Source organism: Macaca mulatta, chromosome 6 (assembly GCF_049350105.2).
Source record: "Macaca mulatta isolate MMU2019108-1 chromosome 6, T2T-MMU8v2.0, whole genome shotgun sequence".
Taxonomy (NCBI): domain Eukaryota; kingdom Metazoa; phylum Chordata; class Mammalia; order Primates; family Cercopithecidae; genus Macaca; species Macaca mulatta.
In genome coordinates this window covers 160152906-160224744 of record NC_133411.1, presented here as the reverse complement: position 1 = coordinate 160224744, position 71839 = coordinate 160152906, and the positions used below count along the sequence as shown (strand labels likewise).

General features: G+C 43.8%; 2 protein-coding genes, 1 long non-coding RNA gene and 1 other non-coding gene across 4 annotated transcripts; 3 read left to right on the top strand and 1 right to left on the bottom strand.

Annotated features, from left to right (window-relative positions):
- The first annotated feature begins 13093 nt into the window (after window positions 1-13093).
- On the top strand, window positions 13094-39108 carry SLC36A3 (solute carrier family 36 member 3). Its single transcript, XM_015141253.3, has 10 exons — window positions 13094-13221; window positions 17855-17945; window positions 20099-20187; window positions 22867-22962; window positions 27622-27706; window positions 28630-28848; window positions 31361-31459; window positions 31861-32027; window positions 34954-35123; window positions 38840-39108. The coding sequence occupies exons 1-10, from the start codon at window positions 13094-13096 to the stop codon at window positions 39106-39108; spliced, it is 1413 nt and encodes a 470-aa protein (XP_014996739.2).
- A 7237-nt stretch (window positions 39109-46345) lies between these two features.
- Window positions 46346-63314, bottom strand: GM2A (ganglioside GM2 activator). Its single transcript, XM_001109570.5, has 4 exons — window positions 63137-63314; window positions 55919-56071; window positions 48719-48901; window positions 46346-48336 (listed from the first exon to the last, which is right to left on the bottom strand). Exons 1-4 carry the CDS (start codon window positions 63215-63217, stop codon window positions 48181-48183), a joined length of 573 nt encoding a protein of 190 aa, XP_001109570.1. The 5' UTR covers window positions 63218-63314; the 3' UTR covers window positions 46346-48180.
- A 1276-nt stretch (window positions 63315-64590) lies between these two features.
- Window positions 64591-64713, top strand: LOC114679166 (small nucleolar RNA SNORA76). Its single transcript, XR_003730842.2, has one exon. It is a non-coding gene; the product is annotated as a small nucleolar RNA SNORA76 (small nucleolar RNA).
- Window positions 64714-65329: 616 nt separating this feature from the next.
- Window positions 65330-69765, top strand: LOC114678946 (uncharacterized). The gene is made up of 2 exons (XR_003730594.2): window positions 65330-65508; window positions 66407-69765. It is a non-coding gene; the product is annotated as an uncharacterized LOC114678946 (long non-coding RNA).
- Window positions 69766-71839: the final 2074 nt, after the last annotated feature.

The following is a 71839-nucleotide window of genomic DNA, read 5'->3' as shown; positions in this document are numbered from 1 at the left end:
GTCTCAGCCTCCTGAGTAGCTGGGACTATAGGCACCCGCCACCTCGCCCAGCTAGTTTTTTGTATTTTTTAGTAGAGACGGGGTTTCACCGTGTTAGCCAGGATGGTCTCGATCTCCTGACCTAGTGATCCGCCCGTCTCGGCCTCCCAAAGTGCTGGGATTACAGGCTTGAGCCACCGCGCCCGGCCGATATGTGATCTTTCAGTCAGAGAATTGAAAATAGTTGTTTTGAGGAAACTCATAGAAATTCAAGATAACAGAGAGAAGGAATTCATCAGATAAATTTAACAAAGATATTGAAATCATGAAAAAGAATCAGTCAGAAATTCTGGAGCTGAAAAATGCAATTGCCATACTGAAGAATGCATCAGAGTCTTTTAATAATAGAATTGATCAACCAGAAGAAAGAATTAGTGAGCTTAAAGACAGGCTGTTTGAAAATATACAGTCAGAGGAGACCAAAAAAAAAGGAATAAAAAATAATGAAGCACACCTACACGATCTAGAAAATAACCTCAAAAAGGCAAATCTAAGTTATTGATCTTAAAGAGGAAGTAGAGAAAGAGATAGGGGTAGAAAGTTTATTCAAAAGGATAATAGAGAACTTCCTAAACCTAGAGAAAGTTATCAATATCCAAGTACAAGAAGTTTATAGAACACTAAGCAGATTTAACCTAAACAAGACTACCTTAAGGCATTTAATAATCAAACTCCCAAAGATCTAGCATAAAGGATCCTAAAAGCAACAAGAGAGAAAGAAAAAAAAAAAAAAAAAAAAAAAGCATGATGGAGCTCCAACATGTCAGGCAGCAGACTTTTCAGTGGAAACCTTAAAGGCAAGGAGAGAGTGGCATGAAATATTTAAAGTGCTGAAGGAAAAAAAAAAAAAAAAAAAAAAAAACTTTTACCCTAGAATAGTATATCTGGTGAAAATATACTTCAAACATGAATGAGAAATAAAGACTTTCCCAGACAAACAAAAGTTGAAGGATTTTATCAACACCAGCATTTCTGCCCTACCAGAATTGCTAAAGGGAGTACTTCAATCAGAAAGAAAAGAACATTAATGAGCAATACATAATCACCAGAAGGTACAAAACTGACTGGTAATAGTAAATACACAGAAAAACACAGACTATTATAACTCTGTAACTGTGGTGTGTGACCTACTTTTATCATAAGTAGAAAGACTAAACAATGAACCAATCAAAAATAATAACAACTTTTCAAGACTTAGTACAATAAAATACAAACAGAAACAACAAAAAATTAAAAAGCAGGGGGATGAAGTTAAGGCATAGAGTTTTTATTAGTTTTCTTTCTTTCTTTTTGTTCATTTGTTTGTTGATGCAGTGTTAATGTGTTATCAGGTTAAAATAATGGGTTATAAGATAGTATTTGCAAACCTCATGGTAACCTCAAACCAAAAACCATATGATGGATACAAACACACACAAAAGCAAGAAACTAAAGCATATCAAAAGATAAAAGTCACTTTCACTAAAGGAAAACAAGAAAAAAAAGAAGAGAAAACCACAACAACCATCAAACAAGTAACAAAATGGCAAGAGTAAATCCTTGCTTATCAATAATAACGTTGAATGTAAATGGTCTAAACTCTTCAATCAAAAGACATAAACTGGCTGAATGAATAAAAAAAGATCCATTGATCTGTTGCCTACAAGAAACCCACTTTACCTATAAAGGCATACATAGGCTGAAAATAAAGGCGTTGCCGGGTGCAGTGGCTCAAGCCTGTAATCCCAGCACTTTGGGAGGCCGAGACGGGCGGATCACGAGGTCAGGAGATCGAGACCATCCTGGCTAACACGGTGAAACCCCCTCTCTACTAAAAAGATACAAAAAATTAGCCGGGCGAGGTGGCGGGCGCCTGTAGTCCCAGCTACTCGGGAGGCTGAGGCAGAAGAATGGCGTGAACCCGGGAGGTGGAGCTTGCAGTGAGCTGAGATCCGGCCACTGCACTCCAGCCTGGGTGACAGAGCCAGACCCCGTCTCAAAAAAAAAAAAAAAAAAGAAAAGAAAGGCGTGAAAAAATATATTCCATGCCAACGGAAATCAAAAAAGAGCAGGAGTGGCTATACTTATATCAGACAAAATAGATTTTAAGACAAAAAAAAAAACTATAAGAAGAGACAAAGAAGATCACTATATAATGATCAAAAGGTCAATTCAGGATATAAGAGGATATAACAATTGTAATTATATATGCTGCAAACACTGGAGCACCCAGATAAATAAAGCCAATATTATTAGAGCTAAAGAGAGAGAGAGACACCAATAGTTAGAGACTTCAATACCCAACTTTCTGCATTGGACAGATCTTCCAGACAGAAAATTAACAAAGAAACATAGGACTTAATCTGCACTATAGACCAAGTAGATCTAACAGATATTTATGGAATATTTCATCCAATGGCTTAAGAATGCACATCCCTTTTCTCAGCACACAGATCACGGATCATTTTCAAGGATAGACCATATGTTAGGTCACAAAACAAGTCTTAAAACTTCCAAAACACTGAAATAATACCAAGCATCTTCTCTGACCACAATGGAATGAAACTTGTAATCAGCAAGAAGAAGAAGTTTGGAAACTATACAAACACATGGAAATTAAACAGTATGCTCCTTAATGACCAGTGGGTCGGTGAAGAAATTAAGAAGAAAATTTGAAAATCCTTGAAACAAATGATAATGGAAACACAACATACCACAACCTATGGGATACAGCAAAAGCAGTACTAAAAGGGAAGTTTATAGCTATAAGAGCCTACATCAAAAATAGGGAAACTTCAAATAAACAATCTAATGATGCATCCAGTCATGAATGGTGGTTCATGCCTGTAATTCTAGAACTTTGGGAGGCCAAGGTGGGCGGATCACTTGAGGTCAGAAGTACAAAACCAGCCTGGCCAACATGGTGAAACCCCGTCTCTAGTAAAAGTACAAAAAAAAATTAGCCGAGTGTAGTGGTGGGTGCCTATAATCCCAGCTACTCAGGAGGCTGAGGCACGAGATCACTTGAACTCAAGAGGCAAAGGTTACAGTGAGCCAAGATCATGCCACTGCACTCCAGCTGGGGCAACAAAGCGAGGCTCCATTTCAAAAAACAAACAAACAAAATGTATATTAAAGAACTAGAAAAGCAAGAGCAAACCAAACCCAAAATTAGTAGAAGAAAAGAAATAATAAAGATCAGAGCAGAAATAAATGAAACTGAAATGAAGAAAACAATATAAAAGATCAATAATAAAATGTTGGTTTTTCTGAAAAGTTAAACAAAATTGACAAACCATTAGCCAGACTAACTAAGAAAAAAAGAGAGAAGATCCAAGTAAATAAAATAAGAAATGAAAAAAGAGACATTACAACTGATACTGCAGAAATACAAAAGATCATTAATACCTACAGCCATATGCCACCATGCCCAGCTAATTTTTGTATTTTTTGTAGAGATGGGGTTTTGTGGCCAGGCGTGGTAGCTCACACCTGCAATTCCAGCACTTTGGGAGGCCAAGGCAGGAGGATCGTCTGAGGTCAGGAGATACATATCAGCCTGGCCAACATGGTGAAACTCCATCTCTACTAAAAATACAAAAAATTAGCCGGGCATGGTGGCATGTGCCTCTAATCCCAGCTACTCAGGAGGCTGAGGCAGGAGAATCACTGGAACCCAGGAGGCCGAGGTTGCAGTGAGCCGAGGTCACGCCATTGCACTCCAGCCTGGGTGACAGAGCAAGACTCTGTCTGGAGAAAAAAATAAAAATAAATAAAAATAAAAAGAGATGAGGTTTTGCCATGTCATTTATTCATTGTTTCAATACTTACCTAAAGCATGCCTATTCTATATAACGTGCTACAGATTTAACAATGTTCCATTTTCAAGGAGTCTGCACTTTAGTAGGAAGACAGATAGTAAACAAGTAAACAAGACAGTGATCAATTATAATAAATGCTATGCTTGCTTTAAAACAAGGCAAAGCGGGGAGGAGGAGCAAGATGGCCGAATAGGAACAGCTCCAGTCTCCAACTCCCAGCACGAGCCACACAGAAGACCGGTGATTTCTGCATTTTCAACTGAGGTACTGGGTTCATCTCACTAGGGAGTGCCGGACAATCGGTGCTAGTCAGCTGCTGCAGCCCGACCAGCGAGAGCTGAAGCAGGGTGAGGCATCGCCTCACCTGGGAAGCGCAAGGGGGAAGGGAATCCCTTTTCCTAGCCAGGGGAACTGAGACACAAAACACCTGGAAAATTGGGTAACTCCCACCCCAATACTGTGCTTTAAGCTAACGGGCACACCAGGAGATTATATCCCACACCTGGCCGGGAGGGTCCCACACCCACGGAGCCTCCCTCATTGCTAGCACAGCAGTCTGTGATCTACCAGCAAGGCAGCAGCGAGGCTCGGGGAGGGGCGCCCGCCATTGCTGAGGCTTAAGTAGGTAAACAAAGCCGCTGGAAAGCTCGAACTGGGTGAAGCTCACAGCAGCTCAAGGAAACCTGCCTGTCTCTGTAGATGCCACCTCTGGGGACAGGGCACAGTAAACAATAACAAACCCAGCCGAAACCTCTGCAGACGCAAACGACTCTGTCTGACAGCTTTGAAGAGAGCAGTGGATCTCCCAACACGGAGGTTGAGAGCTGAGAAGGGACAGACTGCCTACTCAAGTGGGTCCCTGACCCCTGAGTAGCCTAACTGGGAGACATCCCCCACTAGGGGCAGTCTGACACCCCACACCTCACAGGGTGGAGTACCCCCCTGAGAGGAAGCTTCCAAAGCAAGAATCAGACAGGTACACTCGCTGTTCAGCAATATTCTATCTTCTGCAGCCTCTGCTGCTGATACCCAGGCAAACAGGGTCTGGAGGGGACCTCAAGCAATCTCCAACAGACCTACAGCTGAGGGTCCTGACTGTTAGAAGGAAAACTATCAAACAGGAAGGACACCTACACCAAATCCCCATCAGTACGTCACCATCATCAAAGACCAGAGGCAGATAAAACCACAAAGATGGGGAAAAAGCAGGGCAGAAAAGCTGGAAATTCAAAAAATAAGAGCGCATCTCCCCCGGCAAAGGAGCGCAGCTCATTGCCAGCAATGGATCAAAGCTGGACAGAGAATGACTTTGACGAGATGAGAGAAGAAGGCTTCAGTCCATCAAACTTCTCAGAGCTAAAGGAGGAATTACGTACCCAGCGCAAAGAAACTAAAAATCTTGAAAAAAAAGTGGAAGAATTGATGGCTAGAGTAATTAATGCAGAGAGGGTCATAAACGAAATGAAAGAGATGAAAACCATGACACGAGAAATACGTGACAAATGCACAAGCTTCAGTAACCGACTCGATCAACTGGAAGAAAGAGTATCAGCGATTGAGGATCAAATGAATGAATTGAAGCGAGAGGAGAAACCAAAAGAAAAAAGAAGAAAAAGAAATGAACAAAGCCTGCAAGAAGTATGGGATATGTAAAAAGACCAAATCTACGTCTGATTGGGGTGCCTGAAAGTGAGAGGGAAAATGGAACCAAGTTGGAAAACACTCTTCAGGATATCATCCAGGAGAACTTCCCCAACCTAGTAGGGCAGGCCAACATTCAATCAGGAAATACAGAGAACGCCACAAAGATACTCCTCGAGAAGAGCAATTCCAAGACACATAATTGCCAGATTCACCAAAGTTGAAATGAAGGAAAAAATCTTAAGGGCAGCCAGAGAGAAAGGTCGGGTCACCCACAAAGGGAAGCCCATCAGACTAACAGCAGATCTCTCGGCAGAAACTCTCCAAGCCAGAAGAGAGTGGGGGCCAATATTCAACATTCTCAAAGAAAAGAATTTTCAACCCAGAATTTCATATCCAGCCAAACTAAGTTTCATAAGTGAAGGAGAAATAAAATCCTTTACAGATAAGCAAATGCTTAGAGATTTTGTCACCACTAGGCCTGCCTTACAAGAGACCCTGAAGGAAGCACTAAACATGGAAAGGAACAACCGGTACCAGCCATTGCAAAAACATGCCAAAATGTAAAGACCATCGAGGCTAGGAAGAAACTGCATCAACTAACGAGCAAAATAACCAGTTAATATCATAATGGCAGGATCAAGTTCACACATAACAATCTTAACCTTAAATGTAAATGGACTAAATGCTCCAATTAAAAGACACAGACTGGCAAACTGGATAAAGAGTCAAGACCCATCAGTCTGCTGTATTCAGGAGACCCATCTCACATGCAGAGACATACATAGGCTCAAAATAAAAGGATGGAGGAAGATTTACCAAGCAAATGGAGAACAAAAAAAAGCAGGGGTTGCAATACTAGTCTCTGATAAAACAGACTTTAAACCATCAAAGATCAAAAGAGACAAAGAAGGCCATTACATAATGGTAAAGGGATCAATTCAACAGGAAGAGCTAACTCTCCTAAATATATATGCACCCAATACAGGAGCACCCAGATTCATAAAGCAAGTCCTTAGAGACTTACAAAGAGACTTAGACTCCCATACAATAATAATGGGAGACTTCAACACTCCACTGTCAACATTAGACAGATCAACGAGACAGAAAGTTAACAAGGATATCCAGGAATTGAACTCATCTCTGCAGCAAGCAGACCTAATAGACATCTATAGAACTCTCCACCCCAAATCAACAGAATATACATTCTTCTCAGCACCACATCGTACTTACTCCAAAATCGACCACGTAATTGGAAGTAAAGCACTCCTCAGCAAATGTACAAGAACAGAAATTATAACAAACTGTCTCTCAGACCACAGTGCAATCAAACTAGAACTCAGGACTAAGAAACTCAATCAAAACCGCTCAACTACATGGAAACTGAACAACCTGCTCCTGAATGACTACTGGGTACATAACGAAATGAAGGCAGAAATAAAGAAGTTCTTTGAAACCAATGAGAACAAAGATACAACATACCAGAATCTCTGGGACACATTTAAAGCAGTGTGTAGAGGGAAATTTATAGCACTAAATGCCCACAAGAGAAAGCTGGAAAGATCTAAAATTGACACTCTAACATCGCAATTAAAAGAACTAGAGAAGCAAGAGCAAACACATTCAAAAGCTAGCAGAAGGCTAGAAATAACTAAGATCAGAGCAGAACTGAAGGAGATAGAGACACAAAAAACCCTCCAAAAAATCAATGAATCCAGGAGTTGGTTTTTTGAAAAGATCAACAAAATTGACAGACCACTAGCAAGACTAATAAAGAAGAAAAGAGAGAAGAATCAAATAGATGCAATAAAAAATGATAAAGGGGATATCACCACTGACCCCACAGAAATACAAACTACCATCAGAGAATACTATAAACACCTCTATGCAAATAAACTGGAAAATCTAGAAGAAATGGATAATTTCCTGGACACTTACACTCTTCCAAGACTAAACCAGGAAGAAGTTGAATCCCTGAATAGACCAATAGCAGGCTCTGAAATTGAGGCAATAATTAATAGCCTACCAACCAAAAAAAGTCCAGGACCAGATGGATTCACAGCTGAATTCTACCAGAGGTACAAGGAGGAGCTGGTACCATTCCTTCTGAAACTATTCCAATCAATAGAAAAAGAGGGAATCCTCCCTAACTCATTTTATGAGGCCAACATCATCCTGATACCAAAGCCTGGCAGAGACACAACAAAAAAAGAGAATTTTAGACCAATATCCCTGATGAACATCGATGCAAAAATCCTCAATAAAATACTGGCAAACCGGATTCAGCAACACATCAAAAAGCTTATCCACCATGATCAAGTGGGCTTCATCCCTGGGATGCAAGGCTGGTTCAACATTCGCAAATCAATAAACATAATCCAGCATATAAACAGAACCAAAGACAAGAACCACATGATTATCTCAATAGATGCAGAAAAGGCTTTTGACAAAATTCAACAGCCCTTCATGCTAAAAACTCTCAATAAATTCGGTATTGATGGAACATACCTCAAAATAATAAGAGCTATTTATGACAAACCCACAGCCAATATCATACTGAATGGGCAAAAACTGGAAAAATTCCCTTTGAAAACTGGCACAAGACAGGGATGCCCTCTCTCACCACTCCTATTCAACATAGTGTTGGAAGTTCTGGCTAGGGCAATCAGGCAAGAGAAAGAAATCAAGGGTATTCAGTTAGGAAAAGAAGAAGTCAAATTGTCCCTCTTTGCAGATGACATGATTGTATATTTAGAAAACCCCATTGTCTCAGCCCAAAATCTCCTTAAGCTGATAAGCAACTTCAGCAAAGTCTCAGGATACAAAATTAATGTGCAAAAATCACAAGCATTCTTATACACCAGTAACAGACAAACAGAGAGCCAAATCAGGAATGAACTTCCATTCACAATTGCTTCAAAGAGAATAAAATACCTAGGAATCCAACTTACAAGGGATGTAAAGGACCTCTTCAAGGAGAACTACAAACCACTGCTCAGTGAAATCAAAGAGGACACAAACAAATGGAAGAACATACCATGCTCATGGATAGGAAGAATCAATATCGTGAAAATGGCCATACTGCCCAAGGTAATTTATAGATTCAATGCCATCCCCATCAAGCTACCAATGACTTTCTTCACAGAATTGGAAAAAACTGCTTTAAAGTTCATATGGAACCAAAAAAGAGCCCGCATCTCCAAGACAATCCTAAGTCAAAAGAACAAAGCTGGAGGCATCATGCTACCTGACTTCAAACTATACTACAAGGCTACAGTAACCAAAACAGCATGGTACTGGTACCAAAACAGAGATATAGACCAATGGAACAGAACAGAGTCCTCAGAAATAATACCACACATCTATAGCCATCTGATCTTTGACAAACCTGAGAGAAACAAGAAATGGGGAAAAGATTCCCTATTTAATAAATGGTGTTGGGAAAATTGGCTAGCCATAAGTAGAAAGCTGAAACTGGATCCTTTCCTTACTCCTTATACGAAAATTAATTCAAGATGGATTAGAGACTTAAATGTTAGACCTAATACCATAAAAATCCTAGAGGAAAACCTAGGTAGTACCATTCAGGACATAGGCATGGGCAAAGACTTCATGTCTAAAACACCAAAAGCAACGGCAGCAAAAGCCAAAATTGACAAATGGGATCTCATTAAACTAAAGAGCTTCTGCACAGCAAAAGAAACTACCATCAGAGTGAACAGGCAACCTACAGAATGGGAGAAAATTTTTGCAATCTACTCATCTGACAAAGGGCTAATATCCAGAACCTACAAAGAACTCAAACAAATTTACGAGAAAAAAACAAACAACCCCATCAAAAAGTTGGCAAAGGATATGAACAGACATTTCTCAAAAGAAGACATTCATACAGCCAACAGGCACATGAAAAAATGCTCATCATCACTGGCCATCAGAGAAATGCAAATCAAAACCACAATGAGATACCATCTCACACCAGTTAGAATGGCGATCATTAAAAAGTCAGGAAACAACAGGTGCTGGAGAGGATGTGGAGAAATAGGAACACTTTTACACTGTTGGTGGGATTGTAAACTAGTTCAACCATTATGGAAAACAGTATGGCGATTCCTCAAGGATCTAGAACTAGATGTACCATATGACCCAGCCATCCCATTACTGGGTATATACCCAAAGGATTATAAATCATGCTGCTATAAAGACACATGCACACGTATGTTTATTGCAGCACTATTCACAATAGCAAAGACTTGGAATCAACCCAAATGTCCATCAGTGACAGACTGGATTAAGAAAATGTGGCACATATACACCATGGAATACTATGCAGCCATCAAAAAGGATGAGTTTGTGTCCTTTGTAGGGACATGGATGCAGCTGGAAACCATCATTCTTAGCAAACTATCACAAGAACAGAAAACCAAACACTGCATGTTCTCACTCATAGGTGGGAACTGAACAATGAGATCACTTGGACTCGGGAAGGGGAACATCACACACCGGGGCCTATCATGGGGAGGGGGGAGGGGGGAGGGAGTGCATTGGGAGTTATACCTGATGTAAATGACGAGTTGATGGGTGCTGACAAGTTGATGGTTGCAGCACACCAACATGGCACAAGTATACATATGTAACAAACCTGCACGTTATGCACATGTACCCTAGAACTCAAAGTATAATAATAAAAAAATAAAAAATAAATAAATAAATAAATAAAACAAGGCAAAGCAAAACTCACAACTATAAAGCAGAGACTGTGGAAATTACCACCACCCAGAGCAAGCATACAAAAGGATGTTGGCCTGTAGTTTCCTTTTCTTTTCTTCTCTTTTCTTTTTTTTAATGTATCTTTGTCTTGTTTTGGTATCGGAGTAATACTGAACTTCTATAATATTCAATGAGTTTGGAAGCATTCCCTCTTCTTCTATGTTTTGAAATAGTTTGAGTTCTTATTAGTTCTTCTTTAAATGTTTAGTAGAAGTCAGCAGTTAAGCCAGAGGGTCCAAGGCTTTCCTTTACCTGGAGACTTTTTATTATGGCTTTGATCTCATTACTTGTTATTGGTCTCTTCAGGTTTTGGATTTCTTTCTGGTTCGATCTTGGTAGATTGTATGTGTCTAGGAATTTGTCCATTTCTTGTAGATTTTCCAATTTATTGGCATATAGTTGCTTACTCGGGAGGCTGAGGTGGGAGGATCTCTTGAGCCCGGGAGGAGGAGGTTGCAGTGAGCTGTGATTGTGCCACTGCACTTCAGCCTGGGCGACAGTGAGACCCTGTCTCAAAAAATAAAAATAAAATAAAATAATAAATGAGTAAGTGCAACAGGGGAGGGGAAGTTATTTTCAACTTGAGAAAAATATTTGGACATCAGAGGAGAGAGGTATTTCATTTGATATTCAGACGAAGAGAGAAGCTCCCAGTGCTGATTTTGCAGCAGCACTAAGAGGTGGTATGGGGAGTACCTTGGCCCCCATGAGCTTCATAAGCAACCTGTGCAGTCGTCCCAAACAAACACGCAATCAAAGTTCAGTGCTGGTGCGTGCTCTGCAAAAGCAGCTTCCGGACACGATTTTGTTAATGCCGGTCCCATTCTGTTACTCACGTCAAAAATATTGGAGTCTTCCTTGATTCCCCTCTCTTTTACACCCCACCTCAAGTTCATCAGCACATCCTCTTGGCTTTATCTTTAAAAGTATCCAGGATTCAGTCACTTCTCACCATCTCTTTCACTACCTCCCTGTTAAGCCATCACAGACTGACATTTGGGTCATTGCAACACCCTCCTGGATTATTGTAATAGCCTCCTGATTGATACCCCCTTGCACCCCTTCAATCTGCTCACAAAAAAAAAAAAAGGCCAGAGACATCCTGTCAAAACGTTTAAGTAATGTCACTTCTCTGCTCAGAACCCTCCATGATTTCTCATCTCTCCTCTTTAGCTATATCTCTGGTGTGACTATGTAATTTATCATCCAAACCAGGTTATCTCTTTTTATTTTATTTTATTTATTTTTTTTTTTTTGAGATGGAATTTTATTCTTGTCACCCAGGCTGGAGTGCAATGGTGCGATCTCTGCTCACTGCAACCACCGCCTCCCAGGTTCAAGCGATTCTCCTGCCTCAGCCTCCCAAGTAGCTGGGACTATAGGTATATGCCACCAAGCTCAGCTAATTTTTGTATTTTTACTAGAGATAGGATTTCACCATGTTGGCCAGGTTGGTCTCTAACTCCCAACCTCAGGTGATCTGCCCACCTCGGCCTCCCAAAGTGCTGGGATTCCAGGTGTGAGCCACTGCACCTGGCCTATTTTATTTTATTTTTAGGGTCATTTCCCAGGCTGGCCTCAATCGATTTTCCCATTTCAGCCTCTTGAGTAGTTGGGTCTACAAGTGTGCACCACCTCGCTCAGCTGCAAGATACTTTTAATAAGGAAGGGAGACACCATTAGTAATTATGCCAGGGCAATAGGCACAAACCAGGAGAATCCCTTCTCCTCTGTGCACTCCTAGACAGCCATAAGACCTCACTGTCATTCCTAAAACACCCCAGGCACTCTCCTACCTTAGGACCTTTGCACTTCTTGTCTCTCTGCTCAGAGTTTCTTACCCAAGACCTACATGAGTTGTGCTCCCTCACCTTGTTCAGCCCTTTGCCCAAATGTCACTTTCTAGGTGAGGCCCTCTCTGATCACCCAGTCTAAAATTGCAAACTTCCCCCTAGCTGACACTCTCCATTACCCTTGTCTGGACTTTCTCTATACCACTTTTTACTAACAGATACTTGATATATTTGTTTTGTTTACTGTCTGTCTTCCCCAGCCCCTCCAGATCATAAATTCCATGAGAAGAGAGATTGTAGTAAGTTTTCTACCCTAATATATTCCTAGCATGGAGAACAGTTTCTAGCATATATTAGGTGCTCAATAAATATTTTCTGAACAAATGATTTTTTAAAACATGACCTGCACTCCCTTCCAAATCACTGGCAGGCCATACATGCCTCCTGTATAGAAATTCTGAGCAGGTGGCATTTGAACTGGGCCTTACAAGCCACTCTTCACCCCACCCAGGGAATATGGTAGCTGGATTATGCTCTGTTGGGCCTCACCTGCATCCCAGGATTCTGCAGCAGCTCATTGGCTGGGCAGCCTCCATTGTGAGGTAGCTCTGGTTTCTTCCTTGCCAAAGACAGACAAGCACTGAGCCTGGCCCCACGTCCAGGCACCAGGACCTCCAATTCAATGGTGCCTTCTTCCTCCCAGTCACACTGTTCACTTTGCCCTACAGCTGCAAGGGCTAAACTAGGAGAGGCCAAAAGCCCAGGCAAGTCCTGGTTGGGCAAGCAATTTCGAGGGGAACTGAGGACCACCCTGACTGAGATGGGTCTTTCATAAGTCCCCCAAGAACCAGGTGAGGCATCATCAACATCACCTCTCCTGCCACCACCGCCTCCCTGATTCATGCACGTCAGGCTTCAGCCAGCAGCACGCATCCTTGGGGTTAGGAGCCAGCATCTCAGGTCGGCAGCCATGGTTTCTCTGGCGACAGACCCATCAGAGGCTCATTCAGAGCCTTAACCCTGAGCCTCCACCACCTACCCACCGTGTTGAAGATGTCATTGCTTGGAAGGGACTACAACAGTGAGCTGAACTCCTTGGACAATAGATCTCAGTCCCCCTCGGAGAGCAGCAGTAGCATTACTTCAGAGAATGTCCATCCTGCTGGGGAAGCTGGACTATCGTAAGTGGCTGCACCGCCCTTCCAGGCCTGAGGTCAAACACTGCTGTTTTTGCAGCTCTGGACTTTGTCTTCCTTCGTCTGTCTCCTTAACACGCTTATTCCATTAACAGGAGATGCGTGGATAAAAAATGAATCAGAATCTAAGGAGGTCAATCACTGTGGCTCTGGCTACTAGCCCTGTTTCCCAGTTTTCACGAAGAACCCAGCTAGAGCAGCCACGTTCAACATGAGCAGCTAGTCTCCAGGAATAGTTTCCTATCTCAGGCTGCCTGCCCTTTCCTTCCTCTCTTTCTTCCACAGTCTCTGGCTGCCTTCTTCTCCTCACACATCTGCCATTATTCTCTCTCCCTCTTCTCCCCAACCCCCCATGCCATCCATCCAGAAAACAAAAGGTGCTAACTCCAGGTCTCCACCTTTACTGCCCCAAACTCAGACACATGGAACTCTTCTCTCTGTTTTTTAAAATTTAATTTAATTTAATTTAATTTTAAGCTTCAGGATACATGTACAGGACGTGCAGGTTTGTTACATAGGTAAACGTGTGCCATGGTGGTTCGCTGCATCTATTAATCCATCACCTAGGTATTAAGCCCCACATGCATTAGCTATTTATCCTGATGCTCTCCCTTCCCCCGGCCCCCATCCCCAACCAGCCCCAGTGTGTGTCTTGTTCTCCTCCCTGTGTCCATGTGTTCTCATTGTTCAGCTCCCACTTACAAGTGAGAACATGCAGTGTTTGGTTTTCTGTTCCTTTGTTAGTTTGCGGAGTATACTGGCTTCCAGCTCCATCTATGTCCCTGCAAAGGACATGATCTCGACAGAACTCTTCTTCTAGGACTTACTGTCAATCAGACTGCTATCTGGTAACCATCAGATTGGTAATAACTGTGGACACAAAGAGATTATCAATGACAATCCCCAGTGTTGATAAGGATATCAGGAAATGCCCTCTCTCATCTTTTTGGGAGGAATTAAATTGGTATCTTTCTAGATGGCAATGTTGCATGTCAAATCCTAAAATGTCATTTGTATAAAACATACAAATATTTATTTGGCAAATACTGTCCGAAAGTCCACAACTCGTGCACGCACACAGAAAACTTACAGCAGTGGTTGCCTCTGGGGAAGAGAATTTGGAGGCTGAGAGAAAAGAGATTTATATTCACTTCATAAGGATTTGGATTATTGTGTTTCACCTTTCGAATTTTGTACTGTCTCACAATCTAGGTTTTTAAAGTATAATGAAATATAAATAAATATACCCTTTGATTAATAATACCCCTTCTAGGAATTTTTTCTAATGAAATAATAGCATAAGTGACTGGGCACGGTGGCTCACGCCTGTAATCTCAACACTTTGGGAGGCTGAGGCGGGCAGATCACGAGGTCAGGAAATCGAGACCATCCTGGCTAACACGGTGAAACTCCATCTCTACTAAAAATACAAAAAAATTAGCCGGGCGTGGTGGTGGGCGCCTGTAGTCCCAGCTACTCGGGAGACTGAGGCAGGAGAATGCTGTGAACCCGGGAGGCGGAGCTTGCAGTGAGCCGAGATCGCACCACTGCACTCCAGCCTGGGCCACAGAGTGAGACTCTGTCTCAAAAAAAAAAAAAAAAGAAAAAAAGAAATAATAGCACAAGTGTGCATAATTTTTATCAAAGTACTTGTTATAATGTAACCATCCAATGGGTTCACCTCCCCCGCTGCCTAGACAGAGATGATTTATCAAGACAGGAATTGCAGTGGAGAAAGAGTAATTCACACAGAGCCTGCTGTGCAGGAGACAGGAGTTTTATTATCACTCAAATCGGTCTCCCAGAGCATTCGGGGATTAGAGTTTTTAAAGATAATTTGGTGGGTAGGAGCTTGGAAAGTGGGGAGTGCTGATTGATCAGGTTGGAGATAGGGGCTCGAAGTGAGTTTTTCTTGTTGTTTTCTGTTCTTGGGTGGGATGGCAGAACTGGTTGAGCCAGATTACTGGTCTGAGTGGTTTCAGATGATGCATCAGAGTGCAGGGTCTGCAAAATAACTCAAGCACCCATGTTAGGTTTTACAATAGTGATGTTATCCCCAGCAGCAATTTGGGGAGGTTCAGACTCTTGAAGCCAGAGGCTGCATGACCCCTAAACTGTACTTTCCAGTCTTATAGCTAATTTGTTAGTCCTGTAGAGGCAGAATGGCCCCCAGGCAAGATGGGGGTCTTTTTGGGAAAGGGTTGTTATCAAGAGTCAAATCATGAAGTGAATTCCTTCCCAAAGTTAGTTCAGCCTACGTCCAGGAATAAACAAGGACTTCTTAAAGGTTAGAAGCAAGATGGAGTTGGTTAAGTCTGATTTCTTTCGCTGTCATAATTTCCTCAGCTATAATTTTGCAAAGGCAGTTTCAATAATATTGAAAACTTGGAAACGTTAAGAGAAAGGTTAACACATGGAACAAACATACGGTAGAATATGATACAGTCATTACAAGTGATGGAGGAAATCTACTGGACATGAAAATGTGTAGCACATTTATTCATACAGAAAATTAGTTGAGGATCCAGCATGTGTAGTGGTTCTCCTCATGTAAAATTCTATGCATTTAGCGCAAATAAAGATGCCCAGAGGAATGCTAATTATAGTGTGTGGTTATTTTCAATTGGTGGGATTTTGGAATTTCCTTTTATAATAGCAATTGTGTAGTTTTCAAGAAAAAATATAAACCCAATTTTTTAAGTCCCAGGGGATCTCGCAACATCTATTTATGCTTCAAGGTCCAGATGAGTAATGCTGTCAGCTAAGGCGCAGTGGTTCCTCCAAAACCTTGTCTCACCTTTCCCACAAGATCGGATTCAAGTAGGGGCAAGATATTGGTGCTACCATGCGAAAGAAGTGAGAGATAAAGGAAAAAAGAGCAGAGGGTGGGAAATTGGACCACATCTTTTGGAGAAATTACTACTAAAGAATTGACAAATTACAGTTACCAAGAAATAAAAATTATCTCTCAGAAGTAAAGGGACAATGGGTGCCCCCCCCATCCTTAGGTGAGTAGACTGCCTTAACAGAACTTAGGTCAATAGACTTCACTCAATAGATTGAAGTCACAGAAGTCCCCAACAGTCTGCCTGTCCTCTCAATCCAACCCTCTCTCAGGTCAGCCTTGAAGTGCAAAGACCTGGTACAGCTTCTTGCAAGCCCCTTGCCATGACTCCCTAATGGATAAGGCAAAGAGACGTGAGCACTGTCTGTGCTGGACTCACTTGGGCGTTGGTTTTGGCTGTCCTGGCCACCTGCAGACAATTTAAGTGTGGCACAAAGGCATCTCTGTCTTAGCCTGAGACTTCGTCTGTATCTCCCAATGGCATCTTCAAGGTACCCTTTTGTTCTGGATGGAGGGGGCACTTCTACTTGCTTAAGCCAGCCCATGCTTGCCTTTTCCCTATCATCCCAATTCTTCTTCTTCTTGAAGGAGGCCCTTTCTAACAAGTGAGCACCATGAAGGTCAAACCAAAGGTGGCAGTGATGATGAGGATGATGATGATGAGACAATGATATGATGGTGATGCTCATATCTGTGAAGCACTTCATGATTCCAGGATTCATCATGTTGTCACCTCTTTTGAGTCTTACAGCTTCCCTGGGACATAGGCAAGACCAGAATTGTTCTTCCTTTTTTGGCAGTGAAACAGGATCTAAGTAGCTAAGGGCTTCCCAAAGTAGTAACCAAACACAGTAGGTTAGTGGCAGAGCTAGACCTCAGAATTAAGTGCTCCTACCTCTGGGTTCAATGCTTGTGCATGTACTTTTTATTTAAGTTCCTTTTTGATTCTGTTCTCATGATCCTGCTCCCACTTTTCCTACCCAATCCACGTCAGGATTGGAGCTGCCTGGGCAGGAGCTGCCAGCACAGGCGTGAAGAATATTTAGAACCCTAAGCCCTAGCACCCTGCTGGGACCATCATAAGTACTCTATATGCACAGTAACAATTGTTATTAAATTATTAAATTGTACCCAGTGCATAATGTGAATATATTATATAGCAATTCATGGATATATACACACACACACACACATATATATATATAGAGAGAGAGAGAGACAGAGAGAGAGAGCGCGTACAAGCAGTTCATATTCACAATGAATATTGGTTGAACAAATGGATGAAAGAATAAACTAAAACCAGTAAATATTCCATATATGATAGATTTTTGTTTCTAGTGAGTTAATAAATAACCTGATGCCTCACTGTAGATTGAAGCAACTATTACTAATTTTTTCCATTGTCTATCTAACTGATAGACACGTATTAGGTTGCGATAGATGTTATTTGAGAGAATAACTCATGAAAGAAATCACTGGATGGATTAATGAACCAACCAGTACTAGAGCGTTATCCAGAGTGGTAGCAATTTTTATTTCCTTTAGAGCCTAGTGTGTATTAAATATTCGTTGAGTCACTTGAACTAGCACCATCCCCAGATCAGATGTTCCAGGACAGACCCCTAGAATTGAAAGTTGTCTCCAAGTCCACCTCTTCAGGTTTTGTCCCTCTCCCTATCAGGCACTCTGGAGATGCCAGAAGGAGGCTGAGCTTCTGGCCATGCTTCCCTTCCACTAACAGTACCCTCTGTCTCCCTACTCTCCCCACCACAGGATGATGCAAACTTTGATCCACTTGTTGAAATGCAACATTGGCACAGGGCTCCTGGGGCTTCCCCTGGCCATAAAGAATGCCGGCTTATTGGTAAGAGGCATCTGTGGGATGGGAACTAGGTTTGCTCATTTGCAGAAGGGGGGTGATAGGTCCTGAAGGCCTTCAAACTGTTATCAATGGGCAATTTGGGGGTATCCTCTGCAATAGAAAATGTGCCTGTTGACATCAATCCCCTGGAGCCAACCTGAGTCCAACCTGAGCATCCCTGGAGGGGGCACACCATTACTTTTAAAGACTCACCATGCTCATCTGACTCTACTTTGCCACAATTCTCCCAACAGTCCTCCCCACTCCCTAGGATCACATGCAGCTCATTTCATCATTTGCATTAACAGCCCAATCCCTGCAGGCATTTGAGTGTGTGACTCTTGTTCCAAACTAAATGATGGCACATGAGAAAGTATCTTGGACACAAGGATAGACACCTCCAACAATCCCAACAATCCACTCTCCCCACGCCAGCCTACCTCTGTCTCTTTTCCCGTGCTGTTCCTGCCCCCTCGTTTCTGTCTTTTAAATTGCCTGCTCTCTAAAACTACTCTTTCCTACAATCATTAATGCCATCCTCACTTTGTGTTTTTCTACCATTTATATCTACCTTACCTGGGATTCTTAAAGCACGTATGAAGATAAGACATTTATTTATTTGTTTGTTTGTTTGTTTATTTAGACAGAGTCTTGCTCTGTCACCCAGGCTGGAGTGCAATGGCAAGATCTTGGCTCACTGCAACCTCCGCCTCCCAGGTTCAAGCGATTTTTCTGCCTCAGCCTCCCAAGTAGCTGGGATTACAGGTGTGGGCCACCACGCCCAGCTAATTTTTGTATTATTTGTAGAGACAGGTTTTCATCATGTTGGCCAGGCAGGTCTCAAACTCCTGACCTCAGGTGACCCACGCATCTCGGCCTCGCAAGGTGCTGGGATGACAGGTGTGAGCCACCTCGCCCAGCCGACATGTTTATTTTTAATAGGCCCACCTTCCTCATTTAATTGAAAGCTCTGTGGGCAAAAACTGTCTAATTTCCCTTTGCACCTCCCCACAGTAGCCTCTGTAGGGACTGGCACACAGCAAGTTTCCATTAACATCTATTGAATGGAATTGATACCAAATATATAATTTCCATTTCATTGCAGTGAATCTTTTCTTATCTCCAGGCCTGGTAAGTGGCTCCCATGTCTAAAGAAGGCAAGACCCTTGCTTCCTCTGTCATGACTTCTGATCTTCAGTGGTTCCAACCCAGAGATGGGACTGTCCACTTTGGGATCCTCTGGGTTCTAGAGCTTCTGCAAAAACACATGGTCTTCAGCCAAACTATCTTTGCCAGGGTGGTATTTGCTTTTTAAGACAATGCTTTCATTCTTTGATGTTTGCTTCCTCAGAGTCATTAGATGATTTCTTTACCTTTCGTCTCCCACCAGAACCTCTGGCCATGATTCGTCTGAGAAATATTTATTGAGTACCTACCTACCCTGTGCATTTGTAGCCCCTGGGAATATAGAAGCAAACAAGATATGAGAGTCTCTGCTGCGTGAAGCCTGCATTCCAGTGGAGTCGAGTGGTGCTCTTGATCCCTCATTTGTGTCTTTGTGATAGGTCACATCTGTAAAGACACAAGTGTTCAGAACAAAGGATGTGAGAGGGTCCCTCTTTATGCCCTTCTGATCACATCTGGAAGATATGATTAGTAATCAGCTCCACTTTTTAAAAGGAATTTGACAGATTAGACACACTACAGATAACAAATAATTGTCTGCCCCAAAATGTCAATAGGGCATCTGTTAATAAACTCTGCACTAGAGGAAGAGAACTGAGTCATAAGATACCTTGGTCCTCAATTATCTTGGAGAAAGGGAGGGCCAGGGTATCGTATGAAATAAATTTACCACGAGGGACTCTAAACTGGTAGAACTCAAGGAAAATGAGAAAATGCATGGGCTATGTGGGAAGGTAATGAGCTCTCTGTCACTGGAAGGATCCTAGCAGAAGCTGGGCAGCCACTCTACAGGGATGCTAAGAAGAGCATTCAAACTCTAGCATCTGGGAGCATGAGGACATTCAGGCTGGGTCTGTCACCCCAAAGACAGTTTTATTATGCAAGAGGCCCCAGCACCCAGACAGTGAGAGGGCCAGGGAATGGGAGTGATCATTTCTGGCTCACTTCCCCCTCTCTCCTCTCCCCTCCAGGTCGGTCCTGTCAGCCTTCTGGCCATTGGGGTCCTCACCGTGCACTGCATGGTCATCCTGTTGAACTGTGCTCAACACCTCAGTCAGAGGTCAGAGGCCTGCTTCTCTCCCATCCCAGCACTGGGGCCCCTCTGCGGGTGTGTTACACTTCTTTTGAACACTGACCCAATTAATTCGGCCACTGCTCCAGGTCACCTTGCTACCACTCTGGATTCTATGAAGGCAAGGAGAGCGTGACAAAGAGTCCCAATTAGAGACTCTAGGCACAGGTCCGACGCTGCTGCTAACAAGCTGGATGACTATCAAATTCCTGTATCCCTCTGAGCCCAAATCTCCTTACCTGAAAGCATTGAAAGTGATAAAAGATGCAAAAGCACTATATAAATTGCTCTATTTATTTGAGACATAGACTTTCTTCTCTTCCTTTTAGACTCGCCACCCCCAACCTTCTCCCACTCCAATACCCACACCTTGTCAGGGTAATTTGTTTCATGCAATCTCCTTTCAGAACAAGTTAGTAACAGTAAAAAGCATACTTACTAAAAAGAAGCATTCACAATGATTTCAGTCATTATCAAAGCATACATATAATAATCAATGTTTACGTATTTGAAACTTTAATGCAAAAACAATTTCAGACAGAAAAGAGAAATGCAGTAAAAACAAAGAATGCAGAGATCCACAGCGCTCAGCTACTCCCAAGGCATGCAAAACTAAATAGGTCCTCGTAAATGTGAAGAAAGGCCTCAAAAGTCAAAGTAGGGACAGTAAATAAAACTCTCCATAAAGCCTAATTATCATAACCCACAGAGGTGTACCTGGAGTACCTATCAGTCACACCTAACTCTCAGAGCACTTTCCTGCTCACAAAACGCTTTTAAGAGCATTTACTCATTCCGCAGTTAAATGTACTGTGCAATTACACTGTGGTTACCATGGCAAGAGCCTTGCAAGCCTTGTTTACTCCTCACAGTAAGCCTCTATGGTAGGCACTATTTTTATTCCCATTTTACAGATGAGTAAACTGAGGTTTAAATGCCTTGCCCAGGGTCATATCGCTGGGAAGTGGCAGAGCCGGTATTGGAAGACCTACTGTGACTCCACTGTTAATCATTTTGCAAATCTTCCCTTCCCTCAAGCCTTCTGGGATCATTATATCACCAGATAAGCTTCTGACATCAGGCCATTTCTGAAAGCCTTTCCCTGAATTTTTTTTTTCTCTGATGACTTGTCTTTTATTTTTTCTAATATAGAGGTTGCAGAGTGATGCCCTAAGAGTTGGCTATGGCCTTCAGTTATGTTTTGGGGGATCTCCACAGTTTTATTCTTTAGTCAACCTTTAAACCCTGGAGATTTTGGCCAGGCATGGTGGCTCACACCTGTAATCCCAGCACTTTGGGAGGCCGAGGCAGGCAGACCACCTGAGGGCGGGAGTTTGAGACCAGCCTGACCAACATGGAGAAACCCCATCTCTACTAAAAATACAAAATTAGCCAGGCATGGTGGCACATGCCTGTAATCCCAGCTACTTGGAAGGCTGAAGCAGTAGAATCACTTGAACCCGGGAGGCGGAGGTTTTGGTGAGCTGAGATCGCGCCATTGCACTCCAGCCTGGACGACAAGAGTGAAACTCTATTTCAAAAAAAAAAACCTGGAGATTTCACATTCACAAAACAAAAAAAACTCTGCCTTCTTAATCAGTTAGACAACCGACTACCTCTGAGCCTTCATTTTTTAGATGTGCTTCTAGAGGCAAGTCCTGAGCAATCCCTTTTACAATGGGACATGTATTCTGGTTTGCCACAGTCTCCACTGCTCCCTACTGTCTCATACTCAGCCCTGTCACCCACCAAATCACCAATACCTGTCTGATCCCATAGCTTTTGAATTTACAACCCTCAGATTTATATCCTTGCCAGTTCTATGCAAGGTGACCTCATTTGTATTGAAAATGCCTATCACAGTGAGCAGTAGTAAAAATGCCATGTTCCAGCACATCTCCATATCCATCTCTCAGTCTCCTCCCCCAAAATCCAGACTGCATGTGAAGAAAACTGAGGCCCAGAGATCTCAAGAGACTGCCTCTACATGTCTGGCTACCTGAGGGTCGTGTTGGGATTTAAACTCTGGCTTCTGAAGAAGGCTGGAGCCCTTCCTCTCCTCCACCTGTTCCCCTCAGTCCTGCAGTTTATGTCGTGCTTCCAGGATCCGGGCAACCTGCTGCTGTTTCCAATTGCTCCAGCCAAAGCTGTTTCTGCAGCAGGGCTTTCTCCACCCCTAAAAGGGTTGAGGAAGAGGGATGTGGGAAGAGGAATAGGCTGGAACTTAGGCATCACATCCTACAGGGGTGCTGGGCAGGATCCCGAGTATCACCTTTGTGAGGGGTCTGGCCCAGGCCAGGATCTCAAATGTTCTGATACCCTCAGCAATGGGAAGGAGGGAATCACTGGCCTGGACACACCCACACCACCTCTTCCCTCCCTTTCCTGCTTTGCAGACCCACGTCAATGCACAGCTACCGTTTATTCAAGAAGACTAAATCCAATGACAATCAGTTAAACATTTGTATTTAAAGGGATAACTGCAAAAAAAAAAAAAAAAGAAAAAAAAGGCGAACTCCTGAAAGTTGTTAAAGTACATCACTGTGAAAAAATCGATAGAACGCTTCATGCTCACACACAAATACAGAACAATCACTCACTTTGGGAGAAAACTGTACCTTTAACAAAAATGTTTTAAACTATGCATTGTTTGTTCTTTCCCCCTAGACTGCAAAAGACTTTTGTGAACTATGGAGAGGCCACGATGTACAGCCTTGAAACCTGCCCAAACACCTGGCTGAGGACCCATGCAGTGTGGGGAAAGTAGGAGTCACAGATGTCCTAGTAGTAATAACAATCATCATCGTCACCACTTTTCTTTATTTCTACTTATACAGGTTTTAAATGAATATGCTGTTATTGTAAACAATCAAACAATATAGAGAATCACCCCAATAACCCCATCCCCCATCTCACTCTGTACCCATAAGGTAATCGTTGAAATCTAGTTAGTAAATATTCCTTTAGACTTTTTTCTCTACCTGGACATCATTATATGTGTGTGAATGGAAGTACATAATTTACTTTCTATTTTCTTATACATTACTTAGAATAATTTTTGAAAATTTGATTTTTCATCTAACAATATGTCCCTATTTTTTCACGTTGGAACATATAAATGGACCTTATCTTTTGGTGGGGGGTTTGGGGACAGAGTTTCGCTCTTGTTGCCCAGGCTGGAGTGCAGTGGTGCGATCTCAGCTCATGGCAACCTCCCTCTCCTGGGTTCAAGCAATTCTCCTTCCTCAGCCTCCTGCGTAGCTGGGATTACAGGCGCCTGCCACCACATCTGGCTAATTTTTGTATTTTTAGTAGAGACAGAGTTTTCACCATTTTGGCCACGCTGGTCTCAAAGTCCTGACCTCAGATGATCCGCCTGTCTCAGCCTCCCAAAGTGCTGGGATTACAGGTGTGAACCACTGCACCCAGCCAACCTCATTATTTTTTAAGGCTCACAATGTTCCCTAGTGTGGACGTATATCTGTTTCATTTGCTTATTCCCCTAAGGTGAACATTCAGGTTGTTCCCTGCCTTGATAAAAGTTAACGGTGTACAAAATGGTTTTCTACGTCTTAGCTACTCTGTTCATCTCAACAGCCTTGCGAGGTAGGCAGCGTGGGTTTTTATTGTCCTGGAAATATGAGACTTATAAAGATAAAATAACAGGCCGGGCGTAGAGGCTCAAGCCTATAATCCCAGCACTTTAGGAGGCCGAGACGGGCGGATCACGAGGTCAGGAGAGCGAGACCATCCTGGCTAACACAGTGAAACCCCGTCTCTACTAAAAAATACAAAAAACTAGCCGGGCGAGGTGGCAGGCGCCTGTAGTCCCAGCTACTCGGGAGGCTGAGGCAGGAGAATGGCATAAACCCGGAAGGCGGAGCTTGCAGTGAGCTGAATCCGGCCACTGCACTCCAGCCTGGGCAACAGAGCAAGACTGTCTCAAAAAAAAAAAAAAAAGATAAAATAACATATCCAAAGACGTGGACATTGATATGGGTGGAGCAGAGATTTGACCAAGAACCTAACACTGGAACCTTCCCCAGCAAAGTCCCTCAGGAGGTAGTGAATCACACTGTGGCTGCTAAGATTCCTTTGCAGCTCCTCTCTTGAGATTCTCAGTAGGTCATTGATCTCCTGATCAGGAGCCACTCTAATGATTAGATGACGTCATGATTAGGTGAGGTCATGAGAAAGAGTTGGAAACATTTAAAAAATATTTAAAGTAATAATTTGTCATCTTTAATTTACTAAGAGATACGTTAGAAGCTTGATTAAAAACTGCCCATTCTTTGGCCGGGTGTGGTGGCTCACGCCTCTAATCCCAGCACTTTGGGAGGCTGAGGCAGGTGGATCACCTGAGGTCAGGAATTTGAGACCAGCCTGACCAACATGGCGAAACCCCATCTCTCCTAAAAATAGGAAAATTAGCCAGGCATGGTGGTGGGTGCCTGTAATCCTAGCTACTCAGGAGGCTGAGGGAGCAGAATCACTTGAACTCAGGAGGCAGAGTTTGCAGTGAGCTGAGACCACACCATTGCACTCCAGCCTAGGTAACAGAGCGAGACTATGTCTCAAAACAAACAAACAAACAAACAAAAAACTGCCCATTCCATGGAGGTAATGGTCATAAATGGATGCTCAAGCTGTTACAGGAATGGTCACTGGGAAACTTTATAAAGGGAGAATGCACTGATGCCACCTGACCCCATGCACTCATCTTAGCATCTCATATTTATATACATGACAGCTAGATATGGTGTGTCTCATAATAGCACACAGTAGGGAGTACAGAGTAGTACCACCTCTGAGATATTTCAAAAATAAATTTGAAACCTCCATTTAATCAAATTCATTAGATCTAATATCCATTTATAGGAAGCACAGGGGATAGAGGAACAAGATAAATAACATCATGAGGAAGTCACCAACCAAATAGAAAAAATAGGATATACTACAGGACAAATGATCTGGTATCTTCAGCAGCAAACAAAAAATTAAAAGTTGCGAGGAAAAAATAAAAAGGGCAAGGGGAATATAGCAATTTAAAAAACTTAAGAGACTTAACAAAATACAATGTGTAGACTTGTTTGGAAACTAACTGTAAGATAGATATTTTTGAGACAACTGGAGAAATCTGAATATGGACTGATTATTAGATGATATAAAGAAATTATTGGCTGGGCACAATGGCTCACGCCTGTTATCCCAACACTTTGAGAGGTCAAGGTGGGAGGATCTCTTGAGACTAGGAGTCAAGACAGCCCAGGAGGTTGAGGCTGCAGTGAGCTATGATTGCACCACTACACTCTAGCCTGGGAAACAGAGTGAGATTCTGTCTCAAGAAAAAAAAAAAAAAGAAGAAATTATTGTTAATTTTGTAAGAGACGATGATGGTATAATGATTATACTTTTTAAAGTTATTGTCTATTAGAGCTGCATACTGAATTATTTACAGGTGAAATAATTTGGGATCTCTGATTTGCTCCAAATACACCGACAAATTAAGTATGTGTGTGATGGGGCTGAAGAGATAGGGAACAAGTGGCAAAAAGTTCATTGTTGAAGCTGGGATAAGCACATGCGAATTCATTAAATTATTCTCGTTAAATTATCGTCATATTCATTAAATTATTCATTGCTTTTGTATATGTTTGAAAATCTTCATAAGATAGACAGAAAAAGATATTATTCTGAAGTCACATGTGACACCGCCAAGATTCTGACACAATAGGCTGATATGAGAACCAGGAGTCCGTATTTTTAACATATGCCTCAACCAACAAATTGGTTGATACTACAAACCAATTTTGAAAAGCCCTTATCTAAATATTATAATCTAAGTAAAGGAAAATATTTTTGTTCTTTTGAAAAAATGCATCTCCAAATTTGGAATAATTTAAGAACCCAAAAGAGTAATGACAATAACCAAGTACAAGATATTAAATTTAGAAATAATTAATGTGAATTTGTTGTGATGCCAAAAAAAGAGGAGAAAATAATATATCTCTCTGAAAAAACAGCTAATAAATTTAGAAGAAATGATAAATAGAATTAGAAAACCACCACCTTGCAACTACCAATCACATAATTGATTCAAGCAAGGAACATCAGTGAATGGTAAAACCATTGATTTGAGGAACAGGATAATCACTCCATCTGAAAGTTTTACCCCACAGATTACAAAGGGAAAATGTACATTTCTAATGGAAGATCTGGCAGTCACCAACAAAGCAGAACAACAGGATACCATGTGCCTCCCAATATGATGAAATAGAGATACAAAACTATCACCTCTGTAGTATTCTTGCTAAAAGTGCTCACCTGAATTTAATCATGAGGAAGCAACCGTACAAGCTCACAATGTGGGGCATTCTATAAGACAATTGGCCTATACTCTCCAAACAAAGCCAATGTGATGAAAACACAAAAAGGTGAATGTCTATGGAACTGTTCTACATGAAAAAAAAAAGACTAGAGACATAGCCAAATGTAATATACAAACCTTCATTAGATCCCGAATTAAAAAATAAAATAGCTACAAAAGATACTTTAGAGGGAATTGGGGTAATACTAAGTCATTTTTATATAAGAGACTTGAGCATCTGCAGATTTTGAATTCGTTGGGGCTGCTGGATACCAATGAATGACTGTATTTAAAATAGAAACTGTATATATGAAGATATTGAAGTTGATTTTCTGGCTATTACAGTCTTAAGAGAGATACGTTGAAGTATTTAGGGTTTAAGTGTTAGGATACCTGCAATTGACATTTGTCTTTTTCTTTTCTTTTTTAATTTTTTTTTTTTTTTTTTTTTTTTTTTTTTTTTTTTTGAGATGGAGTTCAGCTGTGTCACACAGGCTGGAGTGCAGTGGCAAGATCTCAGCTCACTGCAACCCCCACCTTCAGGGTTCAAGCGATTCTCCCGCCCAAGCCTCCTGAGTAGCTGAGATTTACAGGTGCCTGCCACCACACCCAGCTAATTTTTGTATTTTTGGTAGAGACGGGGTTTCACCATGTTGGTCAGGTTGGTCTCGAACTCCTGACCTCAATGATCCACCTGCCTTGGCCTCCCAAAGTGACCTGCAATTGACTTTCAAATGATTCTGAAAAAAATTGCTTGTGTGTGTGTGTGTGTGCGTGTGGGGTGTGTGTGTGTGTGTATAGATGAATGAATGCATATATACATATATATATGTAATGCAATTTGGGGCCAAAAATTAACAACTGCTATAATTTAGTTAAAGGGCACATGAATGTTAATTATACTATTCTTTCAACTTTTTGGCTTAAAAATTTTTCAAACTAAAAAAAAGTAGGGAAAATTTCAAAAATATTAAAAATAATTGTTTCAAATAATAAACTATTAAGAAATGATTGTTTGTTTCCTCCCTCTATCGGCCTCTTCCTTTCCTTCCCAGGTACACTGTCAGCTTCTTATTAATCATCACCCAGCTGGGCTTCTGCAGTGTTTATTTTATGTTTATGGCAGACAATTTACAACAGGTAAAGAGGCCTCTTCTGGGCAGAGTGGGAGAAAAGCAGACCTCCTGCTGCTGAGGTTACATTAGCAAACGTATTGTGTTAGGGTCATGGGAGGAGAGAGCTTCATTTTTACTCCTAGATCAGACCACACTTGGGAGCTCTCTCAGTCCTGGGAACCACGTTTTGAAAGGATAGAGGAGCCAAAGTAACTTCTGAAGAGTGTAACCAGGGTAGAAAGAGAGGCCTGCAATCATGTCCAATCAGAAATCAATGATAATTGTTAGCCTGAAAAACACTGGTGACATTTACTTTGAGTATCTCAAGGTTGTCATGTAGAAGATGTCTAAATATACAAGGCCAACAAGCTGCCACCTTCCCCTCATTGCATTCCTATCAGACATTACAAATCAACCACAGCCTTCTTTCTTGGCTTTGCAGATTAGAGGGAGCATCCTTGGTTTTGTGCACCCAAACAACCAGAAATAACTGTGACAAGTATTGTAGATGGAATATTCAAGTAGATAGATACTGACCAATATTTAGAGCTTCCCAGATTTTAGGGCTATCTAAATTTGAAGATGATATTCTTGTGTAATGAATTCCCTTTCTCTGGATGTATGAAAGAAACACATTTTGTAGATAAGAAAAGGTTTGGGTATAAACAACCTCAAAGCCTTGAGATTTTATGATTCTAAGAGTTTCTGGTGGTCACAATCATGGGCACGACAGTTAGGGTTGCCCAATTTGGCAAATAATAATATATGACACCCAGTTACAATGGAATTTCAGATAAGTAGTGATTTTTTTTTACTATGAGCATGTCTTATGCAATATTTGGGACATATTTATACTAAGTTATGTTAATTACCTGAAATCGACTTGTAATTGGTGTCCTATGTTTTATGTAGCAACCACACTGCCTGTCATTGTGTGCTTTATGTCAGATGGTGGAAGAAGCCCACGTGACCTCTAACATCTGCCAGCCCAGGGAGATTCTGGCGCTGACCCCCATCTTGGACATTCGTTTCTACATGCTGACTATCCTGCCCTTCCTGATCCTGTTGGTGTTTATCCAGAACCTCAAGGTGCTGTCCGTCTTCTCGACATTGGCCAACATCACCACCGTGGGGAGCATGGCTCTGATCTTTGAGTATATCATGCAGGTCTGTGCCACAGGGAAGAAGGGATCAGGGTCCAGGCTCTATGAAGCACTTGGGGAGTAGGGTTTGTTATCATGAAGCTGAGGAAGGTGATCCTCTGCTCTGAGCAGTCCCTGCCAACATGACATCTAGGAACACTTCTGTCCCACAAGTTGTAAAAGCTAATTATTATCATCATCATTGTCATCAACATCCTCATCATCATCATCGTTGTCGCATTGGATAACAATGAGTCATTCAACAAATAATTACTGAATACCTTCTGCAATCCAGGCATTGTGTAAGGGGCCAGGGACTCAGTGGTAAGTAAAAATAAATAGGGTGCCTGGTCTCATGGAGGCTGCATTTACTTGGAGAGATAAACATCAATCAAATAACCAAAAAAAATTGTAAAAGTGGTAGGTGGACAAAGGAAATACAGATGATAAAGGAATTTTATTTACTTGGTGCCAAATTATTTACATACATTAACTTATTGAACCTTCACAATACTATTTTGGAAGTAAAGCCGGCGCTCTGTATCCATGATTTCCACATCCATGGATCTGAACAATCACAAATGGAAATTATTGGGAGAAAAAAACACTAAAAATATACAACAATAAAACATCATACAAATTAAGAAACAATTAGGTCTAACAACTATTGGCTAGGAACAGTGGCTCACACCTGTAATCCCAGTATTTTAGGAGGCTGAGGTGGGAGGATCGCTTGAGTCCAGGAGTTCAAGACCAACTGGACAACATGGCAAAATCCCTTCTCTACAAAAAATTAAAAAATTAGTGGGGCATGATGGCTTGCACCTGTAGTCCTAGTTACTTGGGAAGCTGAGGTGGATGGATCACCTGAGCTCATGAGGTCAAGGCTACAGTAAGCTATGATCACACCACTGCATTCCAGCCTGGGTGACAGAGCAAGACCGTCTCAAAAAAAAAAAAAAAAAAAAAAAAACATAGGTTATATGCAAATACTACACCATACACCACTTTATATCAGGGACTTGAGCATCTGCAGATTTTGGTATGCACGGGAGGTCCTGGAACTAATGCCCCATGGAGACCAAGGAGCAACTATACTATCTTTATCCACAGTTTACAGACAAGGAAGTTGATAAAGTAATTTTTTCATGACTTTCAGACTGCCTGCCATGTCCATGCTCCATTATCACAGACCATAAAATCCCGCTATTATACTTTCATTTTCTTGAGTGAAAGTCTCTGGTGTTGTATTCATTTCCTATTGCTGTTGTGACAAATTACCACAAATCTAGTGGCTTGAAACAACACAAATGTATTTTCCAGTGCTTGAGTCTCGCTGGATTGAAATGAAGGTGCAGCAGAGCGGTATTCCTTTCTGGAGGATCCAGGGAAGAATCTGTTCTCTTGTCTTCTCCAGCTTCGTAGAGGCTGCCTGTGTGCCTTAGTTTGGGCCCCCTTCCATCTTCAAAGCTGGCAGCCTCAAGCCAAGTCTTTCTAATGCTGCCTTCCCTCTGGTCTTCCCCTTCTGACTCCCTCTTCCACTTTTAAGGATGCTTGTCCCACCCAAATAATCCAGGATCATCTCCTTGTTTTAGGGTCAGCTGATTTGAAACCTTAATCCAATCTAAAAACTTAATTCTCCCTTGCCGTGTAACAAAACATATTCACAGGTTTTGGGGCTTAGGATGTGTACATAGAAATCTATTAACATAATCATTCCCTCTAGATTCATGAGAGCTGCTATACTAACTAGTAGGCTGCACAGCCCTGAAAGAAGTGTGAGAGAGACACGTTAGAGGACTGGGAAACAGGAGACCTGAATTCTTATCTGGGCTGTACCACTAACTTGCAGAGTGGCCTTGGGCAATTCCCCTCTCCTCCATGTTCAGCTTTCTCCACATGTAGAGATGAGCGGGCTACCAGTAGCCAAAGGGTGGGACCACCCAAGTATCCAAGTAAGTGATGAAAGGATGAACACAATTTGGTGTCTATACATACAGCGGAATATTATTCAGCCTTACAAAGTGAGGAGACACTGACACATACCACAATGTGGATGAACCTTGAGGACACTAAAGCTAAGTGAAATAAGCCAGGCACAGAAACGATAACTATTATAGGATTCCAGTTACATGAGGTACCTAGAATAGTCCAATTCATAGAGACAGAGAGTAGAGTAGGGGTTGCCAGGAGGCTGGGTAGTGGGGCATTATTACTTGATAGATAAAGAGTTTCAGTTTGGGGTGATGAAAATGTTCTGGAGATGGATGGGGTGACAGATACACAACAATGTGAACGTTCTTCATGTTACTGAACTGTGCACTTAAAATAGTTAAAACGGTAAATGTTATGTGTATTTTAGCACAATATAAATAAATAAATAATCATATTTAAAAGATTAGAAGGCTGACTGAGGTCTAAGTATCTTCTGATTTTCTCTGTTGAGATCAGGTGTGACCCAGCTTTCCACCAGGCAAAGATTCAGGATGACTCTGACACTGTAACAACACCAATGCGCTTCTCCCACTTTCTTTCAGGGGATTCCATATCCCAGCAACCTACCCTTGATGGCAAACTGGAAGACCTTCTTGCTGTTCTTTGGTACAGCCATCTTCACGTTTGAAGGCGTCGGCATGGTAAGATTGATGGGGTTCACACGAATGGTCGCTAGTGCTCTTTACAGTGGCCAACTGTAGTTCCAGATGTCTAAATAAATAGTAGTTATGGAAAGTGCAGACTCTGATCTTCTCCTGATGAAAGGAAAGTCTGTACCCACATACAGGGTCCCTACTGCTCTAACACACCATGCTAAGACTTGAAGACTGATAATTTACTAATCAACCAAGACTAAGTAGGACATTCCTGCCAATAGAAAGCGTGAGAGAAAACGAAAGGGGTGTGGCCATGTGGAGAGGCCCCTTTCTGATTCTGGGCCCACCTGGGGAAGGACATCTGCGCTTGTATGGAAACCGTCTCCTTCACAATGGGCCACATCTCTTTCTACTTTTTCTTTCCCAACTTTTTTTTTTTCCTCCAGGTTCTGCCTCTCAAAAACCAGATGAAGCATCCACAGCAGTTTTCTTTTGTTCTGTACTTGGGTATGTCCATTGTCATCATCCTCTATATCTTCCTGGGGACACTGGGCTACATGAAGTTTGGGTCAGACACCCAGGCTAGCATCACCCTCAACTTGCCCAATTGCTGGTATGTACTGCCCACCTCAGGTGAGATAGGGAGAGACACGGGATCTGTTCTGGTTGTCATAGCAGAGAGCACAGCGAATCATGCCCTGAGCCATGAAGCTGGTAACGCATCGCTGGAAGTGATATATGTCTCTCCTGCTCACACTGCATCAGTCAACGCAAGCCACATGGCCGCACCTCACTCCAAAGGGGCAGGGAAGTGCAATTCTGCCATGTGCCTGGCAGTATTTGGTGGACAGCACATATAACTGCTGTGCCACCTGATGCAGTGACAGTGGGGATTCATTGGATGAATACACAAATAATGCTTAGAAAAGTGCTTAGCACATGGTAAGCATTCGTGAGTGTTAGCTATTATCATTGTTATGCATCCCCATAGCCTTCATTCTTCCAAGGTGAGTAGGATGATGGTGCATTTATTTCCCACAAACCTGGAGCTGTAGAACGAGAAAAATGTAACCATCCCCACCCACCTTGCTGTGTTATGGTGATGACTAGATGAGACACTAAATGTGGAATTTCTTTGAAGTTGTGCCTTATTTTATGCAAGCCATCATCCTAATATGCTGTTCTTGTTCTAGGCAATTTGGGCTGCCACTAGCTACCTTGGACAGGGCACTTTCCTTCCTGGGACCTTAGCTAGAAAATGTGGGCATTGAACTCCATCAGGACTTCACACCTGCTGGTGTGAACCTCACTAGTCATCAGGTTCTCCAGGAAAACCTTAAACAAATATACCTTCCCAATAAGAAAAAGACCAACAACCCAATGAGAAATGGGCAAAGGGCAGAACAGGTATTTCACAGGCAAATAAAAAAAAAGGCCAGATGGCCAGATAAAGAGATGCTCAGAAAGATAATAGAAGGCCAGGTGCAGTGGCTCACACCTGTAACCCCAGCACTTTGGGAGGCTGAGGCGGGTGGATCACTTGAGGTCAGGAGTTCGAGACCAGCCTGGCCAACATGGTGAAACTCCATCTCTACTAAAAATATCAAAATTAGCTGGGCATGGTGGCATGAGCCTATAATCCCAGCTACTCAGGAGGCTGAGGCAGGAGAATTGCTTGAGCCTGTGAGGCGGAGGTTACAGTGAGCTGAGATCGTGCCATTGCACTCCAGCCTGGGTGACAAAAGCGAGAATCCATCTTAAAAAAAAAAAGGAAAGAAGAAAGAAAGGAAAGAAAGAAAAAAGAAAGAAAGAAAGAAAGAAAGAAAGAAAGAAAGAAAGAAAGAAAGAAAGAAAGAAAGAAAGAAAGAAAGAAAGAAAGAAAGAAAGAAAGAAAGGCAAGTTAAAAAAATAAATACAAGGGCAAAGATGCATGCATCAACACAGTTCAGACAAGGACGTGGGAAAGCAGGTCTTTTAATTCACTAGGATAGCAAATGGGCAATATGTCAATAGCTATCAAAATTTTAAATCACATAGGCTTTTACCCAGCATTTTGACTTCTAAGCTTGTATATTATATATGCATTAATATATGTACAAGGATAGTCTGTGCAGCATAGTTTACTTGGGAAAAGTCTAAGCACAATCTAAATATTCATTAATTGGTGACTGATTTTTAAAATTATTGCATATCCATGCAATTGGCCTACCAACCAGCTATTAAATAGAAGAGCCAGATCTATGTGTACTGGCAGGGAACAATCTTCAAGACATACTAGATGAGACGGCCAAGAGTGGTGGCTCACGCCTATAATCCTGGCACTTTGGGAGGCTGAGGAGGGTGGATCACCTGAGGTTGGGAGTTCACAATTAGCCAGACCAACATAGAGAAACCCCGTCTCTACTAAAAATATAAAATTAGCTGGGCGTGGTGGTACACACCTGTAGTCCCAGCTTCTCAGGAGGCTGAGGCAGGAGGATTGCTTGAATCCAGGAGGCAGAGATTGTGGTGAGCTGAGATCACACCATTGCATCGATCCTCGGCCTTTTGGCTAAGATCAAGTGAGATCATTCCATTGCACTCCAGCCTGGGCAATAACAGCAAAACTCCATTTCAAAAAAAAAAAAAGAAAAAGAAAAGAAATATTGGGTGAATAAACGAAGAGTCTACATGTGTATATGCATATGTGTGTGCATGTCTGTGTGCATGGATGTGCATGTATGTTCCTACATTCTGTATGAGCATGTACAAACACCAATCATTTCTAGAAGGGCCACAAGAAAACTCTGAGTGGTTGCCTATGGAAAGGGAAACTAGAAGCTAGGAATGCTTTTCACTGTATGACTCTTGTACCATGAGTTTTACTCTATGCATATATTGTCTTGTTTGTTTGTTTGTCTGTTTGAAACAAACTCTGTTGCCCAGGCTGGAGTGAGTGCAGTGGTGTGATTTCAGCTCACTGCAACCTCTGCCTCCTGGGTTCAAGCAATTCTCCTGTCTCAGTCTCCTGAGTAGCTGGGACTACAGGTGCACGCCACCACGCCCAGCTAATTTTTGTATTTTTAGTAGAGATGAGATTTCATCATATTGATCAGCCTGATCTTGAACTCCTGACCTCAGGTGATCCACCTGCCTCAGCCTCTCAAAGTGCTGGGATTACAGGAGTGAGCCCCCACGCCCACCTATTGTCTTTTAAAAAATTAAAAAAGAAGAGGCATAGATTCCTGAGCTGCAAGCCTACTGACTCAGAATCTTCAGCAATATGCATTTTTAACAAGCTTCCCGGATGGCCCTGATGTCCAATCTGGCCTGAGTCATCCAACATTAGTCAGTTCTATAACTCAGTGACAAGTACAGATTGAGTAACCCTTATCCAAAATGCTTGGGACCAGAAGTGTTTTGGATATTGAAGCATTTCAGATTTTGGATTTTTGGATTAGCGATACTCAACCCATACCACCTTCTGAGCAGTAAGTGAGTCCTCAATGGCCCTTCCGGGGAGCCGTGTCACATTCCACATCCTATTCATGTGTCTGCAGGTTGTACCAGTCGGTCAAGCTGATGTACTCTATCGGCATCTTCTTCACCTATGCCCTCCAGTTCCACGTCCCAGCTGAGATCATCATCCCATTTGCCGTTTCCCAAGTGTCAGAGAGCTGGGCACTGTTTGTAGACCTGTCTGTCCGCTCAGGCTTGGTCTGTCTAACCTGTGAGTAGCATAAAAGGGCACTCTTTACCCAAAGCTATGACAGAGAGCCACACTGGTTCCCACCCCACCATCATTGGATCTGCCACTTGCCTTCTTTGTGACCTAGGGCAAGATATTTCACCTCCCTGGACCTCAATTTTTCCATTGAAAAAATAAATGGGCTTAACACGATTACCACACAGTAAATGTTACAGTCATGTCTACTGCCTACACATAGAAAATAGATGCTGGCTGGTTTGCAGAAGAAGTATCATTCATTCAATCCTATATGTCAGGCACCGTACTGACATTATCTAATACTGATAATAATGTAACAATATATTACCATTAGGGGGAACTGTGGCCCAGATAAATTAAGTAACATGCCCAAGTCATTCACACTAAGTGACAAAGCTGGGATTTGAACACAGATTGTGCAGCACCAATGCATCTGTTTTTCATGGTGCCATATTTCTTCTTATCATAAATTATGAACAAGTCCCATATCATAAAGTAGGTTTAACTGAAGGGAAAAATCCCAATGGGACTAATTTTTCAGAGTCTTGGAGATTATTTATTTGTTTATTTATCTGAGACAGAGTCTCGCTCTGTTGCCCAGGCTGGAGTGCAGTGGTGCTATCTCGGCTCACTGCAACCTCTGCCTCCCGGGTTCAAGCAATTCTCCTGCCTCAGCCTCTTGAGTAGCTGAGATTACAGGCACCTGCCAACATGCATGGCTAATTTTTGTATTTTTAGTAGAGATGGGGTTTCATCATGTTTGCCAGGTTGGTCTCGAAATCCTAACCTCAAGTGATCTGCCTACCTCAGCCTCCCAAAGTGCTAGGATTACAGATGTGAACCACCGCACCCGGCCAGAGATCATTTTTGGGGTGTACTCTTCTCTCCTCCCTCCCTTCCTTTCTTCATGTTCCTTTCCATTCATTCATTCACTCATTCATGAGCACTGTTGTAGTGTTTGGGAACCTCATGAAAAGGGCTGGGGAACTCTTTCTTTGGAACATGTCTAGACAGAGGATCACAAACGATGACCCATGAGGAATGAGCAAAACAAAAAGGGATGTTTTGCCTGGAGAAGCAGAGGCTCAGAAAATTTCCACATTTCTCCTTAAACACCTGTGGGATTATTGTAAAAGCGAAGGAAGAAATTTAGTCTTCGAGGCTCCAGGAGTCAGAATTTAAAGTCGTTGAAGGAATCAAGTCTCAGTACGGGGTCAGGAGAAACTATGCAACGCTTGGAGCTGTCTAGAAGAACATACTATCAGATAACAAGCTTTAAATGACTGGCGTTTTATGAGCAGAAACAGCAAAAACCTACTTGGTTTGAGGTGTTAGAGTTCACAATCTGTGCCAAGACATCAAGAGGCTGTAAATAATATTGCTTGCAATCATTCCTACTGGGAAGGGTGTACGTTGACAAGAAAGTCTGAGGAGCCTCTGAGTATCAGGGAATGCATGACTAGAGACAACTGACCTTATAAGGATATGCCCTGCTTTTGATATATGCTGAATGTCCCATTCTTCCTCCATTATTCATCCATCAATTCTATTATCCTTTATTCATTCAACAATCATTTGTTGAGCACCTACTACATGCCTGGCATTGTGCTAGACACAAGGGATACAATGATGAATAAAGAAGAAGATGTAGCTTCTGCCTTCACAGGACCTACAGTTGAGTGGCAAATATATGCAAGGAAATAATTACAGCACATTGCAATGATTGTTAAGATGGGACATCATGATGCTCTATATGATGGTTAAGATCGAAAGTAGAAGACACTCTCTACATGTAAGAGGGTCTTATAACTAAGCCTGGTTGGGTCAGGGAGTCCTCTCCAGTGGAGTGACACTTCAGTGAAGACCTAAATGATAAGTAGGAAATAGATGGAGGAGTGAAGAATGTACCACGGGAAGGGAACAGACTGTGCACAGACCTGAGGCAAGTATTGCCTATGGCCCCTTTGGAGAAGTGGAGAGTGCTGAGAGATGAGGTCAGAGCTTCGTCAGGGCCAAGTCCTAAGGGTCATTGTGTTGAGGAGTTTGGGCCATGGGGAGCCATGGAAAGGCACTGAGCAGAGGATTGACATGACCAGAATGGAGTGTAAGACCTTCCTCCAGTCCACCTTGCATTATAGCTTTTCTTGCATATATCTTCTCTACCCCCTGGTAGTGAACTTTCCTGGAAGACTGATGCTGAGTTTTCTCTGTAAGCAGCTTATTAAGCATCGGATGAAGGAAAGCTGGGGACAGGGACTTTCCATCAGAAGGGTAATGCACTCCTAGCCGTGAGAGTCTGTGAGTCTCTCTCATGCTCAGATTGGATGTGTCAGAGCAATTTCAGAAAGAGGTGATTTTTTTAAAGATCCAGCGAGCTCGTATGGATGCTTTCCAGAACAGGCTTTCTCTATTTTGTTCACAGGAAAATCATATGATTGGAATATTTAACATAATGGATATCCCAACTACACTGATTTGATCTTTACTAATTATATAAATATATTGAATTATCACACATACCCCAAAACTATGTACATATATTATACATCAATGTAATAATTGTTTTAAAATAATAAATTTGCATAAAATTAAATCATATAAATTATATATTTACTCATTCAAACATTATTGAAATTGGACTCCCTTGGAAAATCTGTGATACTATATGTTCCCCATGTGTATAAGAGATGGAAATTTAGGAGTGTGAAGAGAAGAGAGGGATAGGGGTTGGATAGCTAATGCTCTCTTCGTGTTTTATGGCGTGCTTCATTACTATGATCCTATTAAGAACAGAAAAATAAGTGGTTGAGGTTGGGCGCGGTGGCTCACGCCTGTAATCCCAGCACTTTGGGAGGCCGAGGTGGGTGGATCACGAGGTCAGGTGATGGAGACCATCCTGGCCAACACAGTGAAACCCTGTCTCTACTAAAAATACAAAATAATTAATTGGGCGCCATGGAGGGCGCCGGTAGTCCCAGCTACTCCGGAGGCTGAGGCAGGAGAACGACTTGAGCCCGGGAGGTGGAGCTTGCAGCGAGCCGAGATCGCGCCACTGCACTCCAGCCTGGGCGTCGGAATGAGACTCCATCTCAACAAAAAAAAAAAAAAAAAGAGAGAGAGAGAAAAAGAAAAAGAAGTGGTTGATATTCGGACAGCAGCAGAAGCATCTCTCATTTTTTTAATCCATCCTTGCTTCTAGACAAAAGCTGTATTACATAGATACTACAAACATTGGTTCCGAGCCTGGGCAAGAGTCAAGCACTTATTGAGCACCTACTGTGTACCAAGTTATTTCTTACACATGAGAGACAGCATAGTAGAGTGAAAAGGACCTTAGATTGGGCATCCCAGTGGATTCTAATCTCAGCTCTGTGTGACCTTGAATAAGTCCTGTTCCTTTTAGAGCTCCAGATTTCCCCATCTCTACAGTGAAGAGGTTATAACAGATGAGTGGTAGAGGAGCCCTTCCAGTAAAGATTATAGGTTAAAAAAAAAAAAAATCCAATAGATAAAATATAAAAGGAGAGCATCTGTATTTGTAGTTAAGACAGGGGTGGGAGTTGCCTGACCTTCCAAAACCTGCAGTAGGCTCCCTCTCACCTCTCCAAAGCGGTCGCTTAGGTATCTGTGAAATTCTAGGACTCCAAAGCAATGGCTTGTTTCTGAGCTGCCTTTTTGCAGGCACATTCAGTGATTCTAAATTTCTCCTTTCGTTGCAGGTGTCTCAGCCATCCTCATCCCCCGCCTCGACCTGGTCATCTCCTTGGTGGGCTCCGTGAGCAGCAGCGCCCTGGCCCTCATCATCCCAGCCCTCCTGGAGATCGTCATCTTTTACTCTGAGGACATGAGCTGTGTCACCCTTGCCAAGGACATCATGATTAGCATCCTGGGCCTTTTAGGGTGTATATTTGGGACATACCAAGCCCTCTATGAGTTGACCCAACCCATCAACCATTCCATGGCCAACTCCACAGGTGTCTATGCATAATTATCTGTTTTTAGTCTAATAGCTCTCCCTTCTTCCCATCCCCAGTTTGACCTCCATGTGGATGTTATATACCTTCATCAAATCCCAACATCTCTATATTAATTAGTGTCTTCTTTATCTTTCCAAGAGAAATGCAGATGAGAAAAGTTAGCATTGATGTCTCTCAGGTTACACCTTTTTTGGTTTTATATTTTTTGGATGGCCTTTTGTACCTCTGAACCAAAATTAGATTCAACTATTCGTATTATCAGCCTCATTTTATGGAAAAGGGATGCCACTTACCCCAAGAGCCCTTGAAACAGAGACCAAGCATAAATACAAAAGTAATGTTTTCTCCACACTGCAGTAGCTGCCCTTAAAGCATCAGATTTAGAAAAGTGTGGCTGGGCACCGTGGCTCACGCCTGTAATCCCAACACTTTGGGAGGCTGACGTGGGCGGATCACAATGTCAGGAGATCGAGACCATCCTGGCCAACATGGTGAAACCCCGTCTCTATTAAAAATACAAAAATTGGTTGGGCGTGGTGGCAGGTGCCTGTAATCCCAGCTACTCAGGAGGCTGAGGCAGGAGAAATCATTTGAACCAGGAAGTCGGAGGTTTCCATGAGCCGAGATCGCACCACTGCACTACAGTCTGGTGACAGAGCGAGACTCTGTCTCAAAAAAAAAAAAAAAAGAAAAGAAAAGTGCATGTTGGGCAAGGGGAATTTTCTATTTACATATTCTAAGTAGAAGAGTCACAGAGAGAACACAAACAGAACTCAGCAGTAATTTTGTCCAACCACTGTCTCCACCACTGATTTCCTACTGGCCCTCAGGCAAGTTCCTCCCCATCTCTCAGTCTATGAAGTGAAGGGCTGGACTAATGGATTATTAAGGACTCTATCAAGTCTGATATTCTGAAAATGAATAAAAGAAATTAACTTATCCACCAACCACAAAAAACTGGCCGTGCTAGTGTTGGTGAGCAGGTGGAGTAACTGAAATTCCACACCCTGCTATGTGGATAGAAAGTACTACAATGAGTTTGATAAACATCTTGTAGTCTTTTTAAAACGTAAACATATACCTACCACATGATCCAACTATTCCACTCCAGAAAAAAGAAATATATATCCATAAAAAGACTGGTACAAAAATATTCATGGTAACTTTACTTATAAAAGCAAAGAAGTTGGAAATACTCTAAATGTCTATAAACAGGAGAATGGATAAACAAATTGTGATGTATCCATACGATGGAATATCCCTCAGCAAGGAACAGAAACAAACTGTTGAAATACACAATAAAATGTATGAATCTTAAAATAAGTATGCTGAATGACAAAATCCATACCAAAAAAAGAATACGAACTGGATGATTCTATTCATATAAAAGCCTGGAAAATGAAAACTAATCTGTAGTAACAGAGAGCAGCTCAGTGGTCAGTGGAAGATGAGATGGGTGAGAGGGAGGGATGGATAACATGTTCACTGTCTCGATTTTGAAGATGGTTTCACAGGAGGGTACACGTGTCAAAACTTATCAGTTGGATACTTCAAATATGTGGCATTTATTATATGTCAATTATACCTCAATAAAGCTGTTAAAAATAGAATATGAAACATGATTCCATTTTTTTAAATCAGTTACATGCATACAGCCAAATAATTTTGAATACTCAGCACATTGTCATAGGAATTTTCACCAAGTGGGTTGAATTATGAGTAAAATTTTACACTTTTTCTTTTATGTATTTATATATTTTTAAAAAATAGAGACAGGGTCTCACTATGCTGCCCAGGCTAATCTCAAGCCCCTGGGCTCAAGTGATCCACCTGCCTCAACCTCCCAAAGTGCTGGGATTACAGGCGTGAGCCACCGTGCCCAGTCAAATTTTTATATTTTTCTTTTGCTTGCCTGTGTTGTTGCATTTTTTAAACAAATAATGTATTGATTTCAGAACTAAAGAAAATTTATTTGAAGGGGGAAAGTATTAATGACGATTTGTTTCACTCTAGTAGAAATGCCACCTTCTAAAAGCTTTTCATTGTAAACTGTAACACCAATGAAAGTATAACTCTACAGTATAATGAATATTTGTAGAGTATCAATTTTCAACTTCACCTTCTATTAGATGATTGATATTATGACCTGCCTAACAGGCATTTCAGCTGGAATTAGCAGCATTCCCCCTTTGTAACATATCGTCCATTCACCAATGGTCAGAGGCCAAACAACAGCCTCTCAGAGATGTGAGGTAGCTGTGTTATCATGAAGGAGAGGCAGCGAAGAATATCCTACCACTAGATAGAAAGCTATCAGCCAAGATAAAGTCTGTGCTCTTTTGGGATCCAGACCATGAACTTGGAGAAGGAAAGGCTTTGAGGAACATATGGAAACCTTACTATAGAATATGGAGCAATTATCCTCCTCATTTTCCAGATCTCAGCTAGCACTTCCTCAGGAAAACCCTTTCTGACCTCAGCCACTAACCCAGATTCTGCATAAATGTTCACCCCCTTCTCCTGTACTGCAGTTACATGACAGCAGGTTTGTGATGGTTAATACTGAGTGTCAACTTGATTGGATACAAAGTATTGATCCTGGGTGTGTCTGTGAGGGGGTTGCCGAAGGAGATTAACGTTTGAGTCAGTGGGCTGGGGAAAGGCAGACCCACTCTCAATCCGGGCGGGCACAATCTAATCAGCTGCCAGTGTGGCCAGAATATAAAGCAGGCAGAAAAATGTGAAAAGAGAGACTGGCCTAGCCTCCCAGTCTACGTCTTTCTCCCGTGCTGAATGCTTCCTGCCCTCAAACGTCAAACTCCAAGCTCTTCAGTTTTAGAACTCGGGCAGGTTCTCCTTGCTCTTCAGCCTGCGGATGGGCTATTGTGGGACCTTGTGATCAAGTGAGTTAATAAACTCCCCTTTATATTTTTGTTAGTTCCACTAGTTCTGTCCCTCTACAGAACCCTGACTAATACAAGGTTCATATCTTCTTTTTCTCAAAATGAAAACTTCAGCAATATATCTTTAAAACTTTTATTTTGAAAAACGTTAGACTTTCAAAGAGTGGCAAAAATAATAGTTTCCATGTATCCTTCACCCAGCTCTTCCTAATGTTAACATCTTACATAACCACAGTACAATGATCAAAACCAAATAACTGACATTGATGAAATCCTATTTCTGGTCCTTTTTCTAATCCAGCATCCAAATCGGGAATCTCACAATGCGTTTAGTTATATTTCTTTATTCTCTTCCAGTTCATGACTGTTCCTCAGTCTTTCCTTATTGTTCACGGCCTTGGCACTTTCAAAACGTACTGGCCAATTATTTGGTAGAGTGTCTCTCAGTTTGGGCTTGTCTGATCTTTTCTCATGATTGCACTGAGACTGCACATTTCTGACAATTCCGCAGAAGTGACATTGCGCCCTTCTCAGTGCATCATACTGGAAGGTACGTGGTATCAGTATGCCTGGAAGGTACATGGAAGGTACGTGGTATCACCATTAGTGGTGATGTTAACTTGATCACTTGGTTAAGGTGGTTTTCTGTCAGGTTTCTTCACTATAGTGACTGTTTTTCCCTTTGTAATTAGTATCTTGTGAAGAGATCTTAAAATCATGCAAAATCCTGTTTTCCATCATACTTCTATTCACTAATTTGGCATTCATAGGTGTTTGTCTGCAACAACTATTCCTAGGGTGTTTGCCTAATGGTGTTTTTTTGTTTGTTTTTGAGATGGAGTCTCACTCTGTCACCCAGGCTAGAGGTCAGCGGCACGGTCTCGGCTCACTGCAACCTCCACCTCCCGAGTTCAAGTGATTCTCCTTCCTCCGGAGTAGCTGGGATTACAGACGCGCACCACCACACCTGGCTAATTTTGTGTATTTTTAGTAGAGACAGGGGTTTCGTCATGTTGGCCAGGCTGGTCTTGAACTCTTGACCCCAGACGATCCACCTGGCTTGGCCTCCCAAAGTGCTGGGATTACAGGTGTGAGCCACCGCACCCAGCCATTTCTTCTATTTCTATCGTTCCTTCTACATTTGTGATTCCATTGTGTATGGGATTCTATAGTGTATTTTTAGTCAGTGGACTATAACCCATTATTGTCATTATTTTATTGCTCAAATTGCCCAAGATTTGGCCACTGAGGGAGGTTCAATTTGGTTCCTGTGTCCTTTCAATATGTCCCTCCTGTGTCCTTTCAATATGACATTATTACCAATATGTCAATATGGTAGGTAATGTTGTCGTTACCTACCATATATTTATTTTCCCAATTCTAATATACACGTAAAGGACTTCCTGAGTTGCTAATTTTTGCTTCTGTGAAAAATTTGCTAACTAGACGCTGGTATTTGTGTACTGTTTCTTTTCTCTTTCAAGTATCCCATCAAAATGCTATAACTTCTTATTTTCCTTGCCCACCTCCTTCAATGTGGTTGTATTCTGCATTTGAAATACAGTTAAGTTCATCTGTTACTGTTTGTATTTCATTTTGAACTCTCCTCATATCCTGGTTGACTTTAATTACTTTTGGGGGCATGAGAAACATTACTATGGCTCTAAGAGTCACAGTTAAACAAAATATACTCAGATACACTCGGCAGTGTTCCATCCCTACCTCCTTTATACCATTATGATTTCTCCTTTCTTTCTACTCTACACCCACCTACCATCCATAGAGCTCATTACTTTCTGGCCAATCTTTCCTTATTTACTTTGCATAAACAAGCAGGTACATGTTCTTACATCTCCTTCTTTCTTACATAAAAAGTACCACATTCTATTTTTTGTACTTTGCTTTTTGCATTTAATGTATCTTGAAAATAACTCTATACCGATTCATAAAGATCTTCATTTTTTTTTTACAGCTCAGTAATATTCCATGTGAGTATGCCATGGTGCCATGGTTTACTCAGCCTTTCTCGTGTATGTGAACATGACTTTGCTTCCAATATTTGCAGTCACAGTGCTGCAATGAGTAATCTTGTGCATCCGTATGTTTGTACTGTTGGAGGTGCATCTTCAAGGGAAATTCCCACAGTGGAAATGGTTGTGTCAAAGGGTAAATGCTTCTGCAATTTATTAAGCACTGACAAATTCCCCTCCAGAAAAGTCATACTAGTTTGCATTCCCACCAACAGTGATGACAGTGTGTTTCCCTATAGCCTTGCCTAACAGAATGTGTTGTTCTTTCTTTCATCAGTCTGAGAGATGATAAATGGTATCTCAGTATTATCTCAATTTACATTTCTCTAATGAGTTAGTTCGAATATTTCATTTTAAAGAGCCATTTTATATCTTTACATGAGTATGTGTGTTCATGTCTTTTCCCAGTTTTTCTATCAAGTTTTTGGTCCTTTGTCCCTTAATTTTTAATTCCTTATATAGTAAGAATACTAACTATTCATCTATGATATAGGCTGGATAAATTTAGCCATTTGATTTTATTGTGTTTTTACCAAGCATTTTTTTTCTCTTTATGTAGTCAAATGTGTCAATATTTTGTTGCCACTGGATATTTCCACCACGTTTCCTTCTGTATTTATATGGCTTCATTTTCTTTCATTTGGATCCTGGACCCGCTTGGAGTTCATTCTTGCATATGGTGTGAAGTATAGGTCTAACCTCAGCTTTCTCCAAGTGGCTTTCCAGTTGGCTCAGCACCATTTATTAAAAAGTCTGCTTTGACCTGCGCTTGAAGATGCCACCTTTAACTCCTCATCCCCCACCCCTAAGAAACCTCAAGGAACATATGACTCAAGAGCAGAGCAGACATAAAAAGATTAACTAGGGCCGGGCGCGGTGGCTCAAGCCTGTAATCCCAGCACTTTGGGAGGCCGAGACGGGCGGATCATGAGGTCAGGAGATCGAGACCATCCTGGCTAATACGGTGAAACCCCGTCTCTACTAAAAAATACAAAAAACTAGCCGGGCGAAGTGGCGGGTGCCTGTAGTCCCAGCTACTCGGGAGGCTGAGGCAGGAGAATGGCGTGAACCTGAGAGGAGGAGCTTGCAGTGAGCTGAGATCCGGCCACTGCACTCCAGCCTGGGTGACAGAGCAAGACTCCGTCTCAAAAAAAAAAAAAAAAAAAAAAAGATTAACTGAGCTACTGAGATTCGGTGAAGAATGTGAACTAAAAAGCAACTGTTGAGAATAAGGCTAGAAGATCCAACAGAGAGAAACAGCTGTGAAGGTCATTGCCAGGCGAAGTGTCAGAGCCCCAGCATTGAGAAGTGGTCAACTCGTGGGTGGGTAAAAATAATTCACCAACAACAGTATAGGTTTGAAAAAGGAAAGGTATTAGAAAGGAAGAATGCTGCAGAAGACTGCGGTGGGGCGCCCTGGTGAGATGACTGAGCATACCACGGTGGATTTTTCCTTAGGGATATTTATGGACCTTAAAGCAGGACCTTGGGGTTGCACAGTCAGTTTCAGCATCGCATTCCGGAGATGTACAGAAATTTTAGTTACTTTTTTTTTTTTTTTTTTTGAGACAGAGTCTCCGTCACCCAGGCTGGAATGCAGTGGCGCGATCTCGGCTCACTGCAAGCTCCACCTCCCGGGTTCACGCCATTCTCCTGCCTCAGCCTCCAGAGTAGCTGGGACTATAGGCACCTGCCACCATGCCCAGCTAATTTTTTTCTTTTTTGTATTTTTAGTAGAGACGGGGTTTCACCGTGTTAGCCAGGATGGTCTCGATCTCCCTGACTCATGATCCACTCGCCTCGGCCTCCCAAAGTGTTGGGATTACAGGCATGAGCCACGGCACCCGGCCAGAAATTTTAGTTACTTGTAAGGTTTTTTTCAGGGAAAAGAAATCTGGAACCAGATGCCTGCTTTAGATAATAGGAAAGTCTAATTACTTCTTATTTTCCCCAGATAAGGAGTTTTGCCTCTGCATGGCCTGTTTGATAGTCACCAGGTGGTCTTTGCTCCCTTTTAAATTCCTCAGATAAAAAGATTTTGTCTCTGGGGCCTGTTCAATGGTCACCAGGTGATTTTCACTCTCCGCAGTCATGATGTGATGGAAAGCAAAATAGCAAACGAGGGAACTGGATGGCAATGAAGCAGAGACAACAAGCAAGCTCCTGCGACATAAGTAGAAGGGTCCGTCCCTGGAATCGCCTCGGCTCACCTGTACCGTTCCAACAAACCCTTCCAACCAAAAGAGCCCCACCCCAAAAACACTTTTGAAGTGTGATCATTGAAATCTGGAACCAAAGCAAGGGAGAAACTGTCAGCAAGTTAAAAAGATTTATTGCTATTCCAGGCTTCAGATGAGCCCAGAACTCAGGGCTGGTGTGTGGTTCAGAAGTTGTTATGGTGTAACAGGGTGGTAGAAAAATCCAGGCAGTTTGATGTCGAGGCCACCCTCTCTTCCTTGGACCCCTGCTCCAAAAGCAGCTGCTGGTGAAGCTAACTCTTGCCCATCTGCCTCATTCACCCGACAGGACTCTGAGACTGAGGCAGCCACAGCTCACAGGTGAGAGGCTGTCCATACCTCTCCTAGCACTGGAAGTGCCTTCTCCTTGGGACCGGACTCTATGGCTTTGGCCCTGTGGAGGGAGAAATGGTGCCACAGGAGTTGTCTTAAGAAGACAAAGCATGCACGGTCTGAGATCAGAGGTTGTGAAGTGGCCACCCATGAGCCAGTCCGTTTGGGATACATCACACTGCACAGCTTTTTTAAAAAATCATTAGCTGCCAATCTTTTAAAATGGTAAGATTTCATATACAAATCTGGATTTTTGGCTTCTCTAGGAGTAAACAATGAAACTTTTTTTTTGAGACAAGAGTCTCACTCTGTCACCAGGCTGGAATATTGCCAGTATCTGGCAATACTGGGCCCACACCATTCTTACGTGGCACTGACTGGTCATAGCTAGGTAGCAGTTGTCTTCACAGACTCGCTATGCACTCTCCAACTTACTCCAGTCCTTGTCACCCTTAATTATATTTCCAACTGGAGACCAGGCCTCAGAGGCCTTGTATCAATGGGCACATGTGCTGTGACTTTCTGTATAAGAAATATTTACATTGTAATAGTATCTTTACTCAAAAAGGAAAAATCAGCTGGGTGTAGTGGCTCACAACTGTAATTCAGCACTTTCCAAGGCCAAGTGAGCAGACCACGAGGTCAAGAGATCGAGACCATCCTGACCAACACGGTGACACCCCATCTCTACTAAAAATACAAAAATTAGCCAGGCGTGATGGTGGGCGCCTGTAGTCTAAGCTACTTGGGAGGCTGAGGCAGGAGAATCGCTTGAACCCAGGAGGCGGAGGTTGCAGTGAGCCGAGATTACACCACTGCACTCCATCCTGGTGACAAAGTGAGATTCTGTCTCCAAAAAAAAAGGGAAAAGTCGAAATCAAGCCTGGAAGCAACTTGTTTCTCATGGTTCTTGTCACTCATTTAAGTCTCTTGCTAAGCCCTGCGGGAACCTGAGTTTGTAAACAACGGAGCACCCCTAATATCTCCCCCAAGGGATTCCTCCCCCCGACCCTACCTCTCCAGGATACACTGCACCCTAGTATTAATTGGGCAAATCTAGAAAGGAAATTAAAATTAGTCACAGAAGTTAAGGGAAGAATAAACTAAGAGCAAATACTTTCGCCCCTTCATTGTAACGGGGGGGTTGGAGGAGAACAAAAACGTTAATACTCTCACTTTGCTTTTATCTTAGTGACAAAAAAAAAAAAGAGTGAGAGAGAGAAAGTCATAAAGATTCTTCAGGTCCTAAAACACTCTGGTTCCCATTCCTTAACTGCTTTGGAAATGAACGAGGCTCTTTAGAGAGAAAGAGCGAATGTTAACCGGGATGAGTAACATGGTCAGCCCAGCAGATGCCCCGGGCTATCAAGAACTGCCCAACTCATCCTCCCTTAGGTCAGGGCTGCTTGTCCCAGCCTAAAATGTAAGTGGCACAAAATGATTTTCAGTGAGCGTAGCGGACTCATTGTAGAAAGAGGATTAAAGGGGGGCAGAGAGGGGGAGTTTGGCCTTGGCAAACACAAAACAGAGGAAAAGTGACCTTCCTCACACTGCTCCATTCTGCTGTGGCAGATGCCACGTTATACGCCCTTTAGAGAGGCAGCGATCTTGATGCAGCCCAGACGCTTCCCACGGTTGCTCAGGATGCTCTCTATGCGGTAGTTCCCAGTGGTGAGCCAACTGGGCAGCTCCAGGTGAGGCACAACGAATTCGCTCTTGGGCAGTGAGTAGGTTCCCTGTGGGAAAGCCAGTGGACAGCCAGTCAGTGGGAGCCTACTGATGGGGTCTTTCTCCTAGAGCCACTGCTAGGATTGTAGCCATGAACTACCACCCCTCTTCCCATTCTCGAAACCACCACACAAGATTAGAGACTGCCATAGCACTGTACAGCATGGATTATTATGGGAAAAGGGCCCTGAAGATCACGTCTAAGTTCAAGTCTCCCATTTCATAGATGGATAACTGAGGCTCCCGAAAGATAAGTGATTCCTGATAGGTCACACTGGCTTACAAATCCAGAGACATGCAGATCTGCAGGAGGAGAATGCAAAGACCCTTCTCTCCAAACCCCATCTCTTTAGCCACAGGGCTAACGCTCTCTCCTCCCTAAGTACTTACTTCTTTGAAGGGACAGTGGCAAGGAAGCCCATAGGTACGCAGGGGCTCTGGGCAGGGCTCCCCAGTAGGAATTAACATGTCAAGTACATCACAGAAGTCTTCAAAGGTACAGCTGCCAATGTAGTCTGTGCATGGGATCTTGATCCAGAGGCCAGCCACTTCCTTCTCCAGAACTAACTCCACCTGGTAAAAAAAAAAAAAAAAAAAAAAAGGTTTGAAAAAGGTTATAAGTATAAATTCCAGGGCAAACATAGCAGCTCTTCTGTCTCTTCAAAAAAGCAGCAATATAGTTTAATCAAAGAATTTTTAACTGGATGAGATCTTAGAGACAGTCTGTTCCAGGAATGGCAACACTGTGGCTCATGTGTGAGTATAGTGTATTATTGTGCCCATGGCAGACATTAATAATCAAATGTGAATTTTCCCCCTACACTGAACTATACATAGACTTAGAATTCTTTTTTTTTTTGTATCATGGCTCACTGCACTCACTGCAGCCTCAACCTCCTAGGCTCAGCTGATCCTCCTGCCTCAGCCTCCCATGTAGTTGGGAAACACAGGCAGGCACATGCCACCATACCCAGCTCACTCTGTATTTTTTGTAGAGATGGGGTCTCACTTTGTTGCCCAGGCTGGTCTGGAACTCCTGGCCTCAAGCAATCCTTCCACCTCGCCTCCCAAAGTGCTGGGATTACAGGCCTCCCAAAGTGCTGGGATTATAGGTGTAAGCCATCATGACCAGTCCATAGTCTTAGAATTATTTAGGTGGTCACTACCCATTGATTGACTCTAACACTTGCATTGAAATGCACTTGTCATCTAACTGCTAATTGGTTAACTGTGGCATTGTTTCCTGGGCTTTCCTTCTGAGCCCAATTTCCGCCCCAGAATCCTTTTCTGCATAGGACTTCAGGTAGTTACTACCAACTGATGAGCTGGTTACCAAAATGAACCCAACTGGCTGCTCCTGGGTCACATTTTCTCTCTACAGCCACAGAAGACAGAATGAAGAACAACAGGAATGTATAGAAAGATCACCTTGGGACTGGTATAAAATCATAGCTAGGTTACAACAGATGGAGCTACCGCAAGGAGTAGGGGGCTCCCTGACTCAGCTGGGAAAGCTACAAAAGACTCTTGTGCCTGGAGTCGAGCTGGGTGAGAAGCTCTAGAGCACACTTCACACCTCCATGCTGTCGTGACTTTGCTCCCGTTTTGGAGGTTGAAGCTGACCAGGAGGAAGTGGCCAGAATTTCATGGCGAATGTCCCAGTTGTGCCGGGCACGTGCTGAACAGTCACCATGTATTAGTTGCCTCTAGTGTCAAATGAGTTGTCCTTTAGAACCATGTCCATCACCCACCAAAGGTATCAAGGTAAAATTCTAAGGAAAGAGTACTAGGAAATTAGCTTTCTCAAATATCTGATTCCTTATCGGCGTTATGGCAAGAAATCACATTTTTAGGATCCCTTTCAGCTCTGACATTCTAATATTCTAGGAATCCCAGCCTCTAGGCTCACTTTATTTGGGGCTCTGTTTCTAAGAGATAAATCCTGGATGGGCACTTATATCCTCAGAGGCTGCTGGGCTCAGGCTGGTTCCCAGGCCACAGACTCAAGTCTTCCAGATGCCCCAGATGTCGAGATACTAGCTGCCTTCCTGCCTTCCTCCAGGCCCAGAAAGAACAAAGAAGTCAGCACATCCTGTGTTCTGAGTGGACAAATTCAAATTGCTCCTCTCACTGGCCTCATCTGCTGCTAAGACATACCCATTATCTCCACCACTGGCCACACAGCACCCTCTCAGCCCTCCTCTCTCTCATCAAACCTGCTTCTACCCCGCTGCCTAGGAAAAGTCAGAGGGCCTAGGTTGGAATGCTAGTTCTGCCACTTGCTAGTTTTATTGTCCCCTTGGGTGAGTTGCTTAATCTCTCTCAGTGGCCATCCCCTTACCTTTTTTTTTTTTTTTTTGAGACAGAGTTTCACTCTGTCACCCAGGCTGGAGTATAGTGGCGCGATTTTGGCTCACTCTAAACTCTGCTTCCTGGGTTCAAGTGATTCTCCTGTCTTAGCCTCCTGAGTAGCTGAGATTACAGGCATGAGCTACCACGCCTAGTTAATGTTTTTGTATTTTTAGTAGAGATGGGGTTTCAACATGTTGGTCAGGCTGGTCGCAAACTCCTGACTTCAAATGATCCACCTGCCTCGGCCTCCCAAGGTGCTGGGATTATAGGCGTGAACCTCAGCCTCACCTCATCTTCAAAAATGGGATATTTTAGAGTGCCCACCTCTCTCACAGGTCCCATTGAGAGGGAAATACAAGCACTTCGCACAGTGCCTGAAATCAAAAGCTTCCTCCTCCGTGATTTCTGCCCTGCCTTTTTCCTTAGCCAATACTCTCTCCTTGTGTCGCCAATACCGTAATGAGAATGTTTGAACCAGTTATGCCCTGAGCGAGAGCACGCAGCAGAGGAGGACAAGTCCTGCCAGCGATCCTCCCACCAGGCTGGAACCTGTAGGGCTGCATCTACCAGAAGGGGTAGTGCCTCCCTCATCTCTACTTCTACCCCCAGCACAGGACCAGCACGACACAAGAAGTGTACTGAACTGAAGTCAACAGAGGGTTCTAAGGCAGCAGCCACGCTTACCATTCGGAAATTACAAATGATGGCTCATTTCTGATTCTCAATCTATTTGCTACTATGACTCAGAAAAGGAAGCGAGGCGGAGTAACGAGCCCAGGCATGTATATGACTTTGGGTGCTGGGGGAGCCAAGTTATCAGGCCTGAAAGGCTGGAATAAGACAAATACAGTGACAATTTATAATTCTCAAGGATGGGAAAACCAGGGTCCCACAGGCTGGAACTTGAGGGAGGGCTGGGCAGTGGCTATGCCAGATCCCATGGAGCAAGTCAAAAGAGAAAAGGGAGCTCCTGAGCAGGCTCCAGTCTTACCCATGGCCATGGAATCTGGGATATCTAACTTTTAAAAATTGCGGCTGGGGTCAAATCCACCCAGGTCGCAGATTTGACTTTTGATTAAAGAAATTTCACTACAGCAAGATCAGAGGAAGAGAGGATGGCAGCTGCTTTCTTGGGTTTGGGCAGTCACTCTCCTCTGGGCCTCAGTGTAACAAGGGGTCGAAGCCCCACGGACCCCAAGAGTGCTCCAGGCTCATCTAGAGCTTAGTTCTGGGCAGCTCTCATAAGCGGGTCTGCTGGGCAAGGGGAGAGTTCTGGAACTGAATCTGCAGCACTCCTCTCCCCTCCCCTGCAAATACACCAAGCACTAAATCTACCTCCCTGCCAGTAAAAGCTCAGGAACCAAACCCCAAGATAAACACACCAGCTTTGTCCATGCTAACAACTAGCTTTGTGACCTGGGGCAAGTTGCAACCTTTCCTGAGACCCTTTGTGCCTCATCGTCTCTTCTCCCCAGCAAGTGGTCAGAAGAGCTTTCATCTAATAGTTGATATGCACATATCTGAAAAAAGAACTGAACCAAATATATATATATATATATAGAAGAGAAATATTGGGGGCTGGGCGTGGTGGCTCACTCCTGTAATCCCAGCACTTTGGGACGCCAAGGCAGGCGGATCACCTGAGGTCAGAAGTTCGAGACCAGCCTGGCCAATGTGATGAAACCCCATCTCTACTAAAAATACAAAAATTAGCCAGGCGTGGTAGCGCACACCTATAATCCCAGTTACTCTGGAGGCTGACGCAGGAGAATCCCTTGAACCCAGGAGGTGGAGGTTGCAATGAGCCAAGATTGTGCCACTACACGCCAGTCTAGGCAACAGAGTGAAACTCCATCTCAAATAAAATAAAATAAAATAAATAAATAAATAAATAAATTGGGGAAAGAGAAGGAGCAGAGGGGACCTGAGGCCAATTTTTACTAAGCACAAGTGACAGTAAAGACAGAGGAGGTTATGTAGGCCCAAATTTATGACAGGTAATGAGGCAATGGAAAAGAAGAGTAGCGAGTAAAACCCATCTTAATGATTTGTGAAGAAGCCAGGAAAAGCAGGCTGAGGGCAGAAGATGGGGTTTGCCAGCTGCTTGTTTCCAAGTCAGTTGCATAGCCCTGTCCCTGGAAACGCCATTAGTGGTTGCATGGTGATGGCAGCAGAGGGAGCATGGCGGATGGCCTACCAGGAGAGCCCACACTCTAGATTCAGTAGAGGGAGCACACAAATAAATGTGTGTGACCCTGGCAGAGAAACAGTCCAGTGTCCATACATAGGGAATGATTCCATCCTTTGGCCCAGATCCAAGGGTACAGGGCTTGACCCCCTATCGCTTGAGGAACCGTAATGGAAATACAATGACTCTGCTAGGAAAAGACTTGGTAGGAGGTGCAGGGGAGCTGAAAGCCGCCACATATCCGGGACTTGTGTCTGGGTCAAGAGGCTGCAGGATAAGACAGATACTAATCGAAATGTTCACAAGATCTAACATGTACTGAGCACGTCCTGGGTGCCAGGCCCTGTGCAAAGCACTCTCTACATTATTTTCTTTTTTTTTTTTTTTTTTTTTTTTTTTTTTTTGAGACGGAGTCTCGCTCTGTCGCCCAGCCCAGGCTGGAGTGCAGTGGCGCGATCTCGGCTCACTGCAAGCTCCGCCTCCCGGGTTCACGCCATTCTCCTGCCTCAGCCTCCCGAGTAGCTGGGACTACAGGCGCCCACAACCGCGCCCGGCTAATTTTTTATATTTTTAGTAGAGACGGGGTTTCACCGTGGTCTCGATCTCCTGACCTTGTGATCCGCCCGCCTCGGCCTCCCAAAGTGCTGGGATTACAGGCGTGAGCCACCGCGCCCGGCCACATTATTTTCTAACTCGGGTATTGCTCAAGGAAAGCCCATAAGGTAGGAGCTGTGATTAAGACAGGTCTAAGGGTAATGACAGAAACACAGATTCCAAATCAGGAATCTTCTAAATAATTAAGACAAAACTGGTACCAGAATAGATCTGGATCAGGAACAGACTGAAGGGCATAGAGGAACAGCATATAAAGGTAGCAATTTTAGCTAGAGAGGAAAGGACCGTAATAAATGGTGTTGCAATGGATATATGAAAAGTCTTCATTGTTTTCTAAGAAAATATAAAAACATACACCCCTAAAATAGTCAATGGATGGAAACAAACAGGTTATTCCCAAAGTAAATACAAAAGGCAAATAAACTTATGAATAGACATCTGCACTCACTAGGAATGATGCAAGTTGGTTCAAACATTGGGAGGCACTTTGGCAATAAGTATCAAAAGACCTAAAAACTGTGTATCTAGATAATCAGAAAATTATAAAAAGATGTACTGTAAGAATAATTTCTACAAAGGTGGTTATTATAGCAAAACAAAAAACAAACAAAAAATACTCTGGCCAGGTACAGTGGCTCAAGCCTATAATCCTAGCACTTTGGGAGGCCGAGGCACGCAGATTGCCTGAGATCAGGAGTTCAAGACCAGCCTAGCCAACATGGTGAAACCCCATCTCTACTAAAAATACAAAATTAGTGGGATGCAATGGCAGGTGCCTGTAATCCTAGCACTTTGGGAGGCTGAGGCAGGAGAATCGCTTGAACCCGGGAAGCAGAGATTGCAGGGAGCTGAGATCGCACTACTACACTCCAGCCTAGGCGACAGAGTAAGACCCTGTCTCAAAACAAAGAAAGAAAGAAACAAAACTTACCCTGGAAACAAACTAAATGTTCAACAATAGACTTGTTATACAAATTATGAAAGATCCACATCAGAATATTTCTGCCATTAAAAATGATTGGGTGGACTGAGCGAGGTGGCTCACGCCTATAATCCCAACATTTTGAGAGTCTGAGGCAGAAAGATTGCTTGAGTCCAGGAGTTTGAGACCAGCCTGGGCAACACAGGGAGGCTCTGTCTCCATATAAAAAATTAAAAAATTAGGTAAGCATGGTGACAGGCGCCTGTGGTCCCAGCTACTCAGGAGGCTGAGGTGGGAGGATCCCTTAAGCCCAAGGCTGCAGTAAGCCATGATCACACTACTGCACTCCAGCCTGAGCAACAGAGTGAGACATTGTTCTAAAATTACAATAAATTAAAATAATTAAATAATGATTGGGTTATATACAACTCAAAAAATTGACTAAGTAGAGTTACCTAATCCTTGGAAACAGATATGGAACATATAGTATGATGCAAAAAAAAAAAAAAAAAAGCAAGTATAATAGCACATCTCATATAATCCCATGAGTATAAGTGTATATATATTTACAAACACATAAAAATTCTGACTGGATATTTAAAGAGCAAACACTGACTATCTCTAGGATTTAGATTACTGGAGGACATTTACAATGAGCACTGCCTATTATACACATCCATTAAAAATAAATATGTATGTCATATATGTAATTGTATGGGGGAAAGTTGCAAAGAATATCCTGTAAGATGTTAAAAGTGCTTACCCCTTATCACTAGGTAGTGAGATTTCAGGTGATATTTATTTATTTATTTAGAGACAGAATTTCACTCTGTCACCCAAGTTGGAGTGCAGTGGTGCGATCTTGGCTTACTGCAACCTCTGCCTCTTGGGTTCAAGCAATTCTCCTACCTCAACTTCCTGAGTAGTTGGGATTACAGGCACATGCCACCACGCCCAGCTAATTTTTATATTTTTAGTAGAGATGGGGTTTCACCATGTTGGCCAGGCTGATCTCAAACTCCTGACCTCAAAAGATCCGCCCACCTCAGCCTCCCAAAGTGTTGGGATTACAGGCGTGAGCCACCACACCTGGCCTATTTTATTTTATTTTTTGATGACTTCTGTTTTCTAAAGTGACTACATATTACTGGCTAATTGGTATATCGATTTTATAATTAACAACAAAACCGAATTGGCCAACCAGAGTAGTCAGACAATAACGAGCCATTGGCCATCAGGCCCAGAGAAGGCCAGGACGCTCCTGCCAGGCGCAAGGTATCCATCACTCCTGCCCTCACCAGGAAGTTGCTGGCGCTGACATCAGAGATTCCTTTCAATCCCATGATCCTGAGATTCCATGAACCTGTGAAAGAGTGTCTGAATCTACATGTCCTGTACTATTCTCTGGGAATCCAGGATTCTGAAATTCTTCACCGTTCCCCAAGCATACATGCCACAGTGCCCCTGCTGGCCAGACCTGCACCTCCCCTTCACTACCCACCCCCAGGCTCACCTTCAGAGGAGAACTCAGAGGAACACTGGTGCTGCCCACGACACCGACAGTCACGTTCCCAGGAATGAGGATGGGGTCAGGCTCCAGAGTCAGGCTTCTGATCACCGCAGGGTCCTTTCCTTCATCACAGTTATCCCAGGAGAAGCTACCAAGCTGGGATGGCCGGGGACAATCAGGCAGCAAGGAAGGAGGAGAAGTAAAAGGTTGAAAAGAAACTATCACAGATCACAGGAAAAACGAGCTCCTGGCAGCGTGACCTTGGGTGAGGCACCCCCATCCCTGAGCCTCCTCTATGAGGTTCCATACCTATGAACCTGGGATAACACTTGTCCTACTCATTTCATAGGCAGGACTAAACTAAAAGACTTAAAAGACATAATCTCCCAAAAGTATACTGTAAATTATAAGGCAGGATATGACAGACCTGGAACTTCAAAACCGGAGACTGACCTAATCGTCCTTTGGTGGGCACCTTCTCTGACTTCCCTCCTCCCTGCTGCCCGCTCCTCTCCAGCCAGCCTTGGGATCCCAGCAGAGGGCAAGCTCCTGGAGGATTCAGCTCTGCAGCCCACACCCAGGACCTTGTTCATGTCACACCCCACGCCCAACCCACAGCCAGGAACAATGGGAAACACAAAACACAATGGGAAATCTAACGGCATCTGAAATCCCACTCTCAAGGGGCAGGTGATTAACTCAGGAAGGAATAGGACACTCATGAAAACATCCCCAGTGGATCACTTGCTGATGAATAATCCCCAGTGAATGGACTTCCCCAGTCCTAACCAGTGTCTTCTTCCCATCCCACTTCTCAGGTCATGTGCCCACTAGGGTCACCCGCCACCCCTCTGCTGAGCTGCTCCTCCTGTTCCTCCTCCACATCCCCCAGGTCTCCTGATTCCACCACCACTACATCTGCATGTGACTGCATGTGACCACCACTCTGCACTCCAACAGGACCCTGTGTGATTTTTTTTTTTTTTTGAGACGGAGTCTCACTCTGTCACCCAGGCTGGAGTGCAGTGGTGTGATCTCAGCTCACTGCAACCTCCGCCTCCCGGGTTCACGCCATTCTCCTGCCTCAGCCTCCCAGTAGCTGGGACTACAGGCGCCCACCACCATGCCCGACTATTTTTTTGTATTTTGTTTAGTAGAGACTGAGTTTCACTGTGTTAGCCAGGCCTGTCTCGAACTCCTGACCTCATGATCCCCCCGCCTCGGCCTCCCAAAGTGCTGGGGTTACAGGCGTGAGCCACCGCTCCCGGCCTGTCTGATGATCTTGAACACCTCCCACACCGTGAAGACTCTCTGCCCACCCACTCGCACCTCTCCCAGCCCCCTGGAGGCCACCTATGAGAGACTGTTGGCATTCCCTCCATCCACACCCTGTCTCAGAGAGAAAACCTGCCAGTCCCACACCCCCAAGTTGATGCCCACCTTCAATACTCCCATCACTGACTGGATCAAGATGGATCACTTAACCCCAGCTAGGCTGACAGATTCTCTCTGCCCAATTTTGGAATTAAGGCATAAAAGGCTGGGGATACAGGGTTTTTGTGCTGTCACTGGATCCTAACTTTTGTTTGTTTTTTTTTGTTTTTTTTTTTTTTTTTTGAGGCGGAGTCTCGCTCTGTCGCCCAGGCTGGAGTGCAGTGGCGCAATCTCGGTTCACTGCAAGCTCCGCCTCCCGGGTTCCCACCATTCTCCTGCTTCAGCCTCCCGAGTAGCTGGGACTACAGGCGCCGCCACCGTGCCCGGCTAATTTTTTTGTATTTTTTTAGTGGAGACGGGGTTTCATTGTGTTAGCCAGGATGGTCTCGATCTCCTGACCTCGTGATCCGCCCGTCTCGGCCTCCCAAAGTGCTGGGATTACAGGCTTGAGCCACCGCGCCCGGCCTGGATCCTAACTTTTGGATTGAGGCCAGACCATCTAGATCTGTGATCCATGACCAAGCAGAAGTTAATGAAGGGATAAGAGCTACAGGCTCTGTTGGTCTGTGGAAAACGGAACAGATGAAGTCCCACTTCCCTATCTATAAAAGCAGTATGGAGTAGCAGTGAAGGGCACAGCTTTGGAGAGACATGGGTGAATGACAACTTTAGCCAAACAGCCCGGGGTGGAAATCATATTTCTGCCACACTTACCATGTGATTTTATAGGCCAATTTCACCTTTGGAGTCTAAATTTCCACATCTTTTAACTGGAGGCATTTCTACCTTCCTCTCCAGGATGTTGCAAGGGCTAGAGTATGTATGTAAAGCTCATAACCCAATGCCAGGCACAACGCACGCGAGCCGGCTCACTAAATGGGAGCCATTAGCATCCTAGCCTCCGCTTCCTGCCGGCAGCTCCATGAGATGTCTTGTAGCTCTGTAATAAACTTCCCCTTTAGCTGAGCTTTTAGGAATGGGTTCCTACCCCTTGGAATGAAAGGTCATGTCATGACTAAGAAAGGCAGGACAGGATAGTTGCCAATAAATGTTTCCTTCAACAATCATTTCACAAATATTTATGGAGCAATGATGATAGGCCCTGGGCTAAGTACTGTGGCAAGAGTGGTAAACAATCACACCTGGCTCCTGCCCTGCCTTGAGGAGCTTACCGTCTAATGTAAATAAATATCACCCACTGTGATTTGTGAGTGCCACAAAGGAAAAGAGCAGAAGGTAATGCTGACAGCAACAAAGGACTCACTTAGATAGGGTGGTGGGGAAGTGATACTTAAGCTGGACGCTTGGGGGATGAGGAGTCAGACATGTAAGTGCAGGCCAGGCTGAGGGAACTCAGGCAAAGGCCCCGAGGCACAAAGAAGCTTGACTGCTCTAGGAACTGGGAGAAGGCCATGGGCTAAATGTAGTGGATGAGGGACCCAGATGAGGTTGGAGGGGTGGCAGGGTCATTTAATGCAGGACCCCACAAGCCATAATCGGGAGGTTGCTTTTACTATAGGTGCGTGGAACCCCACTGAAGGCCAGTGCTACACTGTGATTTGTGGTTGTGAACAGACTGAAAGTGGTCAAGGGAAAGAATGCCTGGAATTAAGAGTCAGGCTGGAGGGCAACATGGGAGCAGGACTAGTTTTCTGGGTGGGGCTGCTTCACAGATTCTAAGGCAGTCTGATCCACACAGAGGATTGATTCCGGGCTGGGGGTGGGGGTAGGGTATCCAGAGTCCAGAGTACCTATTGGAGAAGAATCCCTTCCCCTCTCCTAAGCTCTCCTTTCCCCAGGTCCTGGGGGAGACGTAACAAGATGGCTTCCTAAGGGTAGTGCCCGGCTAGCTGTCTCTGTAGTGACAAATTCTGCTGCTGAGTCCAGGCTCATAGGGAAAGGGAGGTGTCATGGATTAGCAGTGCCCACCAAGGCCAGGCTGGTCACCAGATATCTGTCATCCCAGCCTAGGCCAACAAGTGGGAAGGGGTGGCACAAGACGGAGGGGAAAGGCACAGCTCTGGAGGCAGAGATATGGGTACTACAGGTATGAGTTAAAACCCAGCTCAGCCAGTCTCACTAGCTGAGACCATGGCTAAGTTAACCCCTTAGAGGTTCAAAATTTCCTCATTTATTACGTGGACATAATGGTATCTTCTCACGGGACTATTGTGAGGGCAAGATGTTTGTATACAGAAAGCACAGGGCACAACTCCTCAAGACTGTCAGGCTCATGAATAAACAAGGAAAGACTAAGAAGCTGTCATAGGCCAGAGAAGAGTGGGGACTACAATGATACGTGTCATGAAATGGCAATGCAGTACCCTGGATTGGATCCTGGCTCAGAAAGAGGGCATTAATGGGAAAACTGGTGAAATCCAAACAAAGTCTAGAATTCAGTTAACAGTAATGTACTAACGTTGGTTTCTTAGTTTTGGAGATATGTACATGTAAGATGCTAACAGGAGAAACTGAGTCAGGATTATATAGAAATTCTATATTATCTCTGTAACTTTTCTTTCTCTCTTTCTTTTTATCTTGAGACAGGGTCTCACTCTGTTACCCAGGCTAGAGAGCAGCAGCCACAATCTCAGATCACTGCAACCTCTGCCTCCTAGGTTCAAGTGATTCTCCTGCATCAGCCTCCCAAGTAGCTGGGACTACAGGTGTATGCCTGGCTAATTTTTGTATTTTTAGTAGAGACAGGGTTTCACCATGTTGGCCAGGTTGAGGATGGTCTCGATCTCCTGGCCTCAAGTGATTTGCCTGCCTCGGTCTCCCACAGTGCTGGATTATAGAGGTGAACCACCACGCACCGCTGCAACTTTTCCATAAACCTAAAATTATTCCAAATCTTTTTTTTTAGGAAAAAAGCACATAGCTCAATACATAGCACATAGTATGTGTACAACAAATGACAGCCACTATATAGCACTATAGTCTATTAAGCGTCTACTATATGACTAGCATGGGGCTAGATATCCTCCCCTGTTATCTAACACTCATCACAGCCCGTAGTCACAAGATCAGTTATGCTAGAAGAGGAACTGAAATTCAGGTTTCCTGATGTTCACTCACTGTCACCCCCTGCTCCCCCAGTTTTTATCTGGCCCAGGGACTCAAGGTCAGGCCTCTGAATCACATGAGCCCTGAGATGTAGGTGCTGTGTGATTTTGAGTGACCTTTATAATGTCTCAGAGCCTCTTCAAAACTGCCAATCTAAGACCTAGTCTGAGATGGCATCCATACCCACAGCATAAATGAGAACAAGTTTGTAGGGTAAGCTAGCAGCCTCTAGCCAGACTCCACCTCATAGCGGCCAGCCCTGGAGCCAAGAGAAACATTCCCAGCCAATATTCAGGAACAAGGTATAAATTCTCCAGGCAAATGAAAGGAATCAAAAGTTCCACATTCCTTCATTCAACAAGCAAAACAGACTTTCTGCCTCGGGGGCACAGTGAGGCCAAGCCCACAGATTTATATGGCTTTATTTGTTTCTGATTTTAGAACTTTTCCATCAATGAATGCATTTCCCTTCACTGACGAGATTCAGGTTAGCACCATCTCACCCATGGTACAAGATGAGGAGACCAAGACTCAGGGAATCCAGGGATTGAGACAGGGGAGGGATCAGAAGCCAAGCCTCCCTGCTTTCAGTACCACACACTTTCCCCTACACAGCACTGTTCCTCACTCTCAAACACTTCCAAGATGGTAGGAGGGAGGGGATCAGGGGTGGACCTATCCCTTTGCTACCAGAAATGTTTGATGTCTTGGCTAGCAGCCAAGAGGCAATGGAATTGGTTTTTTGTTTTTGGGGTTTTTTTGTGAGATAAGGTCTCACTCTGTCACCCAGGCCGGAATGCAGTGGTACAATCTCAGCTGCGGCCACGACCTCCCAGGCTCAGGCGATCCTCTTACCTTAGTCTCCCGAGTAGCTGGGACTACTGGTGCACACCACCACGCCTAGCTAATTTTTGTATGTTTTGCAGAGATGGGGCTTTGCCATGTTGCCCAGGCTGGTCTTGAACTCCTGAGCTCAAGCAATCTGCCCACCTCAGGCTCCCAAAATGCTGGGATTACAGGTGTGCACCACTGCACCTGGTCTTGGGTTTTTTTTTTTTAATTGACAAACCACAGTTGTATACATTTACGGGGTGCAATGTGAAATGTATTCTCTTGGTTGTTTTGAAATGCACACAGTTCCTGACTTACTGTGGTTTGACATACCATTTTTCCACTTTACAATCGTGCCTAAGTGACAAATATTCAGCGGAAACTGTACTTTAAGTATCCATACTGTTTTTCACTTTCAGTACAGTCTTCAATAAATCACATGAGACACATTCAACACTTTATTATGAAACGGGCTTTGTGTTAGATGATGTTGCCCAACTGTAGGCTAATGTAAATGTTCTGAGCATGTTTAAGGTAGGCTAGGCTAAGCTATGATGCTCAGGTTAGTTGTATTAAATCCATTTTCAACTTAATGGTATTTTCAACTTACGATGGGTTTATCAGAACGTAACCCCATGGAAAGTTAAGGAGCTTCTGTATGTAATACATTACTAACTATAGTCACCCTGGTGTGCAATAAATCTCAAAGCCTACTGCTTAGCAGAACTCAGTGGCCCCACACCTGTAGTCCCAGCTACTCAGGAGGCTGAGGTGGGAGGACTGTTTTGAGCCCAGGAGTTCAAGGCTGCAGTGAGCTATAATCGCCCCACTGCACTCCAGCCTGGGTGACAGAGTGAGACCCCATCTCTACTCTCAACTTCTGTAAGTTCAACTTGGTTAGAATCCGCATATAAGTGAGATAATAAAACAAAACTACCATATGAACCATTATCCCACCTCTGGGCATATACCCAAAGGAACTGAAATTTCTGGGTATGTATCCAAACGAACTGAAATTTCGAAGGGCTATCTGCACTCCCATATTCACTGCAGCATTACTCACAATAGCTAAGATATGGAAATAACCTAAGTGTCCATCAACAGACACTTGATGGATAAAGAAATTATCCATCAAATTGAATGCATAAAGAAAATGTGGCATATATGCACAACAGAATACTATTCAGCCTTTAAAAGGGGGAACATCTTGTCATTTGAAACAACATAGACTGAATCTATGAAGCTAGTTGCAATAAGCCAGGAACTAGGCTTTTTCAGGTCAAGGGATTACAGAACTTCCCTTTCCCAGGGATCTGCAGCACGGTGTGAATGAGAAGTGAAGGAGGAAGCTTGGAGGGTAGGGGGACTGTTGTCTCAGTGGCTCACAACCAAGGGCAGCGGGGTCACAGGCCTGGTCATTTGTCACCAGATGGGCAAATCTGGATCCTCTGGCCTGGAGAAGCTCTCAAGTCCTACGTCTAAGGAAGAGCTCAGGGCATTCGAGCAGGGGAAGAGATGAGGCAACAGGCCTTATCATGGGGACATAAGGAGTGGCAGTCAGGAGTAAGGTGCAGGGTAACAGGACTGAATCTCTGGGGGCAATGCCTTAGTTTTAAGGCTCTCTGCATTTTCACTCCGGCGCTTGGAGAGAGGGCAGCAGAGTGCAGATGTGAGATGAATCTCTCCAAAAAGGGCCTGGAGCACAACAAGTCTTTACAGGCCACGCTCATTGTACAGACCGGAATCCCATAATTAGTTACTTTGGAAGGCTCTAGTGCAGAGAGCCAACTCTAGATAACGCAGTGGCCACCCCCATATCTCAGCCAGACCCGCATACCCGTAGCTGGGCCAGGAGGCTGCAAACAGCCTCTTAAAGGAGGGTGCACTCACCTTTTTCAGGTGGGCTTGCGCAGGGGCCGCGAAAAGCAAGCCCAGGGCGATCAGGACGGGAGCCTGCATCAGGGACTGCATTGAGAAGCGTGGGTCAGGGCGGAGTTAACTGCAAGGTCTGTGGCAGCAGAGGCGCCTTTAAATGCCTTCCTGTATTGGTTACGCAAAGCTGTGTATTGCTATGCAAAGCTGAGTCCAGTCACTGGCAGGTTCGCCCTGCCCCGCCCCGGCCAGAGTTTTCCCGGCCGAGAGTTGGACCGATTCCTCCCGGCTCCGCCCCCTCGCTCTTTTCATTGGAGTCTATCTCTCTAGCGTAGGTGTTAAGGCCTTCCCTCTGTGGGGCGTAGGCGGAGTTGGAGGAGAAAGGGGCGGAGCTGACTGCAAAGGAATGAATGCTTCTGAAACTGAAGGGAGCTTAGCACAAGGTTGGGACGGGATCCCGAGGGCGGGGCGAAGCTGCGCGCACGGGAGGGGCGGGGCCATGGCGCGAGAAGGGGCCGAGCGGAGTCGGGGGCAGGGCGGAGCCGAGCTTCTGGGAAGAGCGGCGCCGGGCCGGGGATGGAGCGGACCTGCGGTTTGTGCACTCGTGCCGGGACCATCACCTCCTTCCTAAAGGAAGGACCTTTGGGAAACCGCGGATTCAGTGTTTTCATCCCCAAATCTTTCTTGACAAAAATGTCAGGCTCTCTGCAGTGTTACGCTTCCCCATATCCGTGTTTTTTTTTTTTTTTTTCTTGCTTTGACACGGAGTCTCGCTCTGTTGCCCGAGCTGGAGTGCAGTAGCGCGATCTCGGCTCACTGCAACCTCCGCCGCCCGGATTCAAACGATTCTTCCGCCTCAGCCCCCCGAGTAGCTGGGACTACAGGCACGCGCCACCACGCCCAGCTAATTTTTCTGTTTTTAGTAGACACAGGGTTTCACCATGTTGTCCAGGATGGTCTTGATCTCTTGACTTCATGAATCCGTGTTTTTTTTAATAATTATGGCTGTTTTGCAAACTAACATTTAGTAACTGCTTGAAAGCATGCTAAGGACTCACGAGGGAATGCTTTTTTTCTTCCCCAATTTTAGGACTGAGGAAACTGATACACAGTGAGGTTAGCTCGCCAAGGTCACACAGCTAGGAAGGGATAGAGCAAGACTTCTTTTTAGACACCCCAACAGCCAAGATTTCGTCAGGTTAATACACGAGTTGGAGATTTGCTTTTAGATAAAACAGGGTTACTGGTACCACCAACTTACCACAAGATTGTGAACTCCACACGGGGTGGCATCATGACTGAGGCACTCATACCCAGTGCCTGATGCATAATAGACAATTTGTTGAGTACATGAATGCATGTGTAGAATTTAAAACTCACCTGATCATCTTTTTTAAAGTAAACTTTTTATTTTGGAATTAATTTTAGGTTTACAGAAAAGTTGCAAAAATAGTACAAAGTTCTCTTCGTTTCTTCTGTTGTTGAGTATGACTCCTGTGGCCTGGCCGGGGGTTCAGGCTGCAGACCCAGAGCTTCTGCTTGTGCATAACTGGGACCCCCAGGCGTGGGGGTCCTTTCAACTGCCAGCGACAAGGAGGTGGCAAAAGAATAAAAAATTAAATTTTTTAAAAAAAATCTGAGAGCATGACATTGGTACACTATTATTAACTAAGCTCCACACTTTACCTAATGATCCTCCCATTCTGATCAACTCTTCCCTTTCATCTAGCCCAACTGAGGTAGGAGAATAGAGTCTGGAGGCAGGGAACCTAAGACCATTTCACGCTGACTTCCTAGAACTAAATTGAAAGGAAAACCCTAACTTTCCACAGCTAAGTAACAAGAGGACCAGAGGCTACTCTCTCTTTGCAAACCCCCACCTTTTCTGTGCAGCAGATGGGAAATTGAAAGCACATTTCAATTGCTATGCTACATTTCAATTTCTATGTTAAAATTGCATAGAAGTGCAACTTTGTAACTTCACTTCAGCCTGATTGGTTGCTTTCCACAACCAATCAGATGTTTGCACAGGAGTGTGACCTTTGTAACTTCACTTCGTCCTCTAGTTAACCAATCAGACTGATTGTGGGCCACCATGTCATTTACATGAGGTGAACACCAAGTGGCCAATGGGAAACCTCTAGGGCGTATTTGGACCCAAGAAGATTGCGTATCTGGGCCCTTGAGCTGCTGCTTGGCCCACCCCGACACTGTGGAGTGTACTTTCATTTTTAATAAACCCTTGCTTTTGTTCTTTCATCGCTCCATTTTTTCCTTGCTTTTCTGTGTGTTTTCTCCAACTCTTTGTTCAAAAACCCCAAGAACCTAGACAACTTTCAGTCAAAACCCTCTACAGGAAACATATTTTGGCAAGCCAGCCAGGAGAGAAGGTAGGCCCAAAGCTTGGAATTGATTTTTCTCCTTTTCCCTTTTAATGCAGGGGAATCTTTCTCTCCCTCTCTCTCTTCCTTTCCAACTCGGAACCCTCAGTGGGCAGCGCCTAAGCACAGAGGAAATTGCAAGTTTCTGGCCAGGGCCACTGTCTGGTGAAACTGAAAGGCTTCCATGTCGAAGCACTTGACCACCACTGCCTGTTTAGGGTGAGGAGTCTTTTTCCTTGTTTTCATTTGACTGAGTCCTATTCCTTTTCTTTCTTTCTTTCTTTCTTTCTTTCTTTCTTTCTTTCTTTCTTTCTTTCTTTCTTTCTTTCTTTCGGAGTTCTTTTCCTTTTTTGCTTTTTCAGTCTTTCACTGGTTGTTTCCTAGTAACTCCTTGGTAATTGAGGGGAACTGGTCAGGGCCACTCTCCAGTGTTCTCTGAAGGCCAACGAGGGAACAGGGATGGCTGCCCTGCCCAGAAGGGTGAAAGACTCTTTTCTATCCTTTCTGATTATAGTCCCTGATCCCTACCTGTGTCTCGGTTGGCAGCAGCAGCTCATTCAGGGCAAACTCACACATGTTTCAGGTGACTTAAACTTTCTTATGCTAAATTCTTCCCTTCCCTTCCCTTCCCCTACTCGACTGGCTAAGGACAGAAAACCCACCCAGCTATGCAAAAAGGTTATATGAGTCAGAGGGGCCAGGCATATCATAGGTGGTCTGTGTGGTGCATGGGGAGTGGGGGTAATTCATGAAAGGGAATCTATTGTTGCCTAAATTGAAAGAGTTAAAGGGTTGGTTTAAGTGGCATGGGAAAACCTTAAGGAAAGTTCATAGTAGGAATGTCCCAGGTAAAATTTGGGTCACCTGGTGAGCCTTCCACTTTTCAAAGTCCTCTTCTCTTTTCCAGACCACTATGGGCAATTCTCCACCTATTCCACCTGATTGCCCGCTTGGCTACATCCTCCACCATTGGAATCAATTTGACCCTGACAATCTAAAGAGAAAGCATATAATTTTTTTCTGCAGTACTGTCTGGCTCCATTATGAGCTGCCCAGCCTGGAAAAAATGGGTAGTCAATGGTAGCCTTAATTATGACATCATCCTGCAATTAGACCTATTTTGCAAGAGGCAGGGCAAATGGCCAGAAATCTTGTATGTACAGACTTTCATGACCCTATACCAAAACCTAAGAATCTGTGAAACTCCCAGAACCCACCCCACAAAGGAAAGTTCTAAGGGAGAACTACATATTATAGATGACCCCCGCTTACAAGGGCCACCTGTCTCTCAGAGTGAACAGTGACCACTCCCATACAGCCCAGAAGCAAACACCAGAGACCCTACTAAGTCCCCCTCACATTCGGAGGGGAACCCTGTATTCAACTCTCCTTCCAGCCCTGCTACACCTTAGGGAAGTAGCAGGAGTTGAGGGGCCAGTCCTAGTGCAGGCCCCCTTCTCTACAACTAATATACAACAATGTAAGGAAAGGCTAGGAAGCTGTTCTGAGAATCCTAGGAAATTTGCAGATGGGTTCCAAACTTTGACCTTAGCCTTTCATCTCTCATGGAGAGATGGTCAATTCATTCTAGCAATGAATTGACCTGTTGACACTCCCTCAGAAAAGGAACACATCTTTGAGGCTGCCAGCAAGGAAGTGGATGAATTATCCGCCTGAAACCCTCAGGGCAATTACCGAGGCCCAGACACAGTTCCCACTACTGATCCTAATTGAGACTATAACGCCCCTATGGGAATGAACCACTGGGCTAAATTTCTTGAGACTGTCCTTGGAAGAATGAGAAAGGGATTAACTAAGGGAGTAAATTATGATAAAGTATGGGAGGTTACACAAGGAAAGAAGGAAAATCCAGCCATGTTTTATGGTAGGCTGGAGGAAGCCTTTAAATATATACTAATCTGGACCCTTCCTCTCCCAAAGGCAAAATATTAATGGCACAGCATTTCATTAGCCAGTCTGCCCCAGACATTAGACGTGAACTCCAAAAGCTACAGATGGGGCCACAAACTAATCAAAATCAACTTCTTGATACTGCCTTTATGGTGTATAACAATCATGACCTGGAGGAAGGAAAAAGAGAACAGAGTAAAGAAAGATGCAAGCCAAAATTATGGCAGCCATCATTGGTGATGCCCTGAACGCCCAAAGAGTGTCTAAGGGAAACCCGGAGGACCGTAAAGATAATGCCAGCAAAGGCAAGTCTTCCTTCAAATGCAAGAAAAGCAGGCATTGGGCAAAGGAATGTACTAAGTACCCCCCCTCCCCGCCCAAGGCCCCTGCTGTCAGTGCAAAGGCACCAGTCATGAACCCTAGCACTGGAGAATTGACTGCCTTTGCTCCCACGGAGGGGCTGGGTTAGGCAAAACTCTAGCAGTGCGAAAGGAGGAATCAGATGAAGACTGAAGGGGCCCGGGATCTTCCTCACTGCCCCTGTCCAGGAACATTACAATTACCTCTGGGGGAGCCCCGAGTAACTCTGGATGTCGTGGGCACCCAAATTCAGTTTCATTTTGATGCAGGGGCAAATTACTCTGTCCTTACTGCTTATGCAGGGAAACTTTCCTCCTGGTCCATGAGTGTTACAGGAATGGAAGGGAAACCACAAACCAGATTTTTTACTCATCCTTTGATTTGTCAATTTAAGAAACAAATCTTCCAACAGGAATGCCTACTAGTATCAAGCTACCCAACCCCCTGCTGGGAAGAGAGATTATGGTTAAAATAAGGGCACTACTACAATTTAAACATCATCCAGTGAAATTGCTAATAGCCAAAAATACAGACAATGTCCAAGACCACATTAATAAACAGGTTAACCTGCTGGCATTGTATACTAGAAAACCGGGGAAGGCTAAAACAGCAGTGCCAGTCAAAATACAGCTTGAAGACCCCAGCTATTTTCCTAATCAAAAATAATACCCGATTAAGCAGGAAGTGAGAAATGACCCAGCACCCATAGTTGAGGTATTACTTACCCATGGGCTCTTAAAACCCTGTTTAATTCTCCCTGCAATATCCCCATCTTACCTATTCTAAAGCCTTTAGGGGAATACTGGTTAGTAAGAACAGTTAATAAAGAAACAAGGGGAACAAAAAGAAGGATCCTGGTGGTATATGGGGTCAAAAATATATCTCCCTCAGACAGCCCAGTAGAAAGTTATAAAAGCCCTGCATGACTCTTTCCATATTGGGAGGGATGCAACTCTGATTATGGTAAACAAGCTCTTTACTGGGTCTAACTTCAGTGGCTAGGCAGGTCTGCGAAGCCTGCTCACTCTGTGCACTTAACAACCCGGGAAACAAAATGCCCCCTCTAATAGAACCAATCCAGAGGAGAGGAAAGTTTCCAGGGGGAGAGTGGCAATTAGACTTCACCTATATGCCAGCTTGCAGAGGATACAAGTTTTTGTTAGTACTAGTAGATACCTTTACTGGTTGGGTTGAAGTTTATCCTACCAGAACACAGAAGGCTAATGAGATTATAAAGGTTGTCTTAAAAGAAATAATCCCCTAGTTTGGGTTACCTCAGAGCCTCCAAAGTGATAATGTCCTGTCCTTTATCTCCAAATAACTTGAGCGGTTGCTAAGGTTCTTGGAATCAAATACCATTTATATTCAGCATGGAGGCCTCAATCCTCCAGGAAAGTAGAAACGGGTAACCAAACTCTAAAACAGGTGTTAGCTAAGCTATGTCAGGAAACATCAGAAACTCGGGTCAGCTTACTGTCCATCGCCCTCTTAAGGATCCATAATACCTCTAGAGCAAAAATTAATATAAGCGAATATAATGAAATGTTATACAGAAGGCCATTCTTAACTAATAATTACTGATCCAGAAATAGCCAGTTTAAAATACCTAGTCAACCTAGGACAATTTCAGCAGGCTTTAGAAAAGTGTGGAATTCAAAGGCTCCCCTTACTGGGAACTAACCAGCAACCCCAAATCAGGCCAGGAGATAAGGTACTTGTTAAAACACAGAAGGAGGGATCAACTGTTCAACAATTACAACCCAAATGGAAGGGACCATGTCCAGTAATACTGGCTATGCCTTCTGCCATCAAAGTACAAGGATTAGATGCAAGGATTAGATTGGGTACACCTTTCAAGGATCAAACCAGCAATACCAGAAGCTCCGGACCAGGAACCTGAAGCTTCCATCAGCCACTACACCTGTGAACTTGTGGAAGCCCTGAAGTACCTGTTTAGAAGACAGCCAAAAGATGAGTAAATGCCTACCAATTTTCCTTGGTGTCTTTGTTGCATAATTACTGTAGGCTGGATAATAGTAGTCATTGATTTTATTTTTGCAGTTTAATTGCCTTCTTCCAAATGGATGGAATCATTTCCTTTGTAGTAATTAAGCTGAATGTTTTAATTCATTTTTATAACAAACATTCCTGACAGCATAGGTATCCACACCCAAAGTTCCCATTAAGTCTTTTAACTGAATTCATTTTCTCTTGCATAGAGACTATCAAGCCTCAGATGATCACGTAACAAGGTTTCCAGCCAGTTCCAAGTTAAGACACCACCCCTGGCCGTCAAGAAGCCACCCTGTCTCCACCAGACAGAGTAGGGAGAGAGTTCTGTGATCTCCAACAGATAGGGACTACGCCCAAGTCAGCATGAAGCAGTTACAGAAGAAAGTCCATTAGTCCCTCTGCCTTCCATAAAGATTTATGGGGATCACGTCTCTCAGGGATGAGATGAGGCAGCAGAACAGGGTCTGGAGGCAGGGAACCTAAGGTTGTTTCACACTGACTTCCTAGAACTAAATTGAAATGAAAACCCTAACTTTCCACAGTTAAGTAACAAAAGGACCAGAGGCTACTCCCTTTGCAAACCCTCACCTTGTCTGTACAGCAGATGGGAAATTGAAAGTACCTCTGATTGGTTGCCTTTTTTTTTTTTTTTTCTGAGATGGAGTCTTGCTCTGTTACCTAGGCTGGAGTGCAATGGCACGATCTCAGCTCACTGTAGCCTCTGCCTCCCGGTTTCAAGCAATTCTCCTGCCTCAGCCTCCCGAGTGGCTGGAATCACAGGTGCCTGCCACCACACCTGGCTAATTTTAAAAGTATTTTCAGTAGAGAAATGGCCAGGCTGGTCTCGAACTCCTGGCCTCTGGTGATCTGCCTGTCTCCAGCCTCCCAAAGTGCGTTAGTCACTGTGTCCTGCTTTATGCAACCAATCAGATGTTTGCACAGGAGGGCGACCTTTGACATTTCAGCCTCCTATTGGTTGCTTCAGCAACCAATCAGACTGATTGTGGGCCAACACTTTATTTACATGAAGGGAGCACCAAGTAGCCAATGGGAGACCTCTAGAGGGTGTCTGGACCCCAGAAGATTCTGTATTGGGGGGCCCTTGAGCTGCTGCTCAGGCTGCTCCCATACTGTGGAGTGTACTTTCATTTTCAATAAATCCCCACTTTCATGCTCTTTTTTTTTTTTTGAGATGGAGTCTCTCTCTGTTGCCCAGGCTGGAGTGCAGTGGCGCCGTCTCCTCTCACTGCAACCTCCACTTCCTGGGTTCAAGTGATTCTCCTGCCTCAGCTTCCCGAGTCGCTGGGATTACAGGCACTCACCACCACGCCCCACTAATTTTTTGTAAATTTTTTGTAGAGACGGGGTTTCGCCAAGTTGGCCAGGCTGGTCTTGAGTCTTGAACTCATGACCTCAGGTGATCCACCCGCCTCAGCCTCCCAAAGTGCTGGGATTACAGACTTGAGCCACTGCACCCAGCTGCATTCTTTCATTGCTTCTTTCTTTCCTCGCTTTGCTGTGCGTTTTGTTCATTTCTTTGTTCAAAATGCCAAGAATCTGGACAAGTTGCAGTCAAGACCCTCTACCGGTAACATAACCTCTTCATGAGATCCATGAGAAAGAGGACTTGCCCAGTGGTACATAGAAGAAGTGAAACTAGACATCACTTCTCCTAAGGCTGAACCTACAGATTATATGAGAGATGGCCATGTGGCTCTGCTCCAGGTGGATATGGGTGACAGACGCCACTGTGGCTCTGCTCCTTGGTGGATGTGGGTGAGAGATGCCCATGTAGCTCTGCTCCTTGGTATATGTGTAGATGAGAGATTCCCACGTGGCTCTGGTCCTTGGTGGGCGTGTAGGTGATGGATGCCCCTGTAGCTCCGCTCCTTGGTACATGCGGGTGAGAGACACCCCTGTGGTTCTGCTTCTTGGTGGAGGTTTGGGTGGTTGCTCAGGGTAACCACAATGCCAGCATGGTATGCCCTGCAGAGTCACTGGGAAATAGGAAGGGGCTGCACAGACCCTTCCAGCATCATTCCTTGTCTGTCAAGTC

Coding starts and splice junctions, on each gene's coding strand:
- SLC36A3 (XM_015141253.3), top strand. CDS start 13,094: ATGTCATTGCTTGGAAGGGACTACAACAGTGAGCTGAACTCCTTGGAC. Junction 13,222..17,854: donor GCTGGGGAAGCTGGACTATC/GTAAGTGGCTGC, acceptor TCCCCACCACAG/GATGATGCAAACTTTGATCC. Junction 35,124..38,839: donor AGGCTTGGTCTGTCTAACCT/GTGAGTAGCATA, acceptor CTTTCGTTGCAG/GTGTCTCAGCCATCCTCATC.
- GM2A (XM_001109570.5), bottom strand. CDS start 63,217: ATGCAGTCCCTGATGCAGGCTCCCGTCCTGATCGCCCTGGGCTTGCTT. Junction 56,072..63,136: donor CGCAAGCCCACCTGAAAAAG/GTGAGTGCACCC, acceptor CGGCCATCCCAG/CTTGGTAGCTTCTCCTGGGA. Junction 48,902..55,918: donor CTCTGAGTTCTCCTCTGAAG/GTGAGCCTGGGG, acceptor TTTTTTTACCAG/GTGGAGTTAGTTCTGGAGAA.